Raw genomic sequence first — 68,012 nt, 5'->3', positions numbered from 1 at the left:
TTCTGGCTGTTTTTTTTGTCTACCTAACAATATTAATCCATAATATTTTTGTTAGGGTACAAATTTGCCACCACAACTACTGCCTACCTAGCAATATTGATCCCTAATTTTTAATTTTTAATTTTTAATTTTATTGTCAAATAATAAAAAATATAATTTTAATTTTAATAATACTTTTTAAATATTTTTAAAATTGTATAATCATCAAAATATATATATATATATATATATATATATATATATAATATTTTTAGAAAAATAAAATTATACAGTAAATATCTTTTGTATCAACTATAAGATATATATCCAACTATCCAAGTAAGAATGTGAAAAAAAAAATTTGATATATATCCAACTAACGTAGCATTATATAGGCAACTCACTAGTAATTCGAATCAACTTAATTCGAACTACCTAGTGTCACCAACATTGAATAATTCGAATCAATATGGTTCGAACTCCATAGAGTCACGTGAACCTACTAATTCGAATCGAGTCAATTCGATTTACCCTTCTCTAATTCGAATCTACTTGATTCGAATTACATATATATCCATTCAAACGTAATTCGAAGCAAGTTGTTTCGAATTACATGTATTTGTAGTTCGAATCATATTGATTCGAATTATATATAAATGGCCATTGGTAGATTACTGAAATAATTTTTGTTTTGGCGAATTTGGGTAATAAACTTTTCAGTTTGGTTTATTTGGATTTTTTACCCTAAACTCTTATATACTGAATTTATATATTTATAAAAACCTTCATACTTTGTTATCAGCAATGTTACATGATCAATTAATTTTAATAACTAAATTTAATAAAACCAGTCCAATAATTTATTAGCATAATAAAATCAATAAAAAAATATAAAAAATTAATTAAATTTAATTATAAAAATAATTTATTTACCTAAGATTTTTGTTTTGTCATGTCCTCTTATCTATTCAATTATTATTTTACATGACCGAGACTCTTATACTGATCCAGTAGTATAATTATATATATATATATTATTGGAAGAATAAAATATTAGGGAGGGAAGACAAAGGAAGAGAGAAAATTAGAGTAGAGTGGTAGAGTGGTATGTATATACGTATGGCAACAGAGCCGACATAACTCATGATTTCTAAATACAAAGTTCAAAAAGTGTAATAAATGATATTCCAAAAACAGGGTTACGATTGGAAGCACGTTGTGTGGGTGAAGACCTGGTGGAGGCAGGGATAGTGCCCTATTGCCCGTACTATACTCTCTATAAAACAAGGGTTTAGACGTTTTGTTAAACATACTCACTAATGATGTAAAAAATTATATAATAATAATTATTATTATATTAAAAGCACAAATACTGTCCTCTTTTTTCTATAATATAACTTTAAAAATACTGCTGTATATATAAAAAAATTACTAAATTATTAAATTAACTATTATATATTTATGTATAAATATATATTGTTCATGTCTTAAATTCCTTGTCTATAATAAAAACCTGAGTCTAAATAAATTAACCCAATACTATAAAGGATCTAAAAAAATTCAATGAATCTATACGGCTTAATCCACCCGACTTATTCGAAACACGTGGGATAACTTACAACTCATCTACCACTTTAAACGTAGGATAGTTTTCTAAATATTAGGAAAATAATTACCCACTATCACTAGCAAGACTTTAGAGTGATGATCAAATTATTATTTAACTTCTATAAATATCTCATCTAATTTAATTATTTTTTCGATCCTAATTTATAATAATTTATTTAAAAAAAATTTTAATTTAAATATCGAAATTTCTTATAAATACTTTTTATTATTTTTATTTAAAAATATCAGACAATTTTACTTCACTAACAGACAAATCAAAATTACTGTTTAAAAGAATCTAAATCTTGTGTCTAAATCCATATTACATTAATTTCAGATAATTTCATATAGCATATATATTGTTTTATTTATTTTTAATATGTATTTTATATTTTAATATATATTTTATATAAATAAATAATTTTTAATACACATAATATATATATTGTTATAACTCTTTATGTTAATAATAATCTAAATAAATATTATGTTTTTAACATTCTTGTTAGTACTGTATTAATTTAGTGCGACTCAATTGACAAAGTATATATGTAAATATATAATACAGGTTTTGAATTTTATCTTTATTAAATATATTTATTGAAAGATTAAACCACTAAAAATTTTTCAAATTTGATAAAAATATTCTCTAAATTGGTTAACAACAGAAATATTTTTAAAATAAAAAGTGATAAAAAAATTCATAAACGACAAATAATTTTTATATTTTTTAAATTGTTTGTGCATTTAATCCAAAATTTGATAGAAATATTTAAATAATTATTTAAAAAATACAAAAAAGCGAACCACCATTTGATTTTTAGATTTTTTATTTTTTAAAAGTATTTCTTCTATTGAGAAAAAATCATAATTAGAAAAGATATTAATTTGATGTAAAATTATCAAATTTAAAGATAAAAATATTTATTCATTTTCTAGTTATATGTGCTTGCAAAAGCTACGTCAAAATTCAATTTTTAAAAATCTTTTTGAGATATATATTAAGGTTAGATACTTTCTTTATAGTTTTAAAATATTTAATAAAACACTGTTTTAGTTTTTAATGATTGTATTAGATCTTAATTTCGTTTCTAAGATTTTAAATGTTATATTTTAATTTCAAATATCTTTATTTTATTTTTTTGTAGTTTTTTAATCAAAATTAAAAATTCTTCTTTTATTATCATCTTATTTATATCAGTAATTCATAATCCGTAGTGGTTATATATAGTGATAATTATAGTAATTTAAGAATAAAATTGATAAAATAAAATAAAATAGAAAAGAAGAAGAATATAATAAAAAAAAGTATTTTTTAAAAAAATTAATTTTAATTATAATAATTAAAATCTAGATCTAACTCAAATATTAAAAATTAAATAATATTTTATTTTAAAATATTTTAAAAATATTTTTGTTATTAATAATTTAAAGATATTTTTTTATGATTTATCCTTGTGAAGGACGAATAGTTGTCGATTAACACCTCATCAACTTAAGGACCTTATAAATTGTCTATCTAAATAATAGGGTTTGATAGATACTGAAGAGTGAAGATGAACAAAAAAAAAAAAAAAATAGGAACTGTTTTTGGCGAAATCTCATAAGAACGCAGTGCTGAATTCCATGCAACAATTATGGCAATTGGATCAGTTTCAAAGTCTTCCAGATCCTAATCATGACGGTGTGAAGCATCATCTATTCTGTGGGTCCCATTGCTTTTCTCGAACACTTTATTATTTGCTACAATAATATTTAAAAAATAAAATAAAAAAACAATTAAAATAACTTAAATTTATTTTATTTAATATTTATTAATTATTGTTATAATTAATAAATTATTAAATAAGATAAATTTAAAATTTTTTTTACCTTTTTAATATTATTGTTAATTATGTCTATAATTTTATTGGTAAATTAATGTGCACTGCATTTTTAATTTATATTTTTTATTATAATTTATATTGTTGTAATTAATAAAAATAGAAATAATGACAATAATAGATTAATAGTCAAATTAGTCGAGATATTTTTTAAATTTAACCTGAAAATATTTTTTAAAGATTACGAATTAATCATATTTGTCATTCAGTTACTTCATTAATAATTTCCTTCAAAGATTGATATTATAAAATGTTAATTGATAATATATATAATACTTAATATGTCTAATTGGATATTGGCCAAATATGTTTATGAAAATTTATTAATTTAGTCATTTTCTCCAATTACAAAAATCTTATTCCTAATATGACCTAGTGACAAAATTGATAGATTTTCGTAAACATATTTAGTCAACGTCTAATTGAACATGTTATGTGTCATGTGTGCTATCAGTTAATATTTCACATCATAAATCGTTGACAAAAATTATCAATGGAGTAACTGAAGGATAGATATGATTAATTCATAATGTTTAAAGAATCAATTTAATTGAAAAAAATTTTCAGAAACGAATTTAAAAAATGTCTTATTTTTCATGAACTAATTTGATTATTAACCCGACAAAAATTATATTATTTGTATACCTAGCTAGAGATGATTACCTGAAAAGTATATAAAAAAAAAGGAGTAGTGCTACACATACAAGTCATTTGGGTTTACAAGACATACAAGTTGGATCAAACCGCACGCACTACTCAACGGTTTTCATAGCGCGCTTCACGTTCCTCCTCCTCCTACTCTTCCTTCTTCTTTGCGTTTCTCCTCCTTTTTCTTCGCGTGTTTCATTTTCATCGTTGTTTTTTTATTATTGTTGTTGTTGCTGTATTTTTTTCTCTTTTTCTTTCTATTGATTTTGCAACATTATGTATTTTTTTTCTTCTTTATTTGATTTTTTCTCTCAAGAAGAATTATAAGAAAACAAAATAAGAAGACGAGGAAGTAGAAGCAGTAGAAGATGAGGAGGAGGAAGAGGAAGATGAAGAGTTTTGAATTATGCAGAACTTATCAGAATAAAAATACACCAAAATATCTTCGTGTTACACCCAAATTTACTACAAATACAGAAAAATATTTCCTCTAATGCTGCATTTTTTCTTTTTTTTTTTTCCTTATTTCTTTATTTCTTTTTGTTAAATGAATGTAAGTTTATCATCTTCTAAGTAATTTTGCAGCATTATGTGTTTTTTCTTCTTCTTTGTTTGATTTTTTTATTTTCATTCTTGTTAAGAGAGTAAAACAAGAAGAAACTTGAGAATGTAAAACAAAAAGAAAAAGATGAATAAGAAAAAAAGAAGATAGTGATGATGATGATAAAAAAAAAAGAAGAAACAGTAGAAGATGAGAAAGAGAAAAATGAAGAGTTTTGAATTATGCAGAACTTATCAGAATAAAAATACACCTAAAAATTCTTAAAATATACCCAAATATCTTCGTGTTACACCCAAATATGTTCGTGTTACACCCAAATTTACTGCAAATACAGAAAAATATTTGTTTCAATGCATAACTCTTACATTATATTCAATTCAAATCATAAATAATGAAACATTATTCACCGAATCATAAACTACTAACAAAAAAATTAACTAGAAGAAATTCCAATGAAAAAAAAAGGAGGAAGAGGAGGAGGAGGAAGTGGTTGTATTGATGACGACAATAATGAAGAAGAAGAGGAAGAAGAACGTGCAGCAAGAAGAAGAAGAAGAAGAAGAAGAAGAACGTGCATTGAAAAATGTGCAGTAATAACTCGAAGCGTGTGAATATAAACGACTTGTAAAGACTTGTACGGGAAAATGCTTGAATGTGGAGAATTATTCTAAAAGAAGATAGTTATCTAAAATTTTAGTAAAAAAGGTAGAATTAAAAATTTATTGCAATAAAAAATAATTATTTCACCTCTAGTCTCTTTATTAATTTTTTTTAAATATTCTATCGAAAAAAGGTGAATTATATGGTAAAGATATAAGTTTACAGTTTTTTTTCTTTTATGAAATGAAAGAGAGATTAAAAAAATTAGGATCTATATTTTAAATAACAATAAAATAATAAAAAATAACTATAAACAAGAATTTATATTCTCTCCATATAACTTTAATCTATATAGTAGAGTGTCCATTAAAAAAATCTTTCTTAAATTAAAATTTCTTTTTATTTCTACGCACTAATTAAAACAATGATCAGAGTTTATTAAAACTATAATTATAATAGTAAAAAGACAAATATCATTTATATATATTTTTTCTTGTTATTAACTCTAATTTATTTTTCTCAGTTCTCACAAAAAACTTTCAATCTATTATTTCTACCAATATTCTTTTTAATTTATATCTCAATAACCGTAGTATCTGAGACAAGTAATTTTATGATAAATTTAAAGAAGTTTATATGAAAAATAACAAAATAGGTCCGAAATTTCCTTTATGCTTGTATACATAATGATCTATTTCTTATCTATATCTGAGTTATGGATTTCCTTTTAGTGATGAAGAGTTAAGTTTTGTTAGGTAATTAACTACCTTGTTTTTTTTCTTCTGCAGAATATCAGCTTACATTTCTTTATTTTCTCAAAAATTTGTTTTTCTTTCTACAACCATCTCCCAAACCATTTTTTTCTCTCATTTCCCTTTTTTATTGGTTAGACACTTGGTTCCTATACTTTTCCGTTAATTATTAGGTGAAAGAAGTTAATTCCCTTTGTTTTCCCATCTCTTAATAGCATATTATGGCCAATGAATTATAACTCAAATGACATAGTCTCTCTATACTTATCTAAGAAGTTGCAAATTTGAGTATTCCTATCTTTAGTAAAAAAAAAAATAATAGCAGATTATGAAGATCAATTTCTGCTAGCTTGCTCCTAAGGATCAACCTTGGAATAACATGATACTAACGCATCCAAGCAACTATCACTTTTCTATTTTTAAAATGTTTATCAGCTTATACAGGCTTGAAGTTTAAAAGACTAATTTAATTTAGCAGGGTAAAACCAGCTTAGGAGTTATTAACTTCCTTGCAACAACGACTATTTGAAAAATTATTCACACTTGTCTCTTTTTTCTTTTTTTATATATATTCTAATGTTTCCTAAGCCCAAATATTGACAGAGCTGTAATATTTTCTTGCATTTTTATAGTTTACAAACCAAAGACTTCCATGCCGTTCTTGGAAACTTCATAGAAACTTTGTAGAACACTAACGTTTTGCAAGTCTTTATGGGGCTCTCATTTAGCAAATAAAAACACATTTATAACTATTTATTTTTGCAGATGTTTTCTCTTTTAAACAAACATTACATTACTCCATATATATATATATAATTCTTGGAAATTCCAATGAAGCTAACATAGTAATAACCAACTAAACCAATGAAGAAGCCTTCTACAACATAATTGAATTCCTCATTCCTAAGCTGCTTGATTCACCTAAAAAGTAAAAAGTCATCGTCCTTTTTTTTATTTCATATATACTTTAATCAAATGAAATAGAAAAGGAGCCAAACGATAGTTCATACTTTTGTAAGCTATGCTTTGAATTTACATTTACCAAACTCACTATGACAAATAATAATTCTATAAATGTTATGTACCAACCTCCATTCACTTCCACTTTGCATTAAACTTTTCATCATTTTTATATGAGATTCTTAATTCTTAGTCAAGGAAACCTTCCCCAAATATTTTCACTAATGTAAACCAAGGAATGACCAAATTAGAACTATAGCCAAATTTATCACAATATTAGGCAAAAGGTTATCCATTGAAGATCAAGTTTCCCTCTGCTTCAAGAATGCCTATTACTATCATCATCGTTATTATTATTGTTGTTGTTATGCTGAACTCACTCACAGCCACAGGCACAGGCCAGGGGATGTTGAACCAGAATCATGTTCTGTGCCATGAAAAAAGATAGAAATGCACTTTCAGCATTTATGCAGGGGATTGAAGATCCACACAAGTTTCTCTCATCTAGGTCCACTGAACAAGATTGCTGCAAATGGTTTGGAGTTGAATGCAACAACATCACAGGTAGAGTCACCATGCTAGATCCTTCGTCGTGTTCTTCTTCAGCATAGCTGACAATAACTTATCAGGACCTATCTCTCCCAAGCTTGTGTGATAACATGGAGAATCAATCAGAGTTAATTCAGTTGGATCTCTCAAATAATCTCTTTTCTGGAGAAATTCCTGATTGTTGGACCCTTTTCAAATCCTTGAGCCATTTGAGTTTGGGGGGAAACAAGTTAACTGGTAAAATTCCTGACTCTATTGGTTCATTGGCAATACTCTAAACTTAAGACTTAATAACAACAATTTCTCTGGGAATGTTCATCCTTCACTTAAAAACTGCAAACAATTGTGGTCCTTGAAATATTCCAACCTGGATCACCCAATTGAATATGATCCTTTTGTTTCGGTCGAGCAAATTCAGTGGCAGTATTCCATTGCAAATCGGTGAACTGTCTAATCTTATTGATGGTTAACCCTACTGATGGCTACTTCTTGGAACCAGACTTCAATAAGGAGTAGTTACATACTTACCCGAAACTTACCGAGGATCTAGATTTGCTTCTGAAAGGCCATGAACTTCCTACAAGAAGTATATTATGCTTTTGCGCATCGTTGATTTCTCGAGCAACAAGCTTTCAGGATCAATCCTTTCAGAGTTATTTAGGCTCTGCGTTGCAGGCGATAGACCTGTCCCATAATCATTTGAAGGGAGTGGTACCAAATGACATTGGACACATGAGGTTTTTGGAATCTTAAGACCTTTCAAACAATCAATTGTCCAGCGAATTCCTCAAAGCTTGCGGAATTTGTCTTTCCAGGGTCATTTGAACTTGTCATACAATGATTTCAAGGGAATGATTCCACTGAGCACCCAACTTCAGAGCTTTTTGGAGCTCCCCTTCTCAAGAACTGCACACAAGAGAAAGACCACAACAGATCCAAACAGAAGGAAGACAGAGATAGTGATGAGTTTGGAGCCTCTTTCCTCATTGGCATGGGAGTTGGCTTTGCTTCTTGTTTCTGGGTAGTTCGTAGCACCATTTTCTTCATCAAGAGATGCAGGCATGCTTATTTTCGGATGCTTGATAACCTCTATATCTTTGTTGTGGTAAAAATGAATCGCTTTCTCTAAGAAGTAAAAACTCAACAAATTGCATTACTAGCAATCTTGGGAGGCATGCTTTTTTTGTTAAGGTATGAATCTTAAATCCTAATGTTAATTGTTGCTTTCTGTGTTCCCTAAAGAAGACATTTGGTCATCTTATAAGTATTGGAGAATATATTAGAAAGAAAAGATTGTGCATCAACATGTCAAATTTATATTGAATGTATGCAGTGCAAAACTTGTTTCGGGACTTGCTCTGATTTTTTTTTTTCTAATTGAACTGAAGTCGTAAAATAAAAAATGAGTACAAATTTAGATTAAAAAAAATTAAACGGCGAAAACAGAGACAGATTTGGATGTATAAAAATGAAGCAAGTTTTCATAAATAAATTCCATAGGTAAATTCATACAGAAAATTTCTCAATGTATCTGCACGTAATATTTTATCTTTTACTAACCCGGCTATATTTATTAAAAATTAATAAATAACTTATAGTCTTATACCCATTATTTTTGAGATAACAGCATTTAAATAAATAGAAGTATGAAAAATCGTTACAGAGCAATTATGGTTGTTAGTTGATACCTTATCCTCTTCACTTCAGCTTCAAGATCAGTTCAGTTCAGCACACACAAAAATGCTTCTCTCTTTACACCTGCCTTCACCATCCCCTTCTTCTTACCACACTCCTTCCAGAACCTTCCACAACAAACCCCACTACATCAAGTTCCGTACATCTTACCGCCAAAATCTCCGTTACCTCCAACACCTAACCGTTATCCCGCCCGACTCCCTCCCTGACTCCGACACTCTCCACCGCATATTCGCCACCGTTAACCTCCTCAAATCCCACTCCCTCTCCGACTCCGACATCCCCCGCATCGCCGCTGCTGCACCCTCCCTCTTCTCCCCCTCCTCCGCCGCCTTCTCCCCCGATAACATATCCGCCGTGTTCCACTTCCTCGCCACCGACGTCGCCGCCTCCTCCGCCGAGTCCCGCGGCCTCGTCCTGCGGTGCCCTCACCTACTCCTCTCCCCGCACCCCGACCTCTGCCTCCGCCCAACGCTCTACTTCCTCCGCGACGAGATCGGGCTCTCCGGTCTGAACCGGCCGACGAACAGGAACGCGCATCTGCTGAACACGCGCGTGGAGGATCTGCGCGTGAGGGTGGAGTTTTTGACGGAGGAGGTTGGGTTTGAGTATGAGGAGGCGGTTAGGGCGTTGGTACGGGTACCGGCTATATTCGGTTACGGTTTGGAAAGTAATTTGAGGCCGAAATTTGAGTATTTGGTTGGTGAGATGGGTAGGGATGTTGAAGAACTGAAAAAGTTTCCACACTACTTTGGGTTTAGCTTGCATAACAAAATTGTGCCAAGGCATTTACATTTGAAGCAAATGGGTGTTGTTGGTGTTCCTTTGAATAAGATGCTTATGTGGCGTGATGAAAGATTCTATGCAAAATGGAAGTGATAGTAGTATATTCATCACTTATAACTTGTTACTTTTGTTAATATTCATGTATAGAATCATGGTATTTTTTGCCTTGGTTTTGATTTTGGCATTCTGATCAATTTAATTGACTAATATATTTTTTAGACTAATTTGGGGCGTTTGATCTTTCAAGAACACAAACATTATCTTCTAAGGACTAAATTGAGAGCAATTTAAGCAGATTTATTTTATATTTTGATGCATTTTAGAAGCTCTTTGTGTCTCCAGATAATGAAATCTTAGGAAATGAAGCTTTGTCAACAGTTGGAGAAAATATACCTATTTTGACTCTCTTACTGACAAATTGTAGACTAGTACCCGTTAAAACCAATAGCAATGAAGCGTTGTTTCGAGGAAGTTAATATTGGTGTGTTAATTCTTTAATCTGGTTTTGGAAAAGCTCAATTTCAAGATAACCTATCATATATTTTGAAAAATCAACAAATCTTGAAGAAGCTGATTCGTCCTTAAATAAGGATTGTGGAGCTTCATTATATAACAATAAAGCAAACACGTTGATTCCAATATATAACTGGGATTATGTTTTCCTCTATGTTCCGCATGGTGAACTCACTCATGGTCATTGGTCAGGATGACTTGAAAAATGTTCTTGGTAACGAAAATGATCAAAATGCGCATTCAGTGTTTACACAAGGCATTTAAGATCCATGGAACAGGCTCTCATCTTAGTCCAGTGAACAAGATTACTGCAACTGGTTTGGTGTGCAGTGTGACAACATCACAGGGGCGAAATCAATTTCTCATCTATGTTTGATCTTGAATTTCTAAGCTACTTGGATTTGAGCAAAAACATCAAACTCAAAACCTTAAGGTAGTAAGTTAATGAGTTTCATATACTACTCCTCACACTTGTAACATTAGCAGTCATCACTGGACTATTGATTGTTGTTGCTCTATTGTGCATTTGATAGATGCTTTACTATTAGTTACATGATATATGTACTGTTTGACAAATACATATTTGTGCATAGTTTCATAAATCCGGATTTAGAATAAACGACTAAGCATTTTATCAATAAAGCTTTCATGTCGTTAGTATTTAGTAGGCCTTTAATTTATTTCAGTCTAGAAATGATAAAAACTTAATATTTTTAAAGTATTGTAAAAGGCAAAGCTGGTTATCCAGAAAGCAATGAAAAATTGAAAATAGGTCAGCAATAATTCAATTACTAATATAATTGTATTGGAAACAAACAACATCTGACAGTTTGGCCGAGTGGTCTAAGGCGCCAGATTTAGGCTCTGGTCCGAAAGGGCGTGGGTTCAAATCCCACAGCTGTCATTTGTTTTCTCTCTTTTTGTCATTTTGGACAAATATCTTGCCAGCTTAGTCACTCACTCCATTCACAATCCAAATGCCCCTCTCAACTCAGTACATACCGGTAGATAAAATATAAACTTAAATACATGAACTAAATTAGGTAACCAATTATATTTATATCTTGGGTTAAACAAAAAATTTATAATTTTGAAATATAGTTATTACAATGAGTATGGTAAAAAAATTTCAAATAAATTACAACTTATGGATTCTTAACAAAAATTACATGTCTCTAGTTAATCTACATTCAAGAATGTTTTAACAATATGTAAATCTTCCATATGAAAACTGGGATGTTGCCTTCTCTATGCAACAGAACTCATCTGTATAAGTTTTTGAGCTTTCTCCAGTTGACCATCATGGGTAAGTAGTCGGACCATTATATCAAAATGTTCTTTAGATGGTTCAATTTTATATCTAGTCATTAACTTGAATATCCTATAAGCATCATCAACAAATCCAGCTCTGTCGAAGATAGATAGCATGGCGTCAAAAGTGAAATGCGTCGGAGTAGAACCTCTCGATGTCATCCGATCGAAAAGAGCAATTGCACCTTCATACAATTCATTATTTCCATAGGCCCTAATAAGAGCAGTCCATGTCATTGAACCTTTAACAGGGACAGCATCAAATACCAACTTTGCCTTATTAACCTCTCCCAAAGTCCCATACATATTGATAAGTTCTGCAGAAACAAAAGGGACTTTTGCGAAATCCTTTTTCAAGAGCTGTGCATGAATCTCTTTTCCATGCTTCAAAAGTTTTAGCTCACCACAAACACTCAGCATCCTTGCTATTGCAACTGAGTCCGGCCTATGCTTTGATGATTGCATTGACCTTATCACATCAAGTGCTTCATGATGATACCCATTTTCTACATATGAATCAATCATGGCTGTCCATGAAATAACTGTCCTTTTCTCCATACTGTCAAATAGTCTTTCAGAGTATTCAATCACGCCACACTTCGAGTACATTACCATCAACGAATTAGTTATGGACGCGTTAGGCAAAAACCAATGCTTCAAAGCATAAGCATGAACCTGCTTCCCCTGTTTCAAAGCCCTCAACTGAGCACATACTGGAAGAACAGTTGCAACTGTCACAACATCAGGCCTGAACCCTTCTTGCTGCATCCAAATAGTCGACCTCAGTGCCTGCTCCAACCTACCATTCCAAGCATAACCGGACATTAAAGCCGTCCAACAAACCAAATTCCTCTCCGGCGAGCTATAAAAAACTCGCCTAGCCGAACTCATATCCCCACATTTGCAATACATATCAATCAAGGCAGACTGAATAGGCACTCGCCTATAGTACTCCTTCGTCTTCACCACATAAGCATGGACCTCTTTGCCCAATCGCTGCTCAGAAACTTCCCCTATTGCAGGAAGAACTGACATCACCACAACTGAATTAACCTCCACTCCTTCCTCCACCATCCACCTCACATATTCCAACGCCTCCCTCTGCAGCCTATTATGCACAAAACCCGCCACCATTGCTCCCCAAACCACAACATCCCTGCTGGGAATTTCGTCAAACACGCGGCGCGCAAGATTGATCCTCCCACACTTGAAGTATAAATCAATCAAACTTGTCCTAATAATTGAACTATCAACCAAACCATTCTTGATCAACAACCCATGAGCCTTGAGGCCCTGGAAAAGGGCAGGTGCACCGGCGAAACTCTTGATCACAGTAGTGAAAGTATACACATTCAACTCAACACCCAATGCCCTCATCTCAGTATAAGCTTTAAGCACATCAAGGTAGTGCTTTTTACCCGCAATCACAGACCCTCTTAACAACGCATTCCATGGGTACACACTGTTACAGGGTAACTCGTTAAAGATTTGTTTGGCTTCTTCCAAAGCGCCGCAAGAGGTGTACATGTGAACAAGCTTCGTTCGCAAAAACTCGTTGTTTTCGAAGCCGTTGATTCGGATATGGACGTGGACTTCTCTACCGTGTTGTAGCGACTTGGTGCGAATGCAGGCGGCGATGAGAGCGGAGAAAGTGGTGGCATTGACAGGGATTCCCTGTTGGTCAACATAATCGAGAATGGTAAGTGCTTCTTTGAGTTTGTCTTGGCGCGCGAATCGTTTGATGTCTTTGTAGATAGAGCGTGGATTTTTTGTGTGGATGGGTAAGGAGGATGGAAATGCATCTTTCTGTTTGAAATGTTTCAGCTTCTTGTAGTGGTGGTGATGGTGATGGCGGTGGTTCTTGGTGGTGGGGAATTGGGACGGCTCTGTTGTGTGGTGGGGTTTCTTTGGGAGTGGTGGTTTGAAGTTGAAGAGTTGGAAGGTGATTTTGGTGTTGGAGGATGGCGAAGGTGAGGTGGGATTTGGAGGGAACGAGTGAAGTTGGAGGGAGAGAGAGGCTGCCATGGTTGAGAGAGGGACGGGAAAGAGCTTCTTTTAACTAGAAAGGCTCTCAAAGTCATCAAATTATCCTCACTTATTTTTCTGGAAGAGAAAACTTGAAAGCCAAATAGAATTTGTTATTTTTATCCGTATTTTTTTAAATGATAGGTGATCAAAATATTTTGATAATTAAATTCAAGTTAGTCAGTCTAAACTAGCAAACGTTATTCATACAATACAGGAGTGTTTGCTGTGTGGTTTGGATCGGTTTTGAGTAAAAAACTCATCCAATTCGAACACTATATTTATTTGTTGTGCAGTTTGGATTGAATAATTTTTTTAAAAAAATTCGATCTGATCCAATTTCGAGCGGTTTGGATTAAATTGAATTTGTGGTTTTGTAAATTAAAAAAATTAAATATATATAATAAGTCTCAACATCAAATTTCAAATAATCAACAATAACATAAAAAGTCTTAACAATATCTTAAAAAACCAACAATAACATAACAATAGAAATAAAATTATAGATTAGTTAAAATAAATAAATAAATCACATTTTAAACATAAAACATCTATTAAATAATAATAATAATACATGAAAAATATAAAAATGTATAACAAATTGAATATTTTATAAGTATAACTGTAAACATAATAATAAAATAATAATATTATAACACATTATGCGATTTAGATTAGATTGGATCGGTTGTGAAAAGTAGATCTAAAATCCGATCCAATTCAACGGTTAAAAAAAAAGATCCAATCAAATCCGAATTAATACGATTTTAATCGGTTTTTAATTTGAATTGGATTGAATGGGCGGTTTAATTTAGATAGGGTTGGATTTGAACACCCTTAATATAATATGACCATGAATCATGCAAGTTTTTTATTTTTAATTGAATTCAAGTAAGTTAGTCTAATCACTCATATAATATACGCATGAATTATGCTCTTTTTGTTGTGGTAAATTTTTTTTGTGACTTTTTGTTGTGGTAATTGAATTCAAATAAGTTAGTCTAATGCAAAAATCACTCATATAATAGATGAATCATGTTGTAAAACAACTAAATAAATAAGGAAGATATAAAATAAAATAAAATACGTAAATAGAAAACTCTAGCATTAATATAATTAGCTCAATAATAATTTATATATATACATTAATATTATATGTTGTAATATGTATATATATGTAAAGATAGAAAGAAGTATTAAAAGTAAAAAGAGAGATAATTGCATTTGTAAGAAGAAAGGAGAGAGGAAGCATTTGCTTTATTGCTTTTATTGATTTTTGCTGTGTATAAAACAAGCGAGGCTTCACCTATTTATACTGGTGACAAGCCTTTGGTTTCAACCTTCATTTACTTTCATTTTGCCTTGAAAATAAATCTTTTTGCATGGGAAAGATTATTAGCCGCCCAATTGATAAATGGGCATTCATTTCATGTTTATCCCAACACTCCCCCTTGAATGTCCATTAAGGATTATGCCTCGTTAAAACCTTACTAAAGAAAATCCAGTGGGAAAAAACCTTAGTGAAGGAAAAAGAGTACAATATCCTTTAGTGATGGGGACTGCCTCATTAAAAACCTTGTCAAGAAAAACCTAATGGAAAAAAAACCTGACCAAGGGAAAAAGAGTACAGTCTCCCCCTCTTGCCGATATCATTTAATGTTTCGAAATCGGCGCATCCCAATCTCATGTACCAATCTTTCAAAGGAGGATTTTGGAAGTGACTTTGTAAATAAATCTGCCAGATTGTCACTTGAACGGATCTGTTGGACATCAATTGTCCCTTGATTTTGAAGGTCATGAGTGAAGAAGAATTTGGGAGAAATATGCTTTGTTCTATCACCTTTGATGTATCCACCCTTAAGTTGAGCAATGCATGCTGTATTATCTTCAAATAGGACAGTTGGAGCTATCTTATGATCAATCAGTCCACATGATGACAGAATATATTGAATCAGACCCCTCAGCCAAAAACACTCGCGACTAGCTTCATGAATCGCCAGTATTTCAGCATGATTAGAGGAGGTTGCTGCTATCGTCTGTTTTGTGGGCCTCCATGATATAGCTGTACCACCATATGTGAACAGGTATCCTGTTTGAGATCTCCCTTTATGTGGATCAGACAAGTATCCAGCATCTGCATAGCCAACTAATTGTGACTTGGATCCATAGGGATAAAACAAACCCATATCAACCGTCCCATGAAGATATCGAAAGATTTGTTTGATTCCACTCCAATGTCTTCTGGTTGGAGAGGAACTATATCTTGCTAGTAAATTCACAGCAAATGATATGTCAGGTCGCGTATTATTAGCAAGATACATTAGCGCTCCAATGGCACTGAGATATGGTACTTCAGGACCAAGGATATCTTCATTTTCTTCTTTAGGACGGAATTGATCATTTTTCACATCCAAAGATCTTACGATCATTGGTGTACTTAATGGATGTGACTTATCCATATAAAATCTTTTCAAGATCCTTTCTGTGTATGTTGTTTGATGAATAAAGATCTCACCTTTTATATGCTCGATTTGCAGGCCGAGACAAAACTTAGTCTTTCCAAGATCTTTCATCTCAAACTCTTCTTTTAAAGTTTTTATAATTGTTGGAATCTCTTCAGAAGTCCCAATGATATTTAAATCATCAACGTACACAGCAATTATAATGAACCCAGATATAGTTTTCTTTATGAAAACACATGGGCAGATATCATCATTCTTGAATCCGTTTTTGGCCAGATATTCAGTAAGACGATTATACCACATTCGTCCAGATTGCTTTAGACCATATAAAGATCTTTGCAATTTGACTGAGTATAACCCTTGCGAATATTCACTGGATGGTTTAGATATCTTTAGTCCTTCAGGGATTTTCATATAGATATCCCGATCTAATGAGCCGTATAAATAGGTTGTTACCATATCCATTAAATGCATATGCAGTTTATGATATGCAGATAAACTGACCAAATAACGCAATGTTATCGCATCCACTACAGGGGAATACGTTTCTTCATAATCTATACCGGGCCTTTGTGAAAAACCTTGTGCCACAAGTCGGGCTTTGTAGCGCACAACTTCATTTTTCTCATTTCGTTTTCTCACAAATACCCACCAGTATCCAACAGGTTTTACATCTTCTGGTGTACGGACTACAGATCCGAAGACTTCACGTTTTGCAAGTCAGTCTAATTCAGCCTTCATGGCTTCTTTCCCTTTTGGCCAATCATTCCTTTGTCGACATTCTTCGACTGATCTTGGCTCAAGATCCTTACTTTCATGCATGATATCTAATGCCACATTATATGCAAATATTTCATTGACAATTGTCTTATTTCGGTCCCATTTCTCTCCTGTAAAGACATAATTTATCGAGATCTCGTCATTTTCACAATTTTCAGGTACCTGAACGTCTTCTGACGTTATATCAAAATTTTGGACAACTGCAGGTGTCTCTACTATGTCTTTTTCAACAGGAACATTATTTACCTCTTTTCTTTTTCGAGGATTTTTGTCTTTAGAACCGACAGACCTGCCACGCTTCTGGCGTGTATTTGCTTCAGTGGCTATTTGTCCTACTGAGACATCAATTCGAATTGGGGCATTTTTCGCCCTACCACGCTTCTGGCGTGAATTCGCTTCAGTGGCTACTTGTCCTACTGGGACATCAATTCGAATTGGGGCATTTTCCGCTGGTATATAAGATTTAGTTATCCTCTTTGTATCGGAAAATGCATCAGGCAATTCATTTGCTATTCTTTGCAAATGTATAATCTTTTGAACTTCCAGTTCACATTGCCCTGATCGAGGATCTAAATGCATCAACGATGATGCATTCCAGTTAAGTTCCTTTTCAGGAAGCTTATTCTCTCCCCCTAATGTTGGAAATTTTGATTCATCAAAATGACAATCCGCAAACCGGGCTTTAAATACATCTCTAGTTTGTATCTCAAGATACCTCACTATAGAGGGAGAATCATATCCAACATATATCCCCAATTTTCTTTGGGGTCCCATTTTGGTGCGATTAGGTGGTGCAATAGGAACATATATCGCACACCCAAATATTCTTAAATGGGAAACATTTGGCTGCTGGCCAAAAGCTAATTGCATAGGAGAGAACTGATAGTAACTCGTTGGCCTCAAACGAATAAGTGCTGCGGCATGTAAAACTGCATGCCCCCAAACCGAGGTTGGGAGATTTGTTCTCATAAGTAAGGGTCTAGCAATTAATTGGAGGCGCTTAATAAGTGATTCTGCTAACCCATTTTGTGTGTGAACATAAGCTACTGGATGTTCAACACTTATTCCATTAGCCATACAATAAGCATCAAAAGCTTAGGAAGTAAATTCACCAGCATTATCAAGACGAATTGTTTTGATTGGATTTTCTGGAAATTGTGCTTTTAATCGAATAATTTGAGCTAGTAATCTCGCAAACGCCAGGTTGCGAGAAGATAATAAGCACACATGTGACCATCTCGAAGATGCGTCTATTAGGACCATAAAATATCTAAAAGATCCACATGGTGGATGAATAGGTCCACATATATCACCTTGAATCCTTTCTAGGAATTCAGGGGACTCAAATCCAATTTTTACTGATGATGGCCTTAAAATTAACTTTCCCTGAGAACATGCAGCACAACAAAATTCACTAGTTTTAAAAATCTTCTGGTTCTTTAGTGAATGTCCATGAGAGTTTTCAATAATTTTCCTCATCATGGTTGTTCCCAAATGACCCAATCGGTCGTGCCAAATTATGAACTCATTTGGGCTAGTAAACTTCTGGTTTACAATGGCATGCGATTCAATTGCACTAATCTTCGTATAATACAACCCAGATGAAAGTGAGGGTAATTTTTCTAATATAACTTTCTTATTTGAATCATGAGTTGTGATACATAAATACTCATGATTTCCCTTATTCATAGTCTCAATATGATATCCATTTCGGCGAATATCTTTAAAGCTCAACAAGTTTCTTCGAGACTTGGTAGATAACAGTGCATTATTTATTATAAATTTTGTTCCTCCAGGAAACAAAATTATAGCTCTTCCGGAGCCTTCTATCACATTGCCTGAGCCAATAATAGTATTAACATATTCCTCTTTTGGCACAAGATGGGTAAAATATATATCACTTTTGAGAATAGTGTGCGAACTTGCACTATCCACAAGGCATACATCTTCATTACATATTCTTGCCATTCTCGGAGTCTTCCTAAAAATTTGATCAGAGTCTCGTGCTGATAACGTGTTGTAAAACAACTAAATAAATAAGGAAGGTATAAAATAAAATAAAATATATAAATAAAAGACTCTAGCATTAATATAATTAGCTCAATAATAATTTATATATATACATTAATATTATATGTTGTAATATGTATATATATGTAAAGATAGAAAAAAGTATTAAAAGTAAAGAAAGAAATAATTGCATTTGTAAGAAGAAAGGAGAGAGGAAGTATTTGCTTTATTACTTTTATTGATTGTTGCTGTGTATAAAACAAGCGAGGCTTCACCTATTTATACTGGTGACAAGCCTTTGGTTTCAACCTTCATTTACTTTCATTTTGCCTTGAAAATAAATTTCTTTGCATGGAAAAAATTATTAGCCGCCCAATTGATAAATGGGCATTCATTTCATATTTATCCCAACAAATTAAGCGCTTTTTATTTTTTATTTTTTATATCTCTTCTTTTGTTGACGTGCGTTTCTTCTTCTTTTTTTAATACATTTTTTTTTTAAAAAAAACATAGAAATTTTGGTTGAAAAGATAGGAAGTTTAATTCCATAACATATAAATTATTTTGAATTACACAAATTTTTTATTTAAAAATAATAAAAAATATAAAAATTTTAATCACATAATATAAATATTTTAATTGTATAATATAAAAGTTGTTTTGAATAATGTAGGCTTAGTTGAATAATAAAAAAAATACAAAAAATTTTATATAAAATATCCGTGTTTATTTTCAATAAATTTATATATTTTTTATATGTTTACTTTAAAAATCTTTTATATTTATTATTGTAAAATTTTTGTGTTTTCTCCTTTTGTTTTTTTACAAAAAGGTTATGTTTATCTTAAAATATTTATGTGTTCTTTTTTTTTTTCTAAAAAATTCTTGTGCTTTTCTTTATAAATTTCTCTATTTTCTTTCTAAATTTTAAAAAATGTACAAATAAATAAACAAAACAAAAAAATACATAAAAAGAAAGAGAAAAAATAAAAAAGGGGAGGAGCACTAGAAAATGAAGAAGAAAAAGAAAAGAAAACGAATAAAAAAGAACGAGACAAAGAAATGTTATACGAATTTGATTAAACTTAGTTACTAACAACATTTGGTTACGCCGGATTTTTGGGAAAAAAAAATTCTATCTATTTCAATAGAATTATTGTCTAAATCTAACATTCTTAAAACTTGAATGCATGGATAATTTTTCTATTGCTTGGGTGGATGGGCTGCATTAATAATTTGGAGATAAAATTCAACGTGCAATTTATTAAATCACATTTGACTAAGTCATTGTGCTCAAAGCACGCACTTCTCTTTCAATATGCTGTTTTCTTATCTATGTGCACTTCCCAAAATTCCCATCAATGACTTGAATAGTTGAATCTATTTTTCAACATATAATTTAATTCATCTTACCTCTATATTAATAGTCATCACTCTATCATTATTAAATTTACCACAATTTAATTTTAATTCAAAACTGTTGTTATTCACTTCTTAATCATATTTATATAAGCCAATAAGTTATAACTCAAATGGTATAGTCTTTCCATTCTCAATTAAGAGGTTGCGGGTTCGAGTCTCTTATGTTTGGTAAAAAAAAAAAATCATATTTATATAAACTATACCGTTAATATTCCTCTTTATACTTGTCCAAGTCTTCGGATTCAAAGTCTTCGATAATCGATATGCTTTTTCTCTTAGACTTGATCATACTCCCCTTTGATCCAAATTTTATATATATTCACAAGCCACTTTCACTGAATTTCATATACGAAGCTTAGAACGAATTTCTCTTATTTTTGTGTCACATAAATGGCAAATTATGGAACTACACAAAGAGTAGCAACCTCTTCCTCAAACTCTTCACCAAAGCCTGAAAACTATGAACCAAAAGTTCCAAATGAAAATCACTTCAAGATTTTCTGCCCCTTTAGCATTCCTTTAACATCAGAATCTGCAGCAGTTCGAATCATAAGAAACTTTGCCACCTATGGTCTATACTACACCCACTTTGTGTGGATCATACTATTCATAACTCTCATACCTGCCAGAAAAGTGTCACTGATTCTTCTCGTTATCATGACATATGTGACATCCCTTTTTCTTTTGATTCTAAGGACATGGCCAAATTCTTTTCTGCTTCACAAGATCATAAACAAGTGGTTTGTGTTGGCTGTGATTGCGGTTGCGACGGCGGTGCAGCTGGTTTTAACCGACGCTGGGATTCATCTGGCAGTGACTTTGGCTTGTAGTATGCCTCTTGTTTTGGTTCATGCAGTTTTGTGGGTTGGTTTTTATGGTTCTGAGGTTGTGAATTATGATGCTGGTTCTGCTTCTGCTTCAAGAGAAAGTGCTCCTCTTTTTGTAGTTAATGAGAGTGGAGATAAGGTTTCAAATGATGCTGTTTGACTTTTCTGTTTTTATGAGTCTTGCTCAAGAAATGAGTTTGTCAAATTAATGTGGTAATAAAACTGTCAATTTTTTTTTCTCTATGAATAAGTTGGCATTTATGTGTAATTACTTGAAATATGTTTGATCATATTTCTATTTCTGTATTGAATGGCAAGTTATGACTGTTTGATGAATTCAGATGAGTCTTGCTAAGATCTATATTTCAGAGAATAATATATACATGGGTTAGTAGAAGTCTAATAAGATCAACATGGGTTACATTAATAAAGATGGTTAGTTACATGTGGTGAAAACAAAAAATAAAAGTACATTAACAAATAATCAGAAACCATAATGCAATGCATAGCATTAGAATTACTCAGCTACTTCTACTTTTTTATACAGCCAGGAATAAAAAAGAACCAGCATGACCAAACCAACAAGAACCATAACAAAACCAAGAACACCTAAACATGTAAACAAGGTACCATGAATTCTAAATGTGCCACATATAACATTAAACCCTGATGCTGCAGCCACCAACACAGACAAAGAATACAGCAATGAGAGACATAACATTGAGATAATAGGCACTCTAAATCCCAAAGACCAAGCCACCATCACTGTGTATGCAAAGCTCACTATGAACATTCCGGTCCATATTGTCGCCGGTAAGAACCTTGTAGATGCTTGAAACAAGCTCAGTGGTATCTTTGAGTTGTTTCTTGTGCTTGCGAATTGCGAAAGGTTTTCGAAAGGACTACCTAAACAAGATAGCAATGCTGCTTGTACTCCAAGCAACTTCACTGCCAATGCGGCTCGGTGTTCTGGTGGACAAATTATCTCTGCTGAACAGAATTGCATGAATGTTTTTCTTGTAGAATCAGTTTGTTGAACCTTTTTGGTTAAGCCTTGGCTGCGATCCGAAATCCGGCTTGTGTCTTTTAGGTTTACCACCACATGGGAGGTGGAAGAAGAAGATACATCACATTCCTTTCTTGTCTGTTCATTTTGAAAGATCCACTGAAAATGTTACTCAATATTGCATAGACAAAGAAGATATGAGAATCATAAATTCCTTTTCTTTACCTGCTTTCTAGTTAAGTTGTAGCCAGAGTTCTTATTAGGCTTTTGCATTGACTTGTCAAGTTCTTGTTTTCTCTTTTCATCATTAGGCAGAAAATTGTGTTTCTCATCATCTTCTGTGACCCCCTCTTCATCATCATCATCATCATCATGGATATAGGCCTTGTTATAAGGCAACATTCTATCAGGCTGCATAGACATCCAGATACAGAAGTCATAAAAATTATATAAAGAACTTTGTTTTGATATTCCTTTAAAATTTTGAATGAAAGATTAAAAAATGATGAAGATAATCAATCTCTCACCTCATAAAATACTGCTGTAGCGTTTCTCAAGTATGCAATAGTTCTCAATAACTCCTTATTTGTAGGGTACTGCAAATTCAAAACACAGAAAACATGTATGTCAAAATAGCAAAAAAAAAAGAAACTCGGAAGGCACAGATCATATATAAAATTCAACAAAAAAATAAAAAAGGAAGTGTCAAGCAGTATCTTGCCTCAGTTTGTTTGCCTGAAATTCTTGCCGCCACTGATCCGCGGCGCAATCTCCTGTATATGATTGGATTTGGTTGTCTTGCCTTTGTTGTTTCAAGATATTGCAAACCAAATGAAGAAGTCAGTGAAACAAAAAGTCAACTATTGCTTCCTTACCTAATCAGAAAATATTTAGTGGTACAGTTCTTGATGCTATATATAATAAGATTCAATTATTCAACTTTGAGGGAATGCAAATAATGCATAAACTTACAGGCTTTCTTGGAAGCAAAAACTTGTTGCTTATGCTATTGTTCTTGTTGTTGTTATCATCTCTGTTCTGTTCTGAAACAGAAGGCATACTCAAAGAAGCCATGATCAAACAAGTGGATCACTGGATTGTTATAACTTCAAATATGGCAATTCACTCAATTCAGGTGGATCAACACAGGTTCTTATAAGTCAGTGTTTTGTGATTAAAAGGATTACTGTGGAAGAAAAGGTCAGTGAAGAGACACATGGAGGAAGTTGTAAGTCTCCATTTTTTACTTTGTAGAAGAAGATCTTGTTATATCATACTTTATTGTACTTACCAGTTTTTGTATGCAAAAGTCACTGCTCTATATAATACACTAACAATTCCTTCTTTTTTTTTTTGGTGTGGGATGGAAGCTTCTTCTACACATAAATTTTTGTAGAATATTCAATTTAAGACAATATATGTTCTATTCTTAATGATGTGAAAGAATGGTGAGAAAAAGATTAATCTTTTGGTGAGTATGATGTTGATTAGTAATTCGAAAGAATTAATACAACTATACAAGCACTTCATAAAGGTAATTTGAGGATAATAGTCTTAAATTACATATATGAGTGACATGAGTTCTTTTTTTTATATCATTGGTTTTACAACATAAAAATAAAATAAAATGTTCTAAACAATAAATTTTTCTGATTATTATTATTATTATTATTAATTTATTATTGTGAAAATACTTCCTCAAATACTAATAGCTCTTAACATAAACTTGATTCGAACTAACCTATCAGTTGGAACAAAGCTTTATTATTGAAAATGTCTTGAATTATTTTCACAGTAAGATAAAAGAATAAAGGGCAGCTCAGTGCATAACCATCCTGTATTATTGCAGAGTTTGAAAGACGGTTGCATCTAAAGGATATAATGCAGGCAGCCTAACCTGATAATTACATCAGTGACCGATTCATCACTGATTCCACAGCTTGAAGTAAGAAAAAAGAATGCTGCAATTTATTTTATTCACAATTCCAACACTTCTATTACATTACAATTGCAGTGAAAAAAAAAAAACAACAAAATTGAGATGTTGACTTATAACTAAAAAATCAAACTTCCTCTGTGCCATCAGCACCAACTTCACAATTACAATTACAATAATGATCTTCAGTGTCAAAGGAATGGTGATGAGCAATCCATAAAAGTGAATGAATCAAAATTATAGGAACAGCAATAGCTAAAGTAACTGCAAGATGAGACCCAGCTTCAGTCACCACAAGCATCACCACAGTTACAAACACTAGCAATGACAACACAAACCTTTTATCTATGACTTTGTGAAGCAAAACAGAATAAGGGAATGCCCTTAGAATTAAACAGTAAATGGTTATTACATATGTCATTATAACCAAAATAATCAATGAAATTTTATGCCTGGGGATGAGGACTATGAAGAGTATGATCCAAAAGAATAATGTGTAATATAAACCAAGATTCCCTAAGTTCCTCATGATTCTGATTGCTGCAGCTTCTGAAGTTAACGGCATGTTAAAGGGACAGTATATTTTGATGTCAGTATAGAGTTTTTCATGATTCTCTTTTGTTTCATGAGATTCAACTTTGGATGAAGGTTTTGAGGAGGTTGGTATTCTTTGGCTAGTTCCAAAATTTGCCATAGCATATGAAGTATGAAATTTGGAAGATCAAAGAAGGGCTAAGTAGAAAAAAAAAAAAAAAAAAAAAAAAAAAAACAAACTCTTTAACAACAATTACTGAAGCTAGAGGGTATTAGGTTCAATTGATGGCTGGTTGTGTTACTTTGATTGTGAATTTGGTTTATTATAAATATGTAGAATAGTGTCAATTTCTAGCTAAGTGGAAAGAGACATTTTGTCATTTAAGATTTTGGTAAATATGGAAGAAATTTCATAAAAGGAGAGTGTAATAACAGGGAACCTTCCTTTGTTGTTTCTAATGTTTGGTTTCCCTAAATATTCTGGCCCTACTTGTTTGTAGCCAAACATTTGAATTGTCTTCAGTTCAGTTTGATCAAGTACTAGTAGTGAAGGTGGTTTCAATCTGATATTTGTCTTTTCTTTTGTTTTTAACAAAATTATGTTTAAATGGATAAGAATGAGAAATCCAAATTTATTTCTTGATTGCCATTTTGTCATTTAAGATTTTTTGAATCTACATACTTGGTTTTGAAGTGAAGTGTGGTTCTGGTTGTCTGTTGTCATTAATAATAGTAGTAAATATACTATCAAAATACTGACTAGTACTTAAAAAATAGTGATCCTAGTTGGTATGATTGTTGCAACCTCTAATAATTTGTAAGCATCTGCTTCAAATTTATGCAAATACTTTTCAAGCTTTAACTGGTCAAAATTCATTAGTGAAGACCTTAGGAATTAAAAGTAGGTTAGAGGACTGAACTAAGATAAATCCATCTTTCCCTTTTTTTTTTCCTCTGCTTTTGTTTTACTGCAAAGAAGGAAGGAGAACAAATATCTACCATAATTTCATCTCTAACAAGGAAGAAGTGGTTATATTTTAGCAAATCCATCGACTGCATTTTGATTGGCTTCTAAAGCAACCCACAATTAAAAGTTTTATGAAACACTAATTTCTCTAAAGTAATTTATTGCCAAACATGCTCCAGAACAGGTTACAGATGAAGTGGTATTTACAGCAAATGGTGAATGGAATGTTATATCCTGAACTCCCACATAGTAACCATCTGAATTGAGAAATAAATGATAGGATAGCAGAAAATATCCACATATATGATCGTCATAACAGAACAGCAATCAATGGTACGAACATGTTTCAAATGGGGTTCAGCACTCAACTTTGCCGAAACTTTGGCCACACAGTGATTACTCCTGGTCTCATCTCCTCAAACCGGTATCTGCAGAACACAAAACATGAGCAAATAAGGTACCAACTAGTAAGAACCAAGGTATTCGATTTTCTGAGTGTCACGGTGCACTAGGCCACCGATCTTCATTTTCAATGTCATCTGCATTCCTCAAAGGTAAGGGGGTAATACAGAAAGGAAAGATGTTTCACCTGTTTTCGCTGAGGAAACTTCTCACAGCTGTGGGAAGAGCGGCTTGTCCTCGGCTATGATTACCAACGCCTGTAGCAATTGGACATAGGGTAACTTAAATTCTAGTTTTGTAGTTAAGAAAAATTGATAACATTTCCAATCAATAAATGATCGAAAGGCGTCAAGGAAATAATGAAACTGCTGCAACACGGTGGTACAAGACAGTAACATACCTGTAATGACATGTAAAGCTACTGATTTAAGCCTTATTGGTGCTTGTTTATCTGAATTTTCACTGTCCACAGAATTAAGAGATCCAAGAGTTGAATGTGTAAGCCCATTATTGACCTTAACACCATTTGAACTGGCTGAAGTCTTTGTTGAGAAGCCTTGGCTTTCAATTTTTAATAAATGTTCTTGCAAAGCTCGAATAGCCTCTGCTGCATGTAGACCATGTAAATCCAGTCTGGAGATATCGTTTTCACTATTTCTGATATTTAGAATTTTTGTGGCTGCCGTAGAATTAAGCTCTTCAGCTGTATGCCATTCCTCTCGGGCCTTCATTGAATGTTGCTGAGCAGAAAAATGATCACCTCTCAAAAAAGCATTAGCAGCTGCCCTAGAATGTCGAGATGCCAGCCTGTTTAAAAGATAGGCTAAAATATATTAATGCCTGGTGACCGTGATGAGAGTCTAAAACAGAAATGAAATCCTTTCAATTGAACAAGTTAAATCCAACACGTTTATTATCTCTATTATGACTGAAGATTATAATTATTTAGTAAGATATGAGGATAGAATAGTAAATCTAGAAGCAAAAAGAGGAGCAAAAGGTAATTATTAGATGTCGCAAATTAATTAGACCTTTTGGATCTGATTGAATGTCTAAAACAAGAACATGAAAAACTGGAATTTCTATAGCCAAAAAAAAAAAAAAGAGTTACAATTTATACCTCATCGTCTTTAATGCATCCTTTCGATGGCTAAGGTAGACATCATCCTCTTCCCATTCAGGCTCAACAGGAACATAATTCAAGGGGACCAGTTGGCATCTAACATTATCATCATAAAGCTTTTCATCCGAGGAAGCATTTCTATCTGCAAAGTCTGTACCATTATCTTTGAGATGACCAACGCTTGAATTGATTGGAATATCATCTGTCCCCTTTCCAAACATTAGACTCTCATCAATCTTCTCCTTGCAGGGAACATAATATGAATTAGCTGCTCCAGGATCACTTGATACTTTGCATTCTTCAATGTTAACTGCAGAAGCCATTGTTTCCAATAAAGTTGCAGCCTTATCAACATCATTACTAACCGCGGCTAAGATATCCTCTATCAAGCTATCATCAGCCCAATGATGCTGCCCTTTGAGCTTTTTGATGGCCAAATCAGCATCATCCTGAGCAGTAGTGGCACAATATTTTCCACCAGAATCAGAACCTGTCATTGGTGTTTGGCTTTTCCCACCCTCTTTTAGAGTGGGGAAATTCTGTGTAGGAAGAAGTACAGAAGAGAAAGACTTCGCAAGAACATGGTTCTTCTTAACCAGTTTATCATCATTTCGTATTAAATTAGAAGCACCAACAGGTGGGAAAGAGTCCTTATCAATTTCAGATTTAAGACCATTTTTCTTTTTCTGTTTGAGATCAAAAGCTGTCCAACCAGACGATTGACCCCTAGCTCGTGACATCTTATTAAGGGAAGTTCTGGCCAAAACGTTCATTTAAGCACAAACTACTTTGCTAAAAGGAATGGGGCTGCCCGAACACTTAACGCAGACGCAGAAGAATTCAGGCAGCCACAATCTGCAGACCTGTCCTGCAGACAACTAAAGTCAATATCTGTAACTATCCTCCTTCATATCATTCAAAGTGCCAACATGTTAAATAGACACATAACAGCAATAACAACAATAACAAAGGCTGTGTCCCCAAACCATGAAAAATCGAATTTTTTTAATGATTATACCCAAAGTGTTTCTCTGTGCCCTCTATCTAGTTATTGGGCTACATCAGACGCGTCCGATTTGTGATACATTTTGTAAAACCAAGTATGATGACACATTACAAATCACAAGACATAGTTTTAGGTAGCTCAAGTCGCACTTCAATCAAGTAAAACTACACCAACTGAAGATAAAATAGAGAATTCAAAGCAAGCACAGCACCAAATAGAGATGCTCAAAAAACCTTATTGAAGATATATACACCAACATAAAGCATAAGCTAAATATAAGTATATAACAACAAAAGCAAAAATTGAGCTGAAAGAAGAAAAACCCAGATGAAAACTCACCTTGTTTTAACAATAAAGACGTGAAAGAACAGGACTTGAAGGTTATTTGGGAAGAGCAGAACTCAGAAAGCGTAACCAAGGAATGAACCGGTCAAAGGGTTGAAAAAGCGAAGGAAGAAGAAAACCAGAAAATCGTTGTTCGAAGATATTAACGTTGAGACCGAATTGTACTGAACCAAATCTGCACCTGTTATCCATAAATCTTCTGGGTGTGGAAATTTCAAAGAGAAAAAGAGAGGGAATCAAAACTCTCAGGGTAAACTTTTCTGGTTTGTTCCACCCTTCCTTTCTCAGAAGCCACATATAATGGGGTTTGAGAGAGAGAGAGAGAGAGAGAGAGAGAGAGAGAGAGAGAGATTTGATTTTTGATGAATAAAGTCAAATTGAAAACGCCGTCACGATAAGAAACGGCAATAACTGAGGTACAACGAACAACAACCTATGAATTTACGAAACTCGCCCTTGTTGATTATCCCAATAATTGGTCTTAGGTCAGGTAGGTGTGACACATAAACATATAAATTGAATAATTTTATGATAATATTTTAATGAATTTGGTTCATAAGTATTCTTAGAATACTTGTTATATATATATTTATCCGTGTGTGTAATATATTTATTGAGGATAAAATTACAAAACTTTCCATTATATAGATAATTTTAGTGTTTGTTTAGACCCTATTAATTAATAAAAAAATATTTTTTAATAAAAAATATTTTTTTATTTTTTAATGTGTTTAATAAATTTTTAATAATAAAAATAAAAATATTTAAAAAATTAAAAATATTTTTTAAAAAATTATAATTTATATATTTTTTTAAAATATTTTTTACATAATAAATAAAAGAGTATATACCTATTTTGGTCCTCAAAGAATTTCTGGACACTTTAGTCTCCAACTAAAATTAATTACTCGATTGGTTCCTAACAATTAACTCCGTCAATCACTTAGGTCCTTTACTCCGTTAGTTCTAATCCCTGACAACTCTAACAGGGGATAAAATGGTCCCTAATCTCCTTTGTTCGGAAACGACACTGTTCTCTCCCAATTTCCATCATATCTCACATAACACTAACAGTCTAACACTGTAACTTCAAATTATACAATGCACACTCTATAAATTTAATGTTCACAAGAAAAAAAAATCCTCCACGGGTTGAGTTGCTGATGTGGTTTGTAATTTTAGAAAGATTGAATACTATAAATAGATTATGTAAGTTTAAGATTGTACTAGAAGCGGAATCCTTTTGTGTCTTATGTAAGAATAGATTAGAGACGGTACATCACTTGTTTTTTCATGTGATCGTATATGGAAGTTGTGGGGATCAATCTTGGTGGATTGGAGTGTGATTTGGGTTTGGCCAGAAACCACCAAAGAATGCTTTGAGGTGTGGATGGATAGAAAGATATGAAAGAAGTGTGGATGGTGTTATTTTTTTTCTGTAATATGGTGCACATGGAGATGTAGAAATAACATTGTCTTTAATAATGGAGTGTTGGTATTAGAGAAGTTAAAGGAGGAAGTTGTAGAATGCACAAATCGATGTTGTCAAGATCGATAATATAGGAGTAATTGATGTATTTATGAGTGCAAATATCAAGTCTAAGGTGAATAAGAAGACATATGAAGTTGATCTTTGATGCATGATTTACTGATCTATGAAAAAGGCCAATAATTCTGCAGAATAAAAGTTGGAAGGAAAATGATCATGATTTGATGTTGTATAACTGATCGGTTTCATTTTGAAGTGTCTTTGGAGGATGTCGTGGACATTGTCGGGGTTGGAGGTGATGTTATCAAAGATGTGCAAGTGGATGCTTTTGGTGGATGAAGTGCAGAGGAGGTGGATGTACCAGTCACAATGATTTAGGAAGTGTGTGGTCCATGACATGTTGAAGTAGGTGCGACACGTGTGACAATTACACCATGGCTTAATCGTGGAGCTAAAGAGGAGAAAGGAAAAGATGGAAAAGAAGAATGTGAAGGTGAAGAAGGAGAGTATGAATGTTAGGGTTATGCGAGATATGATGAAAATTAGGAAAGAACAGTGTCGTTTTCGAATAAAAGGGTCAAGAATAATTTTGTCCCTTATTAGAGTTGTAAGGGATCATTTTGTCCCATGTTAGAGTTTTCAGGACCATTTTGTCTTCCGTTAGAGTTGACGGAGCCAAAGACCTAAGTGACTGATGGAATTAATTGTTAGGGACCAATCGAGTAATTAATTTTAGTTGGGGACTAAAATGTCTAGTTTAAAATTCTTTGAGGACCAAAATGGGTATATACTCTAAATAAATAAAATTTTTACATAAGATATTTAAACATAAAATTATTTTATTTTTGTAAAAAAATTTTAAAAAAAATATTTTTTTAAAAAATGACATCCAAAAAAAATTTAAAACACTTTTTAAGAAAAAATATTTTTTAATACATTCAAATTATTAACGTAGTTGGATATTATTATATTAATTTCAAAAGGAGGTTATACATTTTAATATCTTTCTAATGATGCTCTAGAATAAAAAACAATAAAACAAAAACGTGAGTATTTAATTATCATTTTGTAAATTACAATTAAATAAGTTTTAGTTTATGATTTTGTTAGATGGGATAACTATTTTCCAAAGCCACGCTGTCACGTTACGTAGGTGTTGCTTGTAAGCCTTCGGTTATTTACAAAAATGGGCCTTCCCTTTTAGGTGGCTTCTATTTTTAGCTATGTCTTCATGTCCTCTACTAGTTTCTAACCTTTGCCTTCACCATTTATCTTTCTTTTTCTTTGCAACTGGCAGCATATATTTTTGGACGGGGAATAGTCTTATAAAATTAAAAATACATCAATTAAATTAAGGGTTGATTTAACTAATTTGGTCAAGTGGCTAATTCGTTTATTTACTTAAATAAATATTAAAAATTTAAATTTTATTATATATATAACAATTTATTAGTGAGTGATTAAATTAGAGAATATCATAAAAAACTAAATAAATTAAACGTTGACTTAATGATAGAGAAAAACAAAATAATGTAATACAAAGAAAAACAAAATAATTTAATGGGCAAATTATGTAATTAAATAAACTGAGTTTTAAAATTATCTAAATACAATCGTTAATAATCAGTTATATTTCGATCATATAACTAATTTATATAAATTATTATAGGATATAGAATTTTAAAAATTTAAATATAAATTATTTTAAGATAAACTAAAGTACAATATAAATCGTGACACCTTAAAGCATTTAAATTTAAATTTTAAAAATTCTGAATCAGCTACATCCTCTCTCACTTTCCGTTGAGATTCTATGCTATCTTTCTTTCTGTCCTTGAGGTGAGTTTTTTTAATTTTTTAATGATTTTTTATTAATTTTGTGAATGTACTTCTTTTGCAAAATATATAACAATATGTCAATATCTGATTTTGTGAGTGTATCACAAAAGAAATCATAGTTTTAGTTAAAAAACAAAGGTAAAATCGACTAAAAAATTTGAATATAGAAGTAAAATGAGTACTATATCTTAACGTGGTAATTTTTTGTGTTTTTTTAAAATTATAGAAAGTACACAAATCGTACTTTTCGATTTGTGTTTAAAAAATTTTAAAAGTTTGGAGTACACAAATCGAACCCATCGAATTGTGTTAAAAAAATTAAAAAATTTTGGAGTACACAAATCAAATTGTCTCATTTGTGTATTCCAAATACACAAATCGGACAGTCCGATTTTTGTATCTATTAAAAATCGTACGATCCAATTTGTACTCCCAATATTAAATCATCTCACATTTTAAAAAAAATATCACAATTTAAAAAAATACCATTGTTAATCCAATATTAAAAATAAAAAAATATTTCTACCTATAACAAATATATTTCTACATAAAATACTGGTTTGTCCATATTTTTAAGATTTATTCATAATTTTTAAATTTAAAATTCAAATGCAATTATTCAGTGTTATATTTGTCATATTTTAAATTAATTATTTTATATTTACGTAAAATAAAATTAACGGATTGAATTAATAATTTATCAGTTAAATCAATAATTTAGTAATTTAGTCGATTCAATCCCGGTTTAATTATGATAATTAATTAATTATACGGTAGTACTTTATATAAATTATTAGTTACCGAACCAAAATATAATTAATTTTTAATTATTATTTAGATAATTTTAAAAATTATTTTATTTAATTACTAATTTATCCTAATTTAATATTTATAAGAAATTAAAAAGCATATTTAAGGCTTAAAGAAGTTGGAGGAAAGAAAAACATGGGACGGCCAGAGAGGTAGAGAGGAAGAAGAAGAAGAAGAAGAGAAGTGGAGTCTCAACCAAGTCTCCCAATAGCTCTATAACACTTCAAGATCCTCCTGGTACGGTTTCCTTTTTCAATTTCACTTTCTTCTCATCCAATTCCAACTCATTCCCACAAAAGGAAAATCAAACTAATCTAGGAGTATAAAAAATTAAAAATATTTTCTTCCCCCCCCCCCCCCCCTCTTATTTTCTGTTAACTTTTTTAATCCCCTTCGAATTTTCTTTTATCAAGGTTAGTTGATTTACTCGTGCAATTGCTTTAGCATCTTCAATGAATTTTGGATTTGCGTGCTCTGAAACCATTCGATTTATGTCTCTGCGCGAATTTCCTTTCTGGGTTTTGTTCCTTGTGTTTTATATTTTATGTTTTTCTCTTTTTTTTTTCCTTTGCAATGAAGATTCATGTTTTGTGCTATGGAAATTCTTAATGTGTGAAATGGCATCATTGATCCTGGGCATCGATTATGTATGTGTAATGCGTTTATCTTGTTTAGTTAAGGATGGTTCTGTAGATTTGGGGAATTGAACTTTCTGAATTTCTCTTTCAACAAGATTATGATTAGGGGATACTTCATGAGTCGTGCATGATAATGTTAATATTCGTTGATTCCTTTGTTTTTTTTAGCTAGTCGAGACAACATATGTTGTTAGTTCACTTAGTTGTGCTAGTTTGTGGTGGCTCAAAATATTCTTTATTTTGGTTGCTGGATAGTTTAAATAGCTCAATAAAGAAAGCTGTAATTGTTTCTTGGCTGAATCTTTCAATTCCTAAATTGTTTTGAATGATTACAAGCATATGTTTTTGGATGCCTTTCAGGTCTGTTTCCCTTTCACCTGCAGATATTGGCCTACACTCGATTTTTTTCTATGAACCAACTCATGTTTTCTGTGGCTTCATAATGGTATTGAAGAGTATCTGTGAGAGGATCATTGGTGCAACATGTTCTTCTAAAAGCTCAGTTGAGACTATAGATAACAGTCAGGTGCCTGCTTCTTTGAAAGTAGGGTCTGGTGAAAGTAAGTATCCTAACACTTCCTTGTGGTCAGGCTTCTTTCCATCTGGTGTTTTGGTCTCTGAAACGCATAGTGAACCATCGCCTTCTGAAAAGAAAGCAGTTTATTTTGGAAATAGTGGGTGGGCAGCTGCTGTGTGGAAAGTTGTTAACAGTGGCTCGATGAGGAGATTTCAAGAACGTGTACTTGGGACAGGGAGGACTGAGATTTCAAGTTCTGATGGTGATATATGGCTTCTGGGTGTCTGCCATAATATTTCACAACAAGAATCAACTGCAAATGTAGATACTAGAAACGAGTTTGCTGCATTTGAGCAAGATTTTTCTTCAAAAATCTTAGTAACATATCGGAAAGGTCTGTCAAATATATACTGTGCTTTATAGGATGTTTCTTTATGTTAGATATTATATTCACAAATATTAATGTACATACATATCTATAGGCTTTGATGCTATTGGAGATTCAAAGTATACTAGTGATGTTAATTGGGGATGTATGTTTCGGAGCAGCCAGATGCTTGTAGCTCAGGTATTGTGCTTTTTATCCAATGGTTGTATTTAACTAAGCTATTGCCACATTGTACCTTAGTATAATCTTCTTTAGCTAATATTTAAAAGGATTAGCATGTGTTGTTATTTAGCTAAGATTTCATGTCTTAAATTTACCTTTTGTATGTATATGAAGATGTGAAGATGGCTTATCCTCTTTTGTAATCTCAATTCTATTCTAATAGAAGTTCTTGTAGTATCCCAGAAAGAAGGAAAAAAAAAAACTCTATATATTAATTCTTGCTTTCTATTATTTATTTATTTAATTTTTTTCTCTGTTTGTGTTCTCTTTCAAAATATAGCAGCTAACAGCATCAAATGGCCTTCCTTGTGTACAGGCATTGCTCTTTCATAAATTAGGTAGATCATGGAGGAAAAATATTGATAAGGTAAGGTGATTGATCTGCAGTGTGTTTTTCTTGTAATCAGATTGTTACTTTTCTATTCATTTGTTGTATGTGTTTCCTTGTTTAATATAAATGCTAAAAGGTTAAGTATGTATTTTCATAATCTGCAGCCACTGGATAAAGAATATATTGAGATCTTACAAAGTTTTGGTGATTCGGAGGCTTCTGCTTTCTCTATTCACAATCTCCTTCAAGCCGGTAAAGATTATGGCCTTGCCGTTGGGTCATGGGTGGGCCCATATGCCATGTGTCGAACATGGGAAGTTCTAGCTCGTAACCAGAGGGAGACAGACAACCTTGCAGAGCAGCCACTTCCAATGGCAATTTATGTTGTCTCTGGAGATGAAGATGGAGAACGTGGTGGAGCACCAGTTGTCTGCATTGAAGATGCATCCAAACGATGTTCTGACTTTTCAAGGGGCAAACTTGTTTGGACGCCTCTGCTTTTATTGGTTCCTCTGGTTCTTGGACTTGATAAAATCAATCCAAGGTGTGTAACTTTTTCAATGTTCTATAGGACTATAAATCAATAGGTATTACTATTAAGGGCACTTATTATAATTTTATGTGATGGTAAATTTTGGAACTTCCAATGCATAACAAAATATTTTTATTCTTATATGAATTATAGAAGTGTCAATTTGTAAACAAAGAGCTTCCTTTATCTGAATACAGTTATATAATTGGCTGCATGTTAAGTCATTGCCACACGAAGATCTAAAAATATAATTTGAAATTTGTTTTGCGTCTACTCTCTTCTTTTTGAATATAGCACTATGACAGTATGACTGATGTATTGTGTCTATAAACCATTATCAGGTATATCCCATTATTGCAATCAATTTTTAAATTCCCTCAGAGCCTTGGTATTTTGGGCGGTAAACCAGGTGCTTCAACATATCTTATTGGTGTTCAGGGTGACAAGGCATTGTACCTTGATCCACATGAAGTTCAGCAGGTACATTATTCTCAACAAATAATTGCCATTTACTGACTTTATTAATTTATTGCACTATTCGGATGTTGGAACTTGTCATATAGGTTATATACTAATGCACTGTCTTAATTTAAGTATATGTTGCTCCATGTTTATTTCCATTTTTGTTTTAGTAAACTTGTACGTCGTATGTTCTCAACCGGCCTAGGTAGTAGCCCTTTAGTTTCAAAAGAAATAGATAAGTCAAAAAGTAAAAGTGAAAAACCAAGAAACCATCTAGGTATCTATCTCTATTTGCAATAAATTATATCAATCAAAACATGATTTGGTTAAATTAAACACAATCTGCCATGATTGTAGTGATGAAATCAGGATGAATCATTGTCCAAAATCGGTTTGGATTATTATGGATAATTATAATCTGATATTCTTTAAAGTTGTGTGTGTATGAGTAATCGTCTATGCTAAATTAGAAAAGGTAAAGCAATTCTTAGGAATTTCTCATCACACACAAGTGGATCAGCTTTGCTTCCTTCACATGACGTTTTAATTTTACAGTAATCTTACTTTTAGCTTCATTGATGGGTAAAGCACCATGATTCAGGGCGATTTCCATTAATAACTTTTTCTTGTTATGAGTTGAAGGTGGCAAGAGCCACATGATTCTGTCAAGAGACAATCTTAACTTATCTATATTATTATGTTTTATATGTTTTTCAGGTTGTCAATATCAATGGGGAATCCCAAGAGACTAGTACCTCCTCATACCATAGCAAGTAGGCTTATTACCAGTATTGATTTTCTTCTTGTTCTTATCTCCTTCATTCTTTGTCTCACTGTGCAAAACTTCTACCAGTGTTATCAGGCACATACCCCTAGATTCAATTGACCCATCCTTGGCTATTGGATTTTACTGCCGAGACAAAGGTTTGCTGGTTTCTTTGCCTTAATTTCATGGCTTAAAATAACTTGGGTAACATCTAAGCTTTCTGTTGACCCTGATAATCTGCTTGTTAATGGTGGCTGTCAGATGATTTCGACGACTTCTGTTCCCGAGCTTCCAAGCTTGCTGAAGAATCAAATGGCGCCCCATTATTTACGGTAGCTCAGTCTTGGAGGTTCTTATCGCAAACCGCTAGTAACAATGGGCCGGGTGGCAACCTTGGATTCCAAGACGATGATTCCGTAGATATGGATGTTGCGAACGAAGCAGGCAACAATGAGGATGATTGGCAACTCCTGTAATTCCAGAGTTGCGCAAGGTTGATTTGAAGTCATGGGTGGAAAAATTTGTTGTTTGATTCTCGTGTGCCTAAGCCTAATTTGTCCGTGTTGTTGATGCCTAGTTTTTGGGGCTCTCCATAATAGGCTATGTAGAAAAGTAAATTATACTGAATATGATTCTTTGGCTTAATTTATTTGCTCATTTGTTGATATAGCTAACTAAGTATTTGTTGTACATTACACGGCTAGTTTCATTCATAGTTGTTGCTTGTACCCTTCTGTTGGTTACAAAGTACAAACTCGTAGTGGGATAATACTTTTGAACTGTCAAATAAATGGTAGAAAATGATTCAGAAATGCTGTCTTGAAACACAAGCTTTAATATAAAGTATAAACTTAATGCAAAATGGTTTCTTTAACATACTTTTTTTTTTATAATTTGTTTTAACCTAATGTAATGAGATTGAAATGAATGAGTCAATGAGATAGGAGAGATTTAACTAGAATGTTAATAGTTGAGAAAAGCAACAAGAAAAAAAATGGAAGACTTGGAATTTGATTGTTGAATATTCTTCTTATTTGCATATGATGTTTAGATAAAAAAAAAATTGCTACATTTGTAGCAATTCAATGTCTAAGGGTTTGATTTCAACGCCTTGCAAATCATTAAATAACTCTGGGAAACATTCGTGGTTTCTAGTCAACTTGGGTTGGTCATATGATTAAATCACTCGTCTGTTTAAATAAGCATTGGGAGTTTAAATTTTATTTTATACATGCAATAATTTATTAATTAATAACAACAAATTCTTAACTATAAGAAATATCATAAAAAATCGAAGGAAAAAAAAAAAAACCATTTATGGCCTCTAATTGAAAAGAGTAAAAAACAAAAAAAAAATTTCTAAAATCATAATTCATGATAACAAGCATAATATAATAACTAAGTTCTAAAAATTGAATTGGACCAGTTCGTTCAACTGAATTAATTAAAACCAATCTTTTAGTTAATTTTGCTGAGATGAAAAATTATTTAGTAAATAAAAAACCGGTCGAACCCACGCTTAACCAGTCTGACCCGAAGTCCCGAACCCACTATTAGTGAATCTGTGAATGTCATCCATAGCCCCATACATAAGAAGAGAGACATTGCCCTGGCAGCCTCTCACCCCCACCTTCTCCATCGCCGAACTATTCTCCGTCGCGCAGAGGCTGTCGTCGCCGCTGGCATTGCCACAGAACCCTCAAGTCGCCGCTGGATTAGCCTCACCCTAGCCTCCCACTTCTCCCGTTGACGTCGCTCACCTTCACAGAACCCCCGCTCACGTTCGTTCTCTTATCGCCGGCGCACCTCAGCTCCGTTGCGGTCCTCTTTCCGGCGTCGCTCACGTTCGTTCTATCCTCGTCGTCTCTCTCTGTTCAAGCTCTCTCTCTCTCTCTCTCTCTCTCTCTCTCTCTCACCGTGTAAGCCTCCACTGCTTCTTCAGTTTCATTAAGGTGTTTGATGTAGGTGTAAAGATAGGATTACTAGCCCTAAGTTTCATTTGGTTTTGATAAATCCAATGTTATTCTTCAGTTTTACCTAACAGGTTATTCTATAATTCTATTTTCTCGATTCAAACTTCAGTTCATAGCATATTAGAGAAACACATCACAGAAAATTTTTGGGTCATAATTAATGTCTATGTCACTTGCAATAATGCAATCTACCCTATAATTTCTAGACTTGTATGATTCATAGATTCAATTTTGAAGAATTCAAATTCATTTCATGATAGAGATTGAATATTATTTAACGACTGAACTATTTTGCAAATTGTATTAGCGAGACATTTCTGTACTAAAGTTTTCACCAACTAAAAATTTAATTGCTTTAAGAGATTTTGAACTTGTGACCAGAAGGAACCACAAACTAAGTGAGCGACTCATTAACAACATCATCATTAGTTTTTTTTTTCTCTTTGGACATCTGAGTATATTTTGACCGATCTCCATTTGTCTGTTCTCTGTTTTGGTATTTTTGGCTCTTTCCTTTTTGATAGATGAGACTTGCATCATCTTTTTTTTTTTCTCATGTAATGTAACGTGGGTATTGTTTGTTGTGGGGGGGGGGGGATTATTGAGGCTTGGAATTTTAGTTGGTCATGGCCAGGGAGGGCATTTGATTGTTTCGAGGCAGGGATAGGTGTTCATATGATGAATATATGAAGATGAGCAGGTACAGATAGAGCGATCATGCTACTTATTTTTGTTTCTCATAGTGCTCTGAATTTTGTTTTTAGTTTTAGTTTTTTTTTTTTTTTTTTTTTTTTGTGTTTACTTGTTCTGTTTTGTTTGTTGCAAGATTGATTGTTTGGTTGTGTTTGTGTTTTGTAGCCTTTTCTCACTGCCTGTGCATGGGATTGTAGTGAGTGAGCGAAGTATAAACAAGAAAGAAGAGTTATTATATGAAATATTGAAATTATCAAATATTAAATTTTATTTTATATTTAATTAAACCGGTTCGATTATGGTTTGAATCTGGTTAGACTATTGAACTATTAAACCCATCATTTGATCGGTTTATTGACCGATTCGGTTTTTGCAACTTTGATAATAATTAAAATCTCGACTTTACTTTTCGATCCACTAAATTTTATTGAATCTCTATTACATCAAATAATCTATCATTTAAATTTTGTTAAGATTTTAGCTGCTTAGCGAGTAACAAACAATTGAAACTAGTTCTCCCCCGACAACTACACAGAATTATCTAGCCATTTCTTTTTCATTCTTTTGCAGTGAACGATTCCATTCTTCATCAATCAAGGTGCTCACTCTTACACTAAACACAGATCTCACTCTTACGCTAAACACAGATCTCACTCTATCTTCTATCTTCCCTCTTCTCTTCATCTGCGTTTAGATTCGGAATTAATAAAAAAAAGGTACTGTCTCAAACTTTACTGAGCTCGATGTTATTTTACACAATGTAGCATCTTAACGCATCAGAATTCATACACCTTTGCTGAATCCATCAAATTTCTCATACTTTGTCCCTTTTTGTGTACAGCTTCGGAAGAAAAAAAAGATGGATCCACCGTCAATGCTGTATAGCCAGCTCAAGGTTCGTGATTTCTCTCAGATTTTGTGTTTCTTGACTATGAATTTTCTTGGGTCACGATCAAAATCTCCCCTTCCCTTTTTTTTATGTGTTGTGGTTCTGTGAATGTGTTAACAGGCTGCAGAACCGTTCTTCCTGTTAGCGGGTCCTAATGTGATTGAATCAGAGGAACACATTATGAAGATGGCTAAGCACATAAAGACTATTACATCTAAGTATGCTATTGTTCTCTATTAAGGAACTTTTTCATCTTTTGGTTTCATGGTTAAAAGATTGAAGCTGATTTGATTGAAATCCAATAGGGAATAACTGTAGCGCCTAAGTTGAATTATACAAAAATTGTCAGTAGTTCAATAAGTATAATCATGACAATCATCCCTGTGGGTTTGCAGCTAAATTCTTTGTAGTATTTTGTGTGAAGTTAAATCCCTTTTTCTTTCCTAATACACATGCTCTAACTTTGTGTAATTTAAAAAGTTTCGCTATAATGGCAACTACTTGAAATGCGGAACTCTTTTACTTATTGTTTCCCAGAATTGCATCTAGTATAGGAGTTTGCACTCGTTACAGGCACTGTGGGCTGAGATATCGAACCTATGTAATTCTAAGAGTGATGTTGGTCAGTAAAACTAACACAACACATGATATGGATGAGAGGGAAAGGACCTTCACGTGACAAGGAATCAAAATTAAATTTGTAAAATATAATGTCGGGCAGATGGTTTGTATCTTTGTTGATAAAGAGTATGTGTGTCTTTCAGAGTTGGCATCCCATTGGTTTTCAAATCAAGCTTTGATAAGGCTAACAGAACATCATCAAAATCTTTTCGTGGCCCAGGGATGGTTGAGGGATTGAAGGTTATGATTCTATTACTTTTTATTATGATATATTGCTTTTGTCATTTGCATTTTGAGGATTACAGTAGGAACACTTGTTTGAAAACAGGTGTAATTGCTGAATTCCATATAATAGCAAAGCTATTTTGTGTAGTTGAACTATTTCTTCCTTTAATTTTGTTATGTTATAATTTCAGATACTTGAGAAGGTTAAAGTAGCATATGACCTCCCTATAGTAACAGATGTGCATGAGTCCATCCAGGTAACATGTTTTACTTTTACTAAATTTAGCCTTCGGGAATTATACAAGTATTATGGTAATGTCATTATTTGGCACACGATCCAGGCTTGTCAAAATGTTGTCTTCAATTTTGGATCCTGATCTACCTTTAACAGATTTATCTTTTCTTTGGCAGTGTGAAGCAGTCGGCAGAGTTGCAGATATCATTCAAATTCCAGCATTCTTATGCCGTCAAGTAAATATTCTTTACATCAAATTTTAGTATCAATTGGATGGATATAAACTTAAGTAGATGTGATCACATCAATTCTTTTTTTGTGTTTTGCCTCTAATGACAGACAGATCTTCTAGTTGCTGCAGCCAAAACTGGGAAAATTGTCCACATCAAGAAGGGCCAGTTTTGTGCTCCTTCCGTGAGTATGCTGTCCCGCTATGTTGCAAGTTTTAATAATCAACAATTACTTAAGCTCAGTAAATATTCGCTGTCTTTTAGTATTCTCATGTTTTATAATGTTCATATAAATAGGTCATGGCAAATTCAGCAGAGAAGGTTCGGTTGGCTGGAAATCCTAATGTTATGGTTTGTGAGAGAGGAACTATGTTTGGATACAGTGAGTTATAACATCTATTATGAGGTCTTCTATATGCTTTTGGATGATGTTATTCTTTGAAACCGTTCAATATCATGAATTGCTTTCTGTTTCCACATGTTCTAGTTTCATTTTAATCTTGTGTTCTTTTCACTTATATGATTTAATTTGAATCTATATTTTTCTATTTAAGTGATCCATAGCACATTCCCTCCTATAATCAAAATTTTTAACATGCATTTGAGGTTTAACTTTGCTCAAAGAATGTCAGCACTGCAATTGATTGTCCTCTATCATTCTATTTTCAAAACCCAGAATTGATTAAATTCGTTGCCTTTTTATATAGATGATTTGATTGTTGATCCACGTAACCTGGAGTGGATGAGAGAAGCCAATTGCCCTATTGTAAGTTAATATTTGTTTTATTATATGCTTCTCATTAAGATGAACTATTTGAATCTTTCTATGCTTTCTTATTCAATGGAAGGTTATAATATGTTAGGGAGAAAGGTATCTCCCTTTCTGAACCATTTATTTGATGATAGAATTACACTTCATTAAATAGGATGAATCCATGTGAACAAAATCAGCCAGACTGGCACATGTTAATATGGTCAAAGTTGCTTTAAAGACCAACTCTAAGCTGCATCACTTCCCTCTCTATATCTTAGAAGAACGATGATTTCATAATCCCCCAAATTGTTTTCCTTGACGTAATTACATTACCTAACATGCACAGATGGCGCTCTCCAATCTTCTTTCGTAATTTTTTTTCCGCTTTTCCTGTTGATATTTTTGTCAATGATACTGGAGTGTTTTGTTCACATCATCCCCAAGGAATAATATTTTTATATGTTCAATATGCGAATAAACTAAGAAGAAAACCAGACGGAATGCATTTTCCAATTTATGAGAATAAGATTGACTTCATTATTCCTTTTGCCGTAACTCTAGAGAACTACTCATCACAGGGTCTTTCGCCATTATATTAATATTTGGGTCATGGTGAAGTTTCTTGCCACTGCCTTTTTATGCCATTTTCCCCTGGAGAACTCAAATATTTATTCAATGTTTATCCCAGGTAGCTGATATAACACACTCACTGCAACAGCCTGCTGGAAAGAAGGTGGGTTTGTAGTTGGACTTTTAGTAGTTTGTATTTTGCAACACAACAGTTGTCTCATATGAATATCTTTTTCTCCTTGCATTCTACTTGTTCTCCCCAGTATTTAATGTTATGTAAATGCTTTATATGCGAAAGTGTTCCTTGTTTAATTTCACTAACTGTATTATAGAGCAAAGTGCTCTTTTCAGATTCATGATGTCAAAAGTTCATTGGCTTCTATGCATTGTTGATTCATGAGGATCATTGTGTATTCAGTACACCTGCCTCATGTTACCTTTCTTTTTTTACATTTGAACACTGGAGTCACACAAGATCTGTTTCTACTGTGAACCCAACTATCATACCAGATTTCTTTAGTTCCAGCTTTTAACATTCTGCTTTCATGTCTAGTTGGATGGCGGTGGTGTTGCAAGTGGAGGTCTTCGAGAACTAATACCTTGCATTGCAAGAACTGCAGTTGCTGTAGGAGTGGATGGGATTTTCATGGAGGTACAAATATTAGTACTATTTTTTTAGGGGGGTCTTACTGGGATTATTATTAAAAGAAAGTAGTTCAGGGTAAACTTTAAGGCTTGTATTTAGTTTGTTCATCAAACAACTTCTAAATGCCTTCTTGGTTCTTTAGGTACATGATGATCCACTGAATGCACCTGTTGATGGTCCAACACAGTGGGTGAGTTGTTACTTGTCAAAATCATTCAAATTTACAGGACATCATTTTGCCAACATTTACTTTTTCTTCGATGCTTCTGAATATTAATGAACTATATGTATTATCTCCTTATTTGACAGCCTTTACGCCACTTGGAGGAGTTACTTGAAGAGCTTGTAGCTATTGCTGTAAGTTGTTTCTTGAAACTCATGATTGTATTTTTGCCCCCTAATAAAAAGGGTGGTACTTGCAGCAGAAAGTATTGGCATTTGACTCATAAAATTGTTTTATGAGTGTATGATTTTGCATGTGTCATGCTAATATAAAAAATCAATAGATTGAGGGAAGAACTTAAAATTTGAATTCCCTTTTCATTTCCTACTTTTTATTCCATACTTCCTCTAACAAAAGAAATGGACAAGTAAAATTACTGAATATTTTCAAAGTAATTATTGTTTTTGCTTTTTGTATTTGGGTATCCCTTATCCTCCAATTTTTATTATCCTTTTCCTCATATTAATGAAATTCTTTTTTTATTAAAATAGAAAATTGAAGTGATTATGCATTTATTTACCTTTTAGCAGGTGAAAGATTTTTTGTGTATTTTGTTTTGCATTTGAGTTCTGAACTTTTATATGTGATTGACTCTTCTGACATATTGTAGAGGGTAAGCAAAGGGAAGAAAAAATTCAACATTGATCTCACACCATTTCGTGAATAGCAAGAATGGTAAGAAATTATTCATATTTTTACTCATTTTGCGTTTTTTGATAATATAGATGATTAAGAATCCTTTCTTAATCCTTTCTCTCTTACTAATAAGAAATACTAAGAAGCATGCAATAAAAAGTGACACATGTTTCTGGAACCATCAAAAGGATGCAGAAGCAAAGTTTTTACATATTGTCTAAAATATCCTACAAAAGAAATGTGCAAATTATTTGTTATTTCATTGGTAGAGTAATCCATGATGTTACAAATTCAGATTGTGAGAAAACTTCAAGCACAAATCCAAACAAGTTTCAAATTACCAAAGTCTTCTAGCAAAGCAACAAATTATTCAAATATAAATACTCTAAACAACCACATTACTTGCTATATGTTTCATCTATTTTAGAGTGAAAATGCTTACATATTTTATTGTTTATACTAACATAAATTCTGATTTTGCAGGTGATGATTTCCTGTTATTAAAAATATAATTCCCTGAGGATTGGCCTTTATAAGATCAGATTGTTTTAAGGTTGAATGTACGATTATCCTTGCACCCCATCACAAGTTCAAGCCCCTTATAAAGGAGTGCTTATCCTGAAAGAGAGATTACTTGAAGTAGTGACACATCCGATTATTATTTGTCACAGATTCTATGTAGCCTTTCAAATCATTGCAATTTCTAGAAGCAATGTGGATCTAGAAAGTTAAGTATTTTAATGTGTGATGTTTTTTCTTTATATACTAGGCTTCAAATTCTGTAGTTAATTATACGAATGATTACTTTTAGTAATGCAAAATGCAGCTAGTTTCTCTTGAATCTTAATGATGGGGTTTCGCTTTCTGTAATGGAATTACGCATAAAAGGAACATAACATTTGTGAACCTAAAACCCGAGGCTTTAACAATTGAAGGTTCATAACTTTTTTACTAGCAATGATAAGAAAACAAAAGGGTGCTGGCACAATGGTAAAGGTATAAGTTAATAGCCAAATTCGTCCCAATGGTAAAGGTATAAGTTAATAGCCAAATTCGTCTCTAAAAGATAAGATATTTTTCAAATTCATCTCTAAAAGATTTTTTCAATTAAATTGGTCGTTGCAAATTAATTATATTTGTCCTTCAGTCACTCTATTAATAATTCTTTTCAAATATTGATGTTATAAAACGTTAATTGATAACATATATAATACCTAATATGTCTAATTGGATATTGATTAAATATATTTATGAAAATTTATTAATTTAATCATTTTTTCCCATTACAAAAATCATATTCTTAATATGACCTAATGACTAAATTGATAGATTTTCGTAAATATATTTAGTTAACGTTTAATTAAACATATTATGTGTCAATGATTAATTTGACTATTAACCCGTAAAGTTATTCTACAACCTAAAGAATGATTTGCATTCAAATCTTTGAAATCATATTAGAGAAGATATCAATATTAGAAGTAAATGAAAATTAGGTCTTTGAAATTTCAACTTCAGACTAATTAGACTCGAGAAAAAAGAAGTAGCAATTCGTTATCTACAGAGATGTGTTTAGTTACTACTATATGAGTATGAAAATGATATCATTTTAGATAGTGAAGTATTCTTCTAAATTTTTATATAATCCTTAATAATAAAATATATATTTTAAATTTTTTAATAATTGTTAAATAACAATTCTTTAATTTTATTTATTAATTAGTCCTTTGTAATTGTATATTATCTAATTCTAAAATCTATATTTAATTTTATAAATTATTATTTTATTATTCATCATTTATTTTATCTTTATAATTCTATTATTAACAATTGATGTTTCATAAGTATATATTTTCAATCTCTTTTTCAATTTTATTTTGAGTTTGAAATTTTAATATTATCTTTTTTAATCTAAGAATTATAAAATTATTAATCTTAAGATTGAAAAAGATAAGATTTATTCACTCTTTTAATTTTTATCTTAATATTTCAGTTCAAATTTACATTTAAATGAAATCTTTTTAGTGTTTAATTCTAAAATGTTATAGATAAATTAGAATTATATAAACTCTCAGGATAAAATTAATTTATCTTTTACAAATATTGAATATAAAAATTATGTTTTCATGAAATTTTGTTTTATATCTTGCTATTACTTTCTCTTTACAAATTCACTCTCATTAATTTAAAAAAAAAAAGAGTGATTTGGGACAAATATTAGAGAATTATACTTAGCAATTCTTATTTAAGAAGGTTTGTTTCTGCTATTTTAGATTTTGAAAAAAAAAATACCCTTTTAACAAAGAAAAAATAATATTTTTGTTTAACGCTCTAACATCATCTTTTAGAAAATCAGAAAATGCCAAAAATAGCTCAACACATAATATTTTTGCTTTTCCTATCATATTAAAGTTTTATTATGCAAAATATATATAATAGAGAGTTTAATTTACATAATATAAAATCATTTTACTATGCCTAATTAAAACTTTTTTTGTTACTTGACTGTTGACTATTACATGCACCCATAATTTATTTCCTTTGTTTAAAGAAAAGTGCTTAAGATATTTCTTTTAAAAAATTACTAAGTGCTTTAGATAATTTTAATTAAATTTTTAATTTAATTTTAATATACCCACTATTAAAGATTACATGTTCCCATAAAAAAAAAAAAGAAAAGATTACATGTTTTGATAGGAGATTATTTTGGAGATTTTTGCAGATTCAACATAAGAATATATGCTCACCATTTTAATTAAATTTTAATAAATAAGAAAAAGGGGAAAAAAATTCGTCAAAGTAAAAACTGAGAGACAGGTTCACTCTCGTTTTCTCTGTATTTTCTAGGGTTTTTCGTGTTCCTCAATCTTCGATTCACCTTATCTAGGGTTTTCGGTTCTTTTTTAACCCAAATTTGCTCTATTCTTCGTACTCAGCAATTGGATTCCCTTCCAATTTTTATTGTCTCTTCAGCTGGGACAATCCTTTCTGGTTTTGTTTTGGGTTCTTCCACGTTTCTGATCTCGTCGCAAAAGGTCAATTTTTTTTGTTCGAAAAAAGTATTTCCTTCAACCCTGTTGAGGAAAAAACTGTGAACAATGCCGCAACGAACAGTGAAGAAAGGTGCTGCGGCGAAAAGAGCGAAGACCGCCCTTGAAAACAACAACCATACTGACAACCTTGGGCAAGAGCCTGAAACTGCGGAAGCGGTTGTGAATAATCATGAAGAAGAAGAAGAAGACATAGCTAATGATGAGAAAAGTGTTCTTTCGGATGAGAAGCTCGATGATGTGAAGAGTAAGTTCTTTTACCTAATCTTTTTTTTAATATATAAATATTGTAATTTGGGAGATTTTCATTTGGATCATAGGAGTATGTGAAATATTATTTCCAATTAGGTTATGCTACATACTGGAGCTGTTAACAGTTATAATTTGATCAGGGGCTTGTCCAAAGTTTCTAACTTTTGCTTATGTTAGACCTCTAAAATAGTGATCACGTGAATTAGTATGGAACAGATATCTTAACATGATTATATGGAACACTTTTCTTATTATAGTATGGAGCTATAGAAATTAGTGCGTGTCCCTTCTCTCAATTTGGAAATTATGGAAACTTTTGTAGCAAATAAAGAATTTCTTTGATGGATTACAATTACATGGCTGTGTCACTCTAACCATTCTTATGGTTTCAATTTTTGTTTCATTAGTTGGATGTTTATGGTGTTGATAGTGCGTTTATTTTCTTGGGTTGAGGGGCAGGTCCTTTCTTTCCCTTCCCTTGTGCCTCGTGACTTGGCATTACTGTTGGAAATATTTTGAATTGAGAATAATTAGGGCGGATTAAGGATTTTGGACTTTTATCGTAATTTAACTATTACTATGATTTTAGGAAAGAGTTTATTGACTGGGATGATTTAAATATTTATTTTATGGCAGACAAAGAAGAGGAGGTTAAGGAGTCCATAGATGAATATGAAAAAGATGAACAGTTAGATTTTGAGGATAACTATCCTGAGTATGAACCTTTAGAGGACTATAACGGAGTTGACTATGATGAAAAGGAAACTGAACAAGACGAGCATCAGGAGGTTAGAGATGAAGTAGAGGAAGAGTGTGAAGTAGTTGCAGGAGAAGATGATATTTCAGGTGATGAAGAAATTGAATACGTTTATGAAGAAGTTGAGGTTGATGAGGATGATGAGCATAATGATGAGGAACATGATCATTCGTCACGGATGGCTGATGCGGAGCAAAAGGAGCACCCTGAAGGTGTAAATAAGAGACACAAGCAGAAGGAATTTGAAGTATTTGTCGGAGGCTTATATAAGGATGCTACTGAGGAGGATCTGAGGAAGGTTTTTGGTGAAGTTGGGGTAATTACTGAAGTCAGGCTGATGATGAATCCTCATACTAAAAAGAACAGAGGATTTGCATTCTTGCATTTTGAAACTATTGAACAAGCTAAAAAAGCTGCAACAGAGCTGAAAAATCCAGTGGTAATATTTGATATTCTAATGATTTAAGCTGGTTTAAAATTGTCAGCATATTAAATCATGTGTTCTCATCGCTGCAATTTCAGATTAATGGCAAACAATGCCGTGTTTCTCCCGTTCAAGACAATGATACCATCTATTTGGGTAATATATGCAAGACATGGAAATTAGAAGCAGTAAGTTATTTTCCTGGCCTATCGGTTGCCTCCTTCAAGGCTTGAGTTATGCTTACTCATCAGAAGTTTTTTTAGTTTCTAACTATTCATGCAATTTCTGGTGCCAGCTAAAAGATAAGCTGAGACATTATGGGGTTGGAAATTTTGAGAACCTGACTTTAGTAGAAGACAGTAACAATGAAGGAATGAACCGTGGATTTGCATTTTTGGATTTTTCATCTCGTTCTGAGGCTAGGAAAGCCTATACACAACTGCAGAAGAGAGATGTTGTGTTTGGAGTTGATAAGCCAGCAGAGATTTCATTTACAGACTCCTTTATTGACCCAGTTGATGATATTATGGCACAGGTAATCTTCTGAATCTGAATTCATTGCTTTTGCTGAAGGTCATGAGATGGAACTGCCTACTATAATTCTTCAATGTTATTGAAACATTTGGACTGTTTGTGAACGTTTATGCTGGCATAGTGGCTAACTTTTGTTGGTAGACTATATTTTTGGTGTATAATATCTAAATCCATCTGGTCGGATAAGAGTTGGTTGCTGTATTTTTTGGTGCTATATAATTGTCTTAATTCTGATTTTTGATAAAAAATCACTGGGTTTACCTTTTCTGTTTAATAAGTAAACTTCTAAGGATTTAATAGTTTTGGGGGTGTACTCGATGAAAATTTGGTAGCTTTAATTTGGGGACAGTTAGCAGTTTATCCTTGCCATGGTCTTTGCTAATTAGCTGATGATGTACCTGCATTTCATAATAAAGTGACCTATGATTTTTTTCTGGCATAGCTGATCAAGTTTATTCATGTTTCAGGTTAAAACTGTATTTATAGATTCCCTGCCTCCTTCATGGGATGAAGATTATGTCCGAGATCTTCTTAAGAAATATGGGGAGATCGAAAAGATTGAGCTTGCTAAAAACATGCCAGCTGCCAGTAGGAAGGATTTTGGATTTGTTACGTTTGGTACACATGCTGCTGCCGTGGAATGTGCTGGTAGCATTACCAGCTCAGGATTGGGTGAAGGTGACAAGAAGGTATGTTTTGGATTTTAAATACAATTTCCGTGTGCAACTGCCAAATGAGGTTTTTTTAAATCCATCTGACCCCTTTTCAGGCAAAAGTTAAGGCTAGATTGTCAAGGCCTCTTCGGAAAGGCAGTAGAAAACATGTTAGCCATGCGGCCTACAGTTCTGGTCGCAATTCTGGAATCTTAGCAAGGCCTTCAAGAGCTAGACCTGCACCACGTAGTCTTCCTGCTCGCATGGTAAGACGAATTGAAAGTCATGTTCCACCTGTTAGGCCTTTTAGTGTGATGGATAGACGGCCTGTTAGTGTGAGAGATAGACGACCTGTTATGTCTATGTCACTGAGATCAAGGCCAGTGTCTCATCTAGCCAGATCCTCTGAGAGGAGATTGAGTAGTAAGTATTATTCTTTTATTTATTTATTTTTGCCAGACTTCTGTTGTTAACCTTTCTTTATGACCAATGCTACATTGTCTCTTTAGCATCTGGATATCCAAAAAGTAGCATGAAGAGAGACTATGGTCTATGTGAGGAATTGCCACCTCCAAGAAGTAGAGTTGCTGTAGATTATGGGTCTAGGATGTCCTCTCAAAAACACCTCTCCTACAGGGATTATCCAGCCCATGGCTCTCGCTACCCTGAGCTGCGTAAAGGTACGTCTCGTACTTCAGCAGCTGCACCTATGAGAAGTTATGTGGATGATGGCTATGGCCAAAGATTTGAGAGGCCTCCTCTTTCTTCTTCCCATTTTAATCACCGTGAAGGACACTCCCGTGATTATGAGACACTGTCGGGTTCGAAACGTACTTATTCTGTCATAGTAAGTATTGTATGTTAACTTTGAGGATTTTTTTAATGGTGTTACTGTTTCTTTAGTATCCTTCCCTTCTTCGGAAAACTAAATTCTTACACTTCCATTTGTCATCAGGATGATGCCCCTCCTCGATATGCTGATACTGGTGCTCGCCAGTCAAGATCACGTTTGGACTATGAGTATGGGGGTAGTACTTCACAATATGGAGATGCCTATGGCGATAGGTTAGTTTCCTCAAAGTTTATGTTCTTGAAAAAAAAAAAACTTTGCTGTTTGCTGGCAACTTACTTCTTACATTTTGATTGTAGACTTGGAAGATCTAGTCTGGGCTATAGTAATGGCAGGAGTTCTATATCTACTCGAGACACTCATGGAATGTATAGCAGTCGGCAGAGCACAAGTTACAGTGCAGGTAGATTTTGTTACAAATGATATGATGATGATGATGATGATGATGATGATATATAATCTAATTTTCTTGGTTTTCGTATCTTGATGTCAGGTTCTTTTGGCGGAAGTGATCGTGATTTGTACTCAGCAAGTTATGGTGGTGATTACATATCTCGTGGCAGTGATGTAATGTTACTTTCCTATCTCTGTTTGATGAAGTGTTGTATATGGTATATTCTATACTTGTATTCTTATATTGTGTTGGTGTTGCAGGCTGGTGGCAGATCATATTCGTCAATGTATTCCAGCAGGGGTGTGGGTGGTAGTAGCAGCTATATGAGTGGTAGTAGATCTAGGTCGTATTACTGAGGTGAGTCCATTTCATAACTCCTCGTCATTACATTGTTTCTTTTAACTACATGATGATTGATGAGTTCCCAATACAAATCAATCTCCTTTGCCTAAGAAATTTTCCATCCTCAAATGGTATCTTCTATATGTTTCCACAAGGGAGTATGACTGGCGAAGATTGCACACCTGGTCACTAGTAAATTTGTCGATGAACAGATCTATGTACAAAGATGAAGCTGCTGGTAGGATATGGATTTCGAAGCTTTATGCACATTATGATGCCTAGTTGCCTAGCAAAGTTGGGGACTCATTACAAAATGAACGTCATGTCAATTCAGGCTATCTTGGAGCTTATTTGGACATATCATAAGTTATTTAGTTTATGCTGTAAATACTGAAGTTAACTAGAGCTGGAGACCGGATGCTGAGTACATGATGTGTAGTTAGGCTTCATTTTATAGGAAATCCACTGCTATATGTTCTGTTGATTTGGCCACAGATCAAGGATACTGATGTTTCTTTAGGGTAAAAGGATTGCTGGAATTATTTCATGATGTCATACAGTTGGTTTCTTTTCCATCACAACAGAGATGAATTATTACTTTCATATTTTTTGCAATCACCTGATTATGAGCAGCTGCGAACTCCTCATCACTATTGAGCAACCACAGGTGGTGGTTTGAGGACTATTTAAGCTATAAATCAAGGATAGATTATCATATCCTAAAAAGCATGATGCACTTGCAACACATACCACTGTAGTGATTCTAAGTTAATGATTTTACACTTAAGATCATTAACTCGAGCCCCCCAATTCTTTTTCTCTCTAATGCAATTATTTTCCAGTCCAAATGCATTACTGTCTGTACAGCCTTTGCTCTCAGCTACATCATTGGAAAATGCAACTTGAAGTATGTATAGCAGCAGAAAAGGATTGATTATAGCAGAGCAGACAAGGATGATTATCATCTGTTATAGGTTCTGGATTCCGATAACTTAGTGAAGCCGCGGATTATTTTGCATACTGCTCGATTCATCCAAAACCGATGCCCCAATAGCAAACTTGAAACTAGCTAAAATATGTAGGAATTTGTTCACAATTTGGACTTGCTCCCGTCATGATTTTCTTATGCTCAGAGGAGTTTTTGGTTTCCAACTATTCAAATTCCCATGCCATATTGATGGTGTTAAAGCAGCAAATACAAATTTGCTATTCATATTCAGATTCAGATTCTAAAGGACATTCGATTCTGGTGTCCAAAAATATGTGAATCTTTGCATGTGGAATTGGTCATGCAAAGCTTGAGAAGATTCTTGAATGTTTTCCTTTCCTCTTACTATACTTTACCACTTTGTCCATATTTTCACCGTCAGTGTGCTTGAATTAGCATACATTAAGCATAAAACCAGAGCTTTGGTAAAACAATTTCATTCAATGCAATTGTAAATTCTGGAAAATACTGCTCTCGAGTTTTTGTTTCCCCAATTGTTTTACTATCCACAATTGTATAGAAAGGAGCTGTAAATAATATATTATTGCTTCCTTTGTTTTAGATCAATAATATCACCGTTAATAACAATAATGGAGGGTTTTGTGAAGGGTTTTTGACATGTACTAAGGCAACCATGATAAGTATACGTTAAAATCAGCTATCAAAATCAGATATTATTATAGAATACATATTAAAATATAAAATATACATTAAGAATAAATAAAATTATACATATATTTATATACAAATATATTATGATTAATTTTAGTGGTTTTTTTTTTAATGTGTAAATAGTATTTTTGTTTTTAGGCATAAATGAATTTTTTTAAATTTTTTATTAGAAAAAAATTTAATTTTAATATATTATTATTGTAAATTAATTTTATACGTACATTTAATTATGTAATATTATATTAATAAAAATAATTATTTTTTATTTTGACCACGCACATAATTATCTAAAAGAACGAATTTAATTAAATAATTATATAAAATACTAAATAGTTTATGCTGTATCAAAATTTAAAAAAAATGATTTGTATAAGATGATTCACTCCTAATGCAAGATGATGGATACAAGTACAACAATTAAATTCATAACAATTTTTTTATGATAAAAATCATCTTAAAATAAGGAAGACTACAAATGAATGAATGATCATAAACTAAGATTTTTGTAGTAAAAAGTATAAAGACACCGCGACAAATCTTCTAGGCTTAATAATAAGGGGGAAATTCTGTTTGGGGAAAAAAGTGAAAAAAAAAAAAAAAGAAAAAGGCAAAAGGGGAAAATGGGTCGCTATTTTTGTTAAGAAAGCAATCACCTTTGAGTTTAGTTGCCAAGTTAGTTCATCATGACATCCTGCAAATGTGATTGCGCTTGTTCTCGTTTCTTCACGATCCTTCGTTCCCCAAATCATAGAAAAATTCTGCCTCAATCGAAAAGGAAGAAGAAGAGAACGAAAATCCACAACACAATTTCCTCTGTTGTCGAAAAGTTTGCACCATAATCTGAAATGGGTCGTCGGCAAAATGACTCAGGTTTCGGTAAATTTACCCTTTTGTCCCTCTTCCTGATGGGTGCTATCTCCTGCTTGGCGGTATACCTGTTTCTCACTGTGGTTTTCAGTCCCAACAACACTACTGCATCTCTTTCTTCAATGGAGCACGTTGATGGGGTTGATGATTTGCTGAACCATGAAGAAGGAGGAGGAGAAGAAGAAGAAAGGCCATGTTGTGATGGGGTTGAGCATTTGGAGCTATGGGGTGATGCCGTTAAATGGGGTAGTGATTTTAGGGTAAATTCTTCTAAGGAATGTTGCATGGCTTGTAAGAGGATGTGTAGAGGTGATGGTGGAGCTTGTTTGTGTAATTCATGGGTGTTTTGTGGTGATAGAGATGCATGTGGACCTAGATTTGGTGAGGTATTGCTATGAATTCTGCATTTTTGTTAGCTTAGTACTATTGAATTCTGTACCTATCATGGATGTTGATAATATGCTTATGAAAAGTGAAAAAAAAATGGAATAATATGATGTATCTAGCATCTAGGCTTATGTTTAGTGTCCTTTTTTTATACCTCATGCATGAGCACAATTATGTTACTAGAATCATACATTGGTTGATCCACTTATTTGATTGGTCAGTTAATTTTGTTTTGGTAACTGGAACTTGATGATTTTGAGAACCTTTGACTGACAGCTACTATAGTGTACCTGTCTATTATCATGTAGCATTTGGCAGAGTTGGTTGGTTGATGCAAATACTTAATAGTCTCTTTTTAACTGTCTTACATATAAAAATTCATATTTTTTTTCAGTTTTCTAGATCATATCAAGAATGTTTATTTTGTCATAATTAAGCATTTCTTAATGGAATTACGCACCATATCAAGATCTAGGTTCCAGCCTGGGACTCTTCCAATATTGCATCCCATTTGAAACTGGTTGGGTTGGTATTCATGAGGTGTATAGAGTAGCTGCTGTTATGTAGCTTCCAGTTGACCAAAAAGATGTGTATGATTTTATTTTATTTTTCTGTCTTATTAAGGGATTATGATTTATATTTTGGAATTTTGATTGGGCATCATAGTGGCTTCATTATAAAGACATACAATTTAGTAGGTTTAGCATACTATTACTTCAGATGAACAACTCTTTAAGGTCAAAGGATGAGATATTCCTGTATTTGAGGTTTAGAGTTTTAATGCACTTTTCCTAATACTTTTATGTTACCTCCTCTCGTTTCAGTGTTGGTTAAAAAGACAGAAGGATGCATTAAACCCTGAACGACGAGACTTGGGAGATAAAGTGATGTGGACTTCTGGTTTAGTCTTTGATAAGGGAGAGGTAGGATTGCTATATGAATATGATGTGATTAGTTGGTACTGCACATACTAATCTGAGATATCTATCTTTATCAACTTTTCATGGTTTCAAAAATTATATAAGAAGAAATTTACAGAACAAAGTGAAAATGACTACAAAGCCAAGGGGGATAAGGAATCCTCCTTAGCATAAGTACTCTGAGCCTACTGGAGCTAGTGTACATTTATTTAATTTGTTTTCTTCTATGATCTAGAACTAGAAGAGAAGAGTCACTTAATTATCATAACTGAGTATGTATAAATTGTTTCTTTTTCATAATCTTAAAGTCTTAACATTATTAAGGTACATCTCATTTCTGTTAGAAATCTATTTGATATATAATCCACGCCCTATGTTTATGACAAAATATGCTGATAATCTGTTTCCACTATATTGTATCTTGTGCTCTTACTGTCTTAAATGTATGTCTTTCAGCTGTATATTTATCTGTTGCTTGTATGTTTGTAATTTCAGGGAATTGTTGGTCTGGAAACTGACTATGGAATTCTACGTATAAAAGTGAGTATTCTACACATGTTTACGTCATCATGTATCTGACATTCATTGGACTCTTTCACCTTGGTTTTGTGTTCAGGATGCTGAACACGTCTTCCATTTAGTGAATTGACTCTTATCAACTCTCTATGCTACAGCTTTTTCCTGACTGTGCTCCCCAATCTGCCTCCTACATTCTTGAGTTGTTGGCATTGCCTCACTGCATTGGGTGCCAGATTTATCGTTCAGAGAGCCGAGGTAGCTTTTGGGATTCAGAGGGAAACCACATTAAGAAGGTAAATTTCACTATGTTAACAATTGTACAAATTGTGCTTTATCATTCTGATGATTTTTGAGGTTTATGGATACTGGAAACATATTCAGTGTTTATCGATTTGAATGTTGATATAGGCTTCATTTGGTCCCCCTTTTGCGCTAATCCAAGGAACATTTGAATCGATTGGTTCTACGTTCAAGGATATCCCAAAAGAGTATTGTCCGACCATAAGAAGAGGATCTGTAGCATGGGTTGGTTCAGGTCCAGAATTCTTCATCAGCCTGGCTAATCATAATGAATGGAAAAATGCATACACTGTCTTCGGTTCCATACTATCTGAAGATATGGAAATCTTGGAGAAAATTGCTCAGCTTCCGACCAAATCAGATGTTTGGAATGGCATTCATGTTGCTGCCTTGGAGAATCCGGTTTCATTACGGTTCCGGAGAATTACCACATAGTGCAGAAACCGTTAGATTGTTTTTGGTTCCATTCATTTATTCTGAAGGTTTATTTTATTCCTGTTTAACTATAGCTGATTTTATATCAAATTGAGTTTATTTCAACTAGTTTGGTAGGTATCTATGTGGATATTTCTTGATTCACTAGAGATGTAGATAAGCTGAAGGGTTCGTTTTAAAATTCAGCTCATTATAAAAATTAACATTCAATGTTAAACCAAAATAACTTGTTTTTTAATACAACTTGGAAGCCTGCCATATGTTTCTTCATTTAGCATGTTTTTGCGTATAGTTAAAGTCTCAACCATCCTATGCAAAACACAGTGATTCACTTATATTTTGAGTCTAGATAAATAACAATAAGTACATCATAACTTTGCATCCCTGGTTTGTGAAGATTGAATTCTCCAATTGCAATTTATGGAGAAATAGGAAAATACCATGGTAAGGGACATTAACCCCTACCTTTAAAGAGTGAATATCAGTACTATAGTCCATAGGTAACAGAATTCCACAGCTTGTTATGCTCTTCCATCCATTGAATACGAATGGATACTACCATGAAGAGAGTACCAAATAAATGAATAGTGAACAAAGATGAACATTGAATAATTAAACACGTCCATCCATAAACCATTATCTTATCAAGTATCACACATGGCTAACATTAGCAAGACAGAATAAGTTGTTAGGTTTACATAGTCCAATTTCACTTATTTAAACACAACACAAAGCTGTATGAGTCATTATATATTCTCCAGAGTCTGTGTTATGTCATTTGGACTGATCACTCTTCCCTCACTCTCAGTCCTCTCTTGTTATTGTATAGCCATGCATCATAGACCACCCCCAAAATCATCAAACCGGCTACCAAGAAGATGCCAACACCCCCTACGGCAGCAAACCATATGGCCGGCATCTTGAATGTCTTGCAATTTACGCCAATCCCAGAAGCCTTGCGTGCTAGATCAGCGAAATAATATAGCGGCGCATACATCATGAAGGGCATAAGAACACATTGTGCTCCAGGATGCACACGCCAGAGCAGGATCACCTCTAGAAAAATACACCCAATGAAGGTGGCGATATCTACCATCTCCGGTAATAATGTGAAAAATGCTTCTCCAAAATTCTGATCGGTGTCTGAAAAGTTTCCAGCTTGGAAATCCAATGTGGCACCGTGTCCCAAGAGAAGAACTTGGATCACAACAGCCCCAAACAAGAGTGTGCCACGGAGTTTAGGATCCATTCCTTTCATCCTTGGCCATAGAAAATGTAGAAATCCTTTCTCAGATGAGATGTTTGTTGTAAGAGGATCAACATTTTCAGCGTCTGTGCTTGTCTAAACAAAGAAGAAGAAAAAATAAACGGAGGTTCGAATTAATACATATAGTATTTGCATGACTAGAAATGAGGTCTGTGTCTCATCCAATAACGATGAGAATGTGATGAGACTAGAAGAGGATGCAAAGCGAAGTATCTGTAAACTAAAAGTGTGTCAAATTAGTCAAGCTATCCAATCCGATCCGCATCGAATCCAAATGCAAATGCCGAGAGATATACGCTGGGCCGAAGCCGCCCAATTTCTCAAAAAAAAAAAAAGTAAAAAACAAATCTTTTTTTAAACAATTGAGGCACGGAAAGCAACTCTTACTCGAATCAGAGACATTGCCTTAGGATTCTGCAGCAACTAAACAGAAATATAGTTTAAGAAAGAAAACATTTGAGCCAGGGAGGGAACAGATGAAATCAGTTGTGCAACAAACAACTACCAACATAACATCTATCTACTCTACAGCCTTGGTTGCAATTTTTTTCCGAATTTCCAGCAAATTAATTGCAACTTTGATGGCGATGGCGATGATAATAACTAATAAGCCAGAGCAGAAGAACAGGCTAGTGCTTACAAAGACAGAAGGATGCATTAAACCCGGAACGACGAGACTCGGGAGATAAAGTGATGTGGACTTCTGGTTCAGTCTTTGATAAGGGAGAGGTAGGATTGTCATATTGATGTGATTAGTTGGTTCTGCACAGATTTTCATGATTTCAAAATTATATAATAAATTTACTAGACAAAGTGAAAATGACTACAAAGCCAAGAGTCACTTCATTCTCATAACTGAGCATGTATAAATTGTTTGTTTTTCGTAATCTTTCAAATCTTTACATTATTAAGGTCGATCTCATTTCTGTTTAGAAATCTATTTGATATATAATCCATGCCTTATGTTTATGACAAAATATGCTGATAATCTGTTTCCACTATATTGTATCTTGTGCTCTTCTTGTCTTTCAGCTGTACATTTATCTGTTGCTTGTACCTTTGTACTTTTAGGGAATTGTTGGTCTGGAAACTGACTACGGAATTCTACATATAAAACTGAGTATTCTACACATGTTTACATTATCATATATCTGAGATTCATTGCACTCTTTCACCTTGGTTATTTTATGTTCAGGATGCTGGACATGTCCTCCATTTAGCTAATTGACACTCTTATCAACTCTCTATCCTACAGCTTTTTCCTGACTGTGCTCCACAGTCTGTTTCCTACATTCTTGAGCTGTTGGCATTGCCTCACTGCATTGGTTGCCAGATTTATCGTTCAGAGAGCCGAGGAAGCTTTTGGAATTCAGAGGGAAACCACTTTAAGAAGGTAAGCTTCATTATGTTAACAATTGTATAAAATTGTACTTTATCATTCTAAAGATTTTGAGGTTTGTGGGATACTGGAAACATATTCAATGGTCGAAGCCTTGGTCTTATACACATCAAGGTTTCTGATTTGTTCACCCTGGTATGATGTGTTCATCGAGTTGAATGTTGATGTAGGCTTCATTTGGTCCCCCCTTTGCACTAATCCAAGGAACATTCGAATCCGTTGGTTCTACATTCAAGGATATCCCAAAAGAGTATTGTCCTACCATAAGAAGAGGATCTGTAGCATGGGTTGGTTCAGGTCCAGAATTCTTCATCAGCCTGGCTAATCACAATGAATGGAGAAATGCATACACTGTTTTCGGCTCTGTCCTATCTGAAGATATGAAAATCTTGGAGAAGATTACTCAGCTTCCAACTAAGTCAGATGTTTGGAATGACATTAATGTCACCGTCTTGGAGAATCCGATTTCGTTACGAGTTCCGGAGAATTACCACTTAGTGCAGAAACCATTAGATTGTTCTTGGTTCCATTCATTTGTTCTAAAGGTTTGCTTTGTTTCTCTCTAATTAGTGATGATGGTCTTAATGTACCTCTCTACATGCTTGAAGAGACTTTTTAAAAATAAATGTAATGTAGATATATTCAGTTTCAGGCACCAAATTATATATCTCTCAATATTCCTTTATACACTTGTTCGGTAGGTCGGTTACTGAACGGTTCGGGTTGTGATCCGAGATGATGATTGGGGCTCGTCGAGTCGTGGACTGTCGGCCAGCGGAGTGCGAGGTCCCGAGTACTTCGAGTGAGAGAGAGGGGGGTGCCACCTGCAAAGACACTCCGACGCTCTTGTCAGTAAGGTGTGCAGGCGGATAAGGTGATAGAGTATATGACGTACTTCTGGGGGAGTGCAAGCCTCCCCCTTTATATACCTGTCAGAGGTGGGCCCGATGAGAGCAGGCCCATGTTTCCAGGGAGGTTACCCCTCAGCTGTGCATGAGCTGTCCTAGACGCGTGTCCGAGGTCGTTGTGGGGCATGTGTCCGGTTCGGGTGGCGTCCGGGTCGGGTCAACCCGCAAGGACTCTGGGCCAGGCCGTAATAGTGCCCCCAACGCGCCAGTGATGTTCGTGGGAGACATCGATGGCGCGGGATTCCCTCGTTCGTGTGTTGTCGCCAGATCGGTTGTTCGCGGGGGTGACGTGCTCCCTGTGCGCGTGTCTCTTGGTTGCCAAGGCGACCGTTTCGTCGCTTCTTTCTTCGCGCTGAGCATTGAATGCTCATAATGGGTTACTAAAATCCCGCGTGCAAAGACCCTTTTACCCCTGGCCTCTTCGCGCTTCGTGCAGCGGTTTTTAAACAGTTTCTTATTTCTTTTGTTCCCACTTTTGCTATTCCCACTTTCTTTTCTCCCTAATATCCAAATTTCCTCCGTTTCAAGCGTTTTTGTGCCTCTTCAGCCACTTTCAAGTTCCTTCGATTAATTCAGGTATTTCTAGAATCCTTCTCTTTTCTGTTTTGTTCTTGCGTGCTTGTTGTATGCGTTTGTTTCGCCATTTTTACTGTTATGTTGCTATACGGCTTTCTGATGATAGGTAGAGTATTAGGGCAGGGGTACCATTCCAGGGTAGATTTTTAGGTGGGTTGCTTGGTCCATACTTTGATCTTAACTGTTCAGTAGGATGAATTATAGTTTCTGGGTATTTTCCGAGCTCCCGATCTCGTAGACTAACGGAGTGGTACCCCGCTGTAGGTATGCCTCGTGTCGTCTCCCGGGCTTCCCCTTCCGCGGCCAGCTATGATCCGTACGCTTGGGTAACCTCGGATGTAAAGGATTCGCCAAACCAGATGGATCTGGCGGAATTGACGGAGTTCCGGTAGGCCGGGTACTTGTGCGGGGGAACAGACGAAGAGGCCAATTATGAGACCTTCGTGCCTGCCCCCCATGAGCGGCTTTACGAGGTCAATCTTCATTCTCCCCGTATTGCCGACTGGATTTGGTTTTACAAATCCATGTTCACCCAGGTTGGGGTTCGCCTTCCGTTTTCCGAGTTCCAGATGTCACTCTTGAATCGGATATCCGTGTCTCCGTCGCAGCTCCACCCGAACAGTTGGGCTTCTATCCGCTGTTTTGAGATGGTGTGCGAGTATCTCGAGCTGCCGGTGTCGGTGGATGTCTTCCTTTTCTTCTTCAACCTTACCAATCCTTCCAAACAAGGGAAGGCGAGGAAAGGGTTCCTTTCTTTCCGGTCTGCCCAGGGTAGGAGAATCTTTGGTCTGTTCGAGGATTCCTACCACGGGTTTAAAGATAAGTTTTTCAAAGTCCGTCCCGTTAGAGGTCGGCATCCCTTTTGGTTATCCTTGGAGGGAGAGCGCCTCATCCCCACTTACTGGAGCTTTGGGGCGGGGTCAAATCCTTTTATTAAGGTAACGTATAAGAGGATGTCCTCGGTAGATAAGCAAATAGCCGATGTGCTATTTGCTCTTTTTGAGAAGAACCCCGTGAACCCTCATCTCCTTATGGGTGAACGGGAGGCCGCCAGGAGCTATATCCGTGAGTCTTCTTGTTTTGTATTTTTGTGATGTTTATTATTCTTTGTTTTATCTTATCTAACGGCTAATGTGTTTGTCCGTTTGTTGCAGTGGAGATGTCTGCTACAGTGACGGGTCTTGAGAACCTGATGAAGACCTTCTTCGAAGAAAGTGATGACGAGAAGGCCGCGGAGAAGGATGCCGGGAAATCGGCTGGACCCTCCGAGGAGAAGGAGGACCAGATTAAGGCCCCTCCCCAGGATACCGAGATGATGGGTGAGAACCAAGAGGGGGCGCACGCTTCTCCCCCTCCCGAGGTCATCGTTGGCGGGCACTCGCCCTCTGTCCCTCCAGAAGATGACGATGTGGAGCTCATCCACACCCCTAAAAGGCGGAGGGCGTCTTCGAGCCCGGAGGGGGCTCTCACCATCATGGAGAGGAATTTTGATGCCACAACTTTTATTGACTCGCAGCTGATTCCTGGGACAGAGGAGCATTTCCACGGTACCGATCTTGCCGGGCAGGCGAGATGGATGTATCGGACTTTGCTCCGGGGGGCCGTGATAGCTCGAAAGGCTGAATTCGAGTTGTCGGGAATGCAGTCCCTTCGGAGGAAGCTCGAGTCCTCTGTCAAGGCAAACAATGACTTCAAGGTGCAGGTTGAGCTGCTTCAGAGCCAGTTGTCCGAGATGGGGGAGAAACTCAAGGCGTCCGAGGAAAAGGTGACGTCTGCCGAGGAAAAATTGAAGGCTTCCGACGAGACGGTGGCCCGTTTAGCTGAGCGGGAGATGACCTTGGAGAGCCAGCTGAACGCCGCTCAGGGTCGGGTAGCAGCCTTGGAGAAAGAACGTGACCAAGCCGTGTCGTCGGCTAAAGCCGTTAAAGTCGAGGTCGAGGAGCTCCGGAAGAAGCTGAAAGCAACCAAAGAGCAAGGGAAGAGTGCGATTTCTATGACTGAAGATGCCCTGAAAGCCCAAGTGAAGATCGTAGCTCCCGACTTCGACACATCGGCTATTGGGGTCTTCAAGATGATCCAAGACGGCAAGATTGTCGACATGCCTAGGAAGTGACTTCTTTTAACTTAGACATTTTGATGTAGATTGGTTGAACGTTTGTTGCGTGTTTTGTAATTTGACACTTCCGTAACGTTTATGTTAGGTTGGTCGTTTGGCCGAATGGCCGTTACAATCTTTCGCCTTGCTCGTCGTATTATTTTCGCTAACGCCTTTTCGTGATGGGCTTATTGCTTGTGCCCGTTTTGTCGTCTTTATGTTGGTAACGATTCGGACCGATTTGGTCGTGTTGTCGCCGCGTTAATTGTGGCTATGGTCTATTTGGCTCCCGGGGTGATCAGTCCCGGGCTGCCATTTTAGGACGCAATTGTTGTGAAACGCGTATTGGGAAGTAACGGATAAGAAGGAGGATGTTTTGACAAGTGAGAATTAATCATCAGCTAGGCAAGCTCGTTAATATGGCAAGTATTCAATAAGAGTAAATGGCTAAAAAGTGACTAGAAATTAACATGTCAATCAGAGCGAGCATACATAAGTCCGCTAGGCCTCCTGGTCGGTTTGCCCGAGTCAGGAGTAGAATCTTCTTAGGTTACCTGCGTTCCACGTTCTAGGGATTTCTTTGCCGTCAAGTCTCTCAAGCTTGTAGGCACCCTTGCCAAGCACCTCTCTAATTCTGTAGGGACCTTTCCAATTTTCCGCCAGCTTTCCTTCCCCAGGAGTCGGCAGACCGACGTCGTTGCGTCGCAGGACGAGGTCTCTTTCTCCAAAATCCCTCCTAAGGACTCTAGCGTTGTAGCGCAGGGCTATTCTTTGCTTCAATGCCGCTTCTGACAAATGGGCCATCTCCCTCGTCTCCTCAACCAGGTCCTTTTCTACCGCTTCGTCCACACCTACGAGCAGTAGCCGCGGGCTCGGTTCGCCGATTTCGACGGGTATCACGGCGTCGACCCCGTATGTTAGGCGAAAAGGGGTTTCCCCCGTAGCGCTTTGCTCGGTTGTTCGGTAGGACCACAGGACCGAAGCGACCTCATCGGCCCATGCGCCTTTCTTGTTGTCTAGGCGCTTCTTGAGGCCGAGTAGGATGATCTTGTTTGCGGACTCTACTTCTCCGTTCGTCTGGGGGTGTTCCACTGAGGAAAATTTTTGTTTTACCCCTAGGCCGGTGAGGAACTCCGTGAATTTCTTGTCAGTGAATTGTGTTCCGTTATCCGAGATGACGATATCCGGGATCCCGAATCGGGTTATCACCTGTCTCCACATGAATTTCCTGCAATTAGAGGAGGATATGCTGGCTAGTGGTTCGGCCTCTATCCATTTGGTGTAGTAGTCGATGGCCACTATGAGATACTTGACTTGTCCTGGGCCAACCGGGAAGAGTCCTAGGAGGTCGATTCCCCATTGAGCGAAAGGTCGTGTGGTCGTCAGAAGGCTCAGTTCAGAGGCCGGCACCTTGTGGAAATTGGCGTTTTGTTGACACTTTACGCACTTTCTAACGAATTCCTTGGAGTCCTTCATCATTGATGGCCAATAGTATCCAGCTCGGATGATCTTCCTTGCTAGGGCTTTGCCCCCGATATGGTGGCCGCAGCATCCCTCGTGGACTTCTCTAAGTACGTAGTCCATCTGGTCGGGATGCAAGCACTTCAATAGGGGCTGGCTGAGCCCCTTTCTGAACAGCTGTCCTTGTATGATTGCATATCTGGCCGCCTCCCTTCTCAATGTTTTGGCAGCCTTCTCGTCGTCAGGCAATTTGCCGAGCTCCAGGAAGTTTATAATGGGGTCCAACCACGAGGGGCTTAACTCCGTCAGATGGAGGGCGACCGTTGGCTCCTTCGCCATGCCCTGAATGAGAGACCGGTTACCCGCCCCTGGCTTTGTGCTCGCTAATTTGGACAGGAGGTCCGCCCGTGTGTTTCTTTCTCTTGGGACGTGCTGGATCGTGACCTCTTGGAACTGACTTGTCATTTCTTTAACCTTTTCCAAGTATTTTTGTAGGAGGGGGTCCCGGGCTTGGTAGCTTCCGTTTACCTGTGAGGTGACGACCTGTGAATCACTGCATACGTCGACCTTCGACGCCCCGACTTCCCGCGCTAGCATTAGTCTGCTTAAGAGAGCTTCATATTCCGCTTGATTGTTCGACACAGGGAACTCGAACTTGGTCGATTGCTCGTATATAATTCCTGCCGGGATTTCTAAGATGACCCCTGCTCCCCCGGACGTTTGGTTGGAGGCCCTGTCCACGTGGAGCCTCCACCGTGTTCCCGTTTCCTCGGGGGGATCACCCGTTACCTCAACCAAAAAGTCTGCCATTGCCTAGGCCTTGATTGCGTGCCGGGGCTCGTACTGCAAGTCGTATTGGGAAAGCTCGATGGCCCAGGTCATCATCCTACCAGCCAAGTCAGGTTTTTGTAGTACCTGGCGAATTGCCTGGTCCGTCCTCACGACTATACGGTGACTCTGGAAGTATTGCCTTAATCTTTGGGAGGAAGTTAGGAGTGTAAATGCCAGCTTTTCCAGTTTGCTGTACCTCAGCTCGGCTCCTTGCAGAGCCCTACTGACGAAGTAGACCGGCTGCTGAGTTTTCCCTTCTTCTCTTACAAGCACCGATGCGAGCGCTTCCTCTGTTACTGCCAGGTAGAGGTAGAGTGATTCTCCGGCCTTGGGCTTCCCGAGCACAAGAGGCGCTGCTAGGATCTCCTTGAAGTGGTTGAATGCCTCCTCGCACGCCGGGGTCCATTCGAATGCTATTCCCTTTTTCATCAGATTGAAAAAGGGTAGGGCTTTTGCTGCCGATGCACCGAGAAAACGGGATAAAGCCGTCAGCCTTCCGGCCAATCGTTGGACGTCTTTGATACAACCCGGGCTCTTCATCTGGAGAATCGCTTGGCACTTCTCGGGGTTTGCTTCTACCCCTCTTTGGGTGATCATGAATCCCAGGAACTTCCCGGCCTCCATAGCAAAGGCGCATTTGAGCGGGTTAAGCCTCATGCCGTGTTGCCGGAGGGACGCAAATACGCCCCCCAGGTCGCTCAGGAGATCGTCTGGTCGTGTGGTTTTTGCGAGGATGTCGTCCACGTAGACTTCCACTGTCTTGCCTATTAGTTCACTGAATATTTTGTTCATCAATCTCTGGTATGTGGCGCCAGCGTTTTTTAGACCAAATGGCATTACTTTGTAGCAATAGGTCCCTTCTGGCGTTATGAATGCCGTTTTTTTCTCGTCGGGTCGGTGCATCGGTATCTGGTTGTACCCAGAATAGGCGTCCATGAAGCTCAGATACCGGTACCCCGCCGCTGCGTCGACGAGTGCGTCAATATTGGGCAGGGGGTAGCAGTCCTTAGGGCATGCCTTATTGAGGTCAGAGTAGTCTACACACATTCTCCACCTCCCATTATGTTTCTTCACCAAAACTACGTTCGACAGCCAGGTCGAGTAGTCCAATTCTCGGATGAACCCCGCTTCAAGGAGGCTGGCCGCCTGCCTGGCCACCTCCTCTGCCCTTTCTTGCGACATCTTTCTCTTCTTTTGGGCCACTGGCCTGGCTTCTGGTTTGACGGCCAGATGGTGTGACATGAGTTAGGGATCTATCCCTGGCATGTCGGCTGGCGTCCAAGCGAAGAGGTCGGCATTGGCTCTGATCATCTCCATAAGAGGCTCCTTCAATTCATGGGGAAGGTTTCTGTTTATAAACGTGAACTTCTCGTCCCCCTCACCAACCCTAAATTTCTCCAAGTCCCCTTCTGGCTCAGCTCTGGGCTTATCTTCTATCCTGGCATCCAGGTCGGCGAGAAAAACTCCTGAAGCTTCTTTGGATTTTTTCCTGAGAGAGAGGCTGGCGTGGTCGCAGGCGACCGCCGTTTCCAAGTCTCCTCTGATGGATCCTACGGATCCGTCATCAGCAACAAACTTCATCACGAGCAGCTTCGTACTAATGGCGGCCCCCAGGTCGTTGATGGTTTTCCTCCCCAAGATAATATTGTAAGCTGTAGAATCTCGTAAGATTACAAAATCGGCCATCATAGTCCTTCGCTTTTGCCCTTGCCCCACGGAGGTCGGGAGCGAGATGATTCCATCCGGCTTGATGAAGTGGTCTCCCAATCCTACCACACCGTGTTGGTGGGTCGCCAGATCGGTATCTCGTAGTCCTAGGGCATCAAAGACATTCCGAAACATGATGTTCGAGTCTGCTCCCGTATCCACTAGGATCCGCTTGACGAGGCCGGTTCCGACCCTGGCCGTGATGACCATGGGGGGACTTTCTGGCATCTCATCAAACCATCGGTCTTCGGGGCCAAAGGAAATGGATGGGAGTACCCGAGAACTTCTGGCAGACGAGGAGGAGACTGCAAGGATCTTGGCGTCTTTTTTCTGTGCTGATTTCGACCTTGGGGCGGAGTTCCTCGCTGTTACTACGTTCACCACCGTGAGACCGTGGTCGTCCCTCTCTGGTTCTCGGCGTTGTCTTGCTGCCCGGGGGTTGTCTTCGCCTTCCTGATCCCAATTGCGTCTCCTCGGCTCCCTTATAAGGTGGGAGAAATCGGCAAGTTTTCCGTCCCTGATTGCCTGCTCCAGGGCGTCCTTTAGGTCGAAGCAGTCTTGGGTTTTGTGTCCGTATCCCTTATGATATTCGCAGTAGAGGCTCTTGTCTCCACCCGTCCTGCCCTTCAGAGGTCGGGGTTTCGTCAGTATCCCCTTCTCTGCTATCTGTTGGTAGACTTCCGTGATCGGTGCCGTGAGGGGGGTGTAATTGGTGAATTTTCCGATTCGGGGGAATGGCTCCGAGGCTTTGCTCGGGCCGCCGTCCCTGGCGTGTTCCCTTGTTTTCTCTCTGCCTTCGTGGTGCCGGGCTTGGTTGTAGGCGGGCTGCCGTTTATTGGCAGCCACGACCCGGCTTACTTCCTCGTCGTTGATATACTCCTTAGCCACGCACTAGATCTCCTGCATTGTCCAGACTGGCTTTGTAGTAAGGTGCTTCCTGAAATCCTCATTCAGGAGCCCATTCGTCAAGCATAAACTCGCCACCGAGTCCGTCAAACCGTCAATTTCCAAGCACTCGTCGTTGAAACGGTCCAAGTATTTCCA

The 68,012-nt window shown here is 35.3% G+C and overlaps 12 protein-coding genes and 1 non-coding gene across 20 annotated transcripts; 9 read left to right on the top strand and 4 right to left on the bottom strand.

The window, feature by feature from the left end:
* The first annotated feature begins 7,196 nt into the window (after window positions 1-7,196).
* Window positions 7,197-10,246, top strand: LOC107638113 (Mitochondrial transcription termination factor family protein). Its single transcript, XM_016341287.3, has one exon. The coding sequence runs from the start codon at window positions 9,282-9,284 to the stop codon at window positions 10,113-10,115; it is 834 nt and encodes a 277-aa protein (XP_016196773.1). The 5' UTR covers window positions 7,197-9,281; the 3' UTR covers window positions 10,116-10,246.
* Window positions 10,247-11,359: 1,113 nt separating this feature from the next.
* Window positions 11,360-11,439, top strand: TRNAL-UAG (transfer RNA leucine (anticodon UAG)). Its single transcript has one exon. It is a non-coding gene; the product is annotated as a tRNA-Leu (tRNA).
* Window positions 11,440-11,574: 135 nt separating this feature from the next.
* Window positions 11,575-13,944, bottom strand: LOC107637203 (pentatricopeptide repeat-containing protein At1g71460, chloroplastic-like). The gene has a single exon (XM_016340640.3). The coding sequence runs from the start codon at window positions 13,869-13,871 to the stop codon at window positions 11,784-11,786; it is 2,088 nt and encodes a 695-aa protein (XP_016196126.1). The 5' UTR covers window positions 13,872-13,944; the 3' UTR covers window positions 11,575-11,783.
* A 6,952-nt stretch (window positions 13,945-20,896) lies between these two features.
* Window positions 20,897-23,651, bottom strand: LOC107635227 (uncharacterized). The gene is made up of 5 exons (XM_016338630.3): window positions 23,351-23,651; window positions 23,100-23,180; window positions 22,906-22,974; window positions 22,604-22,789; window positions 20,897-22,516 (listed from the first exon to the last, which is right to left on the bottom strand). The coding sequence occupies exons 1-5, from the start codon at window positions 23,450-23,452 to the stop codon at window positions 21,890-21,892; spliced, it is 1,065 nt and encodes a 354-aa protein (XP_016194116.1). The 5' UTR covers window positions 23,453-23,651; the 3' UTR covers window positions 20,897-21,889.
* Window positions 20,936-21,775, top strand: LOC107635228 (uncharacterized). The gene has a single exon (XM_016338634.3). The coding sequence runs from the start codon at window positions 20,936-20,938 to the stop codon at window positions 21,530-21,532; it is 597 nt and encodes a 198-aa protein (XP_016194120.1). The 3' UTR covers window positions 21,533-21,775.
* A 673-nt stretch (window positions 23,652-24,324) lies between the features above and the next one.
* Window positions 24,325-25,087, bottom strand: LOC107635229 (uncharacterized). Its single transcript, XM_016338635.3, has one exon. The coding sequence runs from the start codon at window positions 25,006-25,008 to the stop codon at window positions 24,442-24,444; it is 567 nt and encodes a 188-aa protein (XP_016194121.1). The 5' UTR covers window positions 25,009-25,087; the 3' UTR covers window positions 24,325-24,441.
* An 871-nt stretch (window positions 25,088-25,958) lies between these two features.
* On the bottom strand, window positions 25,959-29,100 carry LOC107635226 (smr (Small MutS Related) domain-containing protein). Of its 3 annotated transcripts, none has more exons than XM_088483157.1 (5): window positions 28,686-29,100; window positions 27,338-28,203; window positions 26,618-27,024; window positions 26,405-26,474; window positions 25,959-26,243 (listed from the first exon to the last, which is right to left on the bottom strand). In XM_088483157.1, the coding sequence occupies exons 2-5, from the start codon at window positions 28,111-28,113 to the stop codon at window positions 26,180-26,182; spliced, it is 1,317 nt and encodes a 438-aa protein (XP_088339283.1). In that variant the 5' UTR covers window positions 28,114-28,203; window positions 28,686-29,100; the 3' UTR covers window positions 25,959-26,179. The 3 variants fall into 3 exon arrangements, with proteins under 3 accessions (XP_088339283.1, XP_088339286.1, XP_088339284.1); XM_088483160.1 differs by having other exon boundaries at window positions 27,338-28,218; window positions 28,686-29,082; XM_088483158.1 differs by having other exon boundaries at window positions 27,338-28,208; window positions 28,686-29,068.
* Window positions 29,101-32,940: 3,840 nt separating this feature from the next.
* Window positions 32,941-37,363, top strand: LOC107638112 (cysteine protease ATG4). 4 transcript variants are annotated; one of them, XM_088483155.1, is made up of 10 exons: window positions 32,941-33,066; window positions 33,828-34,027; window positions 34,143-34,378; window positions 34,467-34,552; window positions 34,911-34,961; window positions 35,090-35,469; window positions 35,799-35,937; window positions 36,637-36,692; window positions 36,773-36,843; window positions 36,947-37,363. In XM_088483155.1, the coding sequence occupies exons 3-10, from the start codon at window positions 34,186-34,188 to the stop codon at window positions 37,159-37,161; spliced, it is 1,191 nt and encodes a 396-aa protein (XP_088339281.1). In that variant the 5' UTR covers window positions 32,941-33,066; window positions 33,828-34,027; window positions 34,143-34,185; the 3' UTR covers window positions 37,162-37,363. The 4 variants fall into 4 exon arrangements, with proteins under 4 accessions (XP_088339281.1, XP_088339280.1, XP_088339282.1 ...); XM_088483154.1 differs by having other exon boundaries at window positions 34,127-34,378; XM_088483156.1 differs by having other exon boundaries at window positions 34,120-34,378.
* A 907-nt stretch (window positions 37,364-38,270) lies between these two features.
* On the top strand, window positions 38,271-45,234 carry LOC107635225 (2-dehydro-3-deoxyphosphooctonate aldolase). Of its 3 annotated transcripts, none has more exons than XM_021121948.2 (17): window positions 38,271-38,604; window positions 39,922-39,949; window positions 40,046-40,067; window positions 40,193-40,246; window positions 40,361-40,458; window positions 41,005-41,101; window positions 41,278-41,343; window positions 41,498-41,557; window positions 41,661-41,735; window positions 41,849-41,933; window positions 42,259-42,317; window positions 42,994-43,038; window positions 43,429-43,527; window positions 43,664-43,711; window positions 43,831-43,878; window positions 44,355-44,419; window positions 44,864-45,234. In XM_021121948.2, the coding sequence occupies exons 4-16, from the start codon at window positions 40,211-40,213 to the stop codon at window positions 44,409-44,411; spliced, it is 873 nt and encodes a 290-aa protein (XP_020977607.1). In that variant the 5' UTR covers window positions 38,271-38,604; window positions 39,922-39,949; window positions 40,046-40,067; window positions 40,193-40,210; the 3' UTR covers window positions 44,412-44,419; window positions 44,864-45,234. The 3 variants fall into 3 exon arrangements, with proteins under 3 accessions (XP_020977607.1, XP_088339939.1, XP_088339941.1); XM_088483813.1 differs by having other exon boundaries at window positions 38,271-39,358; XM_088483815.1 differs by lacking the exon at window positions 38,271-38,604 and having other exon boundaries at window positions 39,926-40,067.
* Window positions 45,235-47,098: 1,864 nt separating this feature from the next.
* LOC107635222 (uncharacterized) lies at window positions 47,099-52,241 on the top strand. Its single transcript, XM_016338626.3, has 12 exons — window positions 47,099-47,677; window positions 48,319-48,878; window positions 48,962-49,051; window positions 49,159-49,398; window positions 49,865-50,086; window positions 50,167-50,473; window positions 50,560-50,897; window positions 51,006-51,115; window positions 51,200-51,303; window positions 51,394-51,467; window positions 51,555-51,651; window positions 51,792-52,241. Exons 1-11 carry the CDS (start codon window positions 47,479-47,481, stop codon window positions 51,648-51,650), a joined length of 2,340 nt encoding a protein of 779 aa, XP_016194112.1. The 5' UTR covers window positions 47,099-47,478; the 3' UTR covers window position 51,651; window positions 51,792-52,241.
* A 1,603-nt stretch (window positions 52,242-53,844) lies between these two features.
* Window positions 53,845-56,953, top strand: LOC107635223 (uncharacterized). Its single transcript, XM_016338627.3, has 5 exons — window positions 53,845-54,549; window positions 55,375-55,473; window positions 55,966-56,010; window positions 56,145-56,282; window positions 56,398-56,953. Exons 1-5 carry the CDS (start codon window positions 54,142-54,144, stop codon window positions 56,722-56,724), a joined length of 1,017 nt encoding a protein of 338 aa, XP_016194113.1. The 5' UTR covers window positions 53,845-54,141; the 3' UTR covers window positions 56,725-56,953.
* Window positions 56,954-58,570: 1,617 nt separating this feature from the next.
* Window positions 58,571-59,956, top strand: LOC110271315 (uncharacterized). The gene is made up of 3 exons (XM_021121946.2): window positions 58,571-58,720; window positions 59,247-59,384; window positions 59,561-59,956. The coding sequence occupies exons 1-3, from the start codon at window positions 58,685-58,687 to the stop codon at window positions 59,954-59,956; spliced, it is 570 nt and encodes a 189-aa protein (XP_020977605.1). The 5' UTR covers window positions 58,571-58,684.
* A 1,871-nt stretch (window positions 59,957-61,827) lies between these two features.
* LOC148569446 (uncharacterized) lies at window positions 61,828-62,987 on the top strand. Its single transcript, XM_088485049.1, has 2 exons — window positions 61,828-61,939; window positions 62,029-62,987. The coding sequence occupies exons 1-2, from the start codon at window positions 61,828-61,830 to the stop codon at window positions 62,985-62,987; spliced, it is 1,071 nt and encodes a 356-aa protein (XP_088341175.1).
* The last annotated feature ends 5,025 nt before the right edge of the window (window positions 62,988-68,012 follow it).

This window comes from Arachis ipaensis, chromosome B4, assembly GCF_059453495.1.
Source record: "Arachis ipaensis isolate K30076 ecotype BB chromosome B4, ASM5945349v1, whole genome shotgun sequence".
Taxonomy (NCBI): Eukaryota; Viridiplantae; Streptophyta; class Magnoliopsida; order Fabales; family Fabaceae; genus Arachis; species Arachis ipaensis.
This window is presented reverse-complemented; position numbering and strand designations above follow the sequence as displayed.

Coding starts and splice junctions, on each gene's coding strand:
- LOC107638113 (XM_016341287.3), top strand. CDS start 9,282: ATGCTTCTCTCTTTACACCTGCCTTCACCATCCCCTTCTTCTTACCAC.
- LOC107637203 (XM_016340640.3), bottom strand. CDS start 13,871: ATGGCAGCCTCTCTCTCCCTCCAACTTCACTCGTTCCCTCCAAATCCC.
- LOC107635228 (XM_016338634.3), top strand. CDS start 20,936: ATGGCAAATTATGGAACTACACAAAGAGTAGCAACCTCTTCCTCAAAC.
- LOC107635227 (XM_016338630.3), bottom strand. CDS start 23,452: ATGGCTTCTTTGAGTATGCCTTCTGTTTCAGAACAGAACAGAGATGAT. Junction 22,975..23,099: donor TTTCAGGCAAACAAACTGAG/GCAAGATACTGC, acceptor TTGAATTTGCAG/TACCCTACAAATAAGGAGTT. Junction 22,790..22,905: donor CTACAGCAGTATTTTATGAG/GTGAGAGATTGA, acceptor ATGTCTATGCAG/CCTGATAGAATGTTGCCTTA.
- LOC107635229 (XM_016338635.3), bottom strand. CDS start 25,008: ATGGCAAATTTTGGAACTAGCCAAAGAATACCAACCTCCTCAAAACCT.
- LOC107635226 (XM_088483157.1), bottom strand. CDS start 28,113: ATGAACGTTTTGGCCAGAACTTCCCTTAATAAGATGTCACGAGCTAGG. Junction 26,475..26,617: donor AGCTTTACATGTCATTACAG/GTATGTTACTGT, acceptor CAATTGCTACAG/GCGTTGGTAATCATAGCCGA. Junction 26,244..26,404: donor AGTTTCCTCAGCGAAAACAG/GTGAAACATCTT, acceptor TGTGTTCTGCAG/ATACCGGTTTGAGGAGATGA.
- LOC107638112 (XM_088483153.1), top strand. CDS start 33,910: ATGGTATTGAAGAGTATCTGTGAGAGGATCATTGGTGCAACATGTTCT. Junction 34,379..34,466: donor CTTAGTAACATATCGGAAAG/GTCTGTCAAATA, acceptor ACATATCTATAG/GCTTTGATGCTATTGGAGAT. Junction 34,962..35,089: donor GGAGGAAAAATATTGATAAG/GTAAGGTGATTG, acceptor CATAATCTGCAG/CCACTGGATAAAGAATATAT.
- LOC107635225 (XM_021121948.2), top strand. CDS start 40,211: ATGGATCCACCGTCAATGCTGTATAGCCAGCTCAAG. Junction 41,558..41,660: donor CAGCATTCTTATGCCGTCAA/GTAAATATTCTT, acceptor CTCTAATGACAG/ACAGATCTTCTAGTTGCTGC. Junction 43,879..44,354: donor AAGAGCTTGTAGCTATTGCT/GTAAGTTGTTTC, acceptor GACATATTGTAG/AGGGTAAGCAAAGGGAAGAA.
- LOC107635222 (XM_016338626.3), top strand. CDS start 47,479: ATGCCGCAACGAACAGTGAAGAAAGGTGCTGCGGCGAAAAGAGCGAAG. Junction 47,678..48,318: donor GAAGCTCGATGATGTGAAGA/GTAAGTTCTTTT, acceptor ATTTTATGGCAG/ACAAAGAAGAGGAGGTTAAG. Junction 48,879..48,961: donor CAGAGCTGAAAAATCCAGTG/GTAATATTTGAT, acceptor CTGCAATTTCAG/ATTAATGGCAAACAATGCCG.
- LOC107635223 (XM_016338627.3), top strand. CDS start 54,142: ATGGGTCGTCGGCAAAATGACTCAGGTTTCGGTAAATTTACCCTTTTG. Junction 54,550..55,374: donor GTGGACCTAGATTTGGTGAG/GTATTGCTATGA, acceptor CTCTCGTTTCAG/TGTTGGTTAAAAAGACAGAA. Junction 56,283..56,397: donor AGGGAAACCACATTAAGAAG/GTAAATTTCACT, acceptor ATGTTGATATAG/GCTTCATTTGGTCCCCCTTT.
- LOC110271315 (XM_021121946.2), top strand. CDS start 58,685: ATGTGGACTTCTGGTTCAGTCTTTGATAAGGGAGAG. Junction 58,721..59,246: donor CAGTCTTTGATAAGGGAGAG/GTAGGATTGTCA, acceptor TCTATCCTACAG/CTTTTTCCTGACTGTGCTCC. Junction 59,385..59,560: donor AGGGAAACCACTTTAAGAAG/GTAAGCTTCATT, acceptor ATGTTGATGTAG/GCTTCATTTGGTCCCCCCTT.
- LOC148569446 (XM_088485049.1), top strand. CDS start 61,828: ATGTCCTCGGTAGATAAGCAAATAGCCGATGTGCTATTTGCTCTTTTT. Junction 61,940..62,028: donor GGCCGCCAGGAGCTATATCC/GTGAGTCTTCTT, acceptor CGTTTGTTGCAG/TGGAGATGTCTGCTACAGTG.